We start from the raw sequence: 72089 nt of genomic DNA, 5'->3' as shown, positions 1-72089 counted from the left end.
AAAACTTCTTTAGTGAGAACTTTAATCTTGTAGCAACATTACCGTGATTCAGAAGCCTAATTGTAAGAAGTCTAGCGGGTACAAACATTTGGTGTAGTAATGGCAAGCTCTGACATATGAGTTATTACATTAAAACTGCATACACAGGTGCTGAAGAAAAGTTGACAATACGGATTGAAAAGCCTCGCGCTTTAACAATATTCTTTTGTTCTGCAAATCTACACAACAGGCTGTTATGGTACAGAAAAGCCATGTGATGATGGAAGGTGCATACAAAGCAGTTATTTCTGTGATTCCTGGGTAGACTGTTCGAAAGGAGAGGATGATCTTGGGTGTGGAAGTAAGATAATGTATATAATGTTTTCCACGACTACATATACTTGAAATGAATCACAGTCTTATCATTCTATTTTTAACGAAAGAGTAATCAAGGGAACCAAGGTCATAGCGGTAATCAAAAGAATGTAATCCAGGGACAATGTAGAAACCATAAAAGTTTTGCAAGTAAGTTATTTTTCATCAATGTACATCATAACTCCACTCAATACCGTTATACATTGACAAAAAAATTACTGGATTTATAACTTCCTTTGTATTTGGTTCTTATGCTTCTGATGAGATGTAACTACTTGAAACATATGTACAGTATACATTTTCTGAGATACTTATATATATTGTATTTGTTTTAGCAACCACTGCATTGATGGAACTGTTGGTGAAACAAATGTCCCGAAAAGTTTTAATCGGCCTAGTAGTCATAATAATACTAATCTGACCCAATTTAAATCATAGATTGTTTACAAAATGTTAAGTATCATAACAGTCAAAAAACCTAAAATACGGCTCATTACCTGTATTACATATAGTAGAGTAATCCAGAGAACCACGATGCTAGCGGAAGTCAAAAGAATGTAATCAAGGGACAAAGACCAGACATGGAAAACAGACACACACAAAATTATCAAAATGATACATAAAAAATAACAAAAGTTAATGACTGTACTAACAACTGGAATAGAATTACTCAATGGTGAAGTAGGCTTCCAATTTCGAGACTTTTTGGTTTTGTGTTTTTATTGTATACAGTTTAATTTTGGATTAAGAACTTCCATCGTTTTCGTTCTTAAGCAGCTGAAGAGATGTTACTCATTGTAAAACGTATACATTATACTGCACTTGAATGGTATAAAATTCCCATATATTCAATATACCATACTCTTATTCCCCTTTGTCCTATTAAAAAATTCCCATCCCCCATAGAATCCTCATTGCATATTTCTTATCGAATGTTTACATTATAAAATTGAATTTTATATATATTCAAATTCTTCAACATATAAGGTTTTATTTTTAACTAAATCTAAAGCAAATTTTGATATCAAGTAAGTATTAGAAATAATTTCCCCCATACACCACCCCAATTCCAATCCCCCAATCCCAGTTCCCCATCCCCTATATACCTTAGAATAGAAAGATTTCCCATACAAATACTGTACCAAAATTTTTATATGATTCCTCTTTTCCTTTGACACCATGACTTCGTCGAAGTACATAAAGCCTTGAAAAGATTTGCAATACATCTCTCCATATTCATGTTTGTTTTTATCAACAAATCTTTACTCTTACAGGTTGTGCAAAAGACGAATTTATGTGTTCAAACGAAAGCTGTATACCTTCTGAAAAAATATGCGATGGTACAGGAGATTGTAGTGACGATTCCGACGAACGAGGATGTTCAAGTAATACTTTTTTTAGCTTGTATAAGCTTTACTACCAATTCAATCCAATCTTTTCTGTATATCACATATCTTATTTAGAATATCAAAAAATGAATGAAAATGCTTTTGAACTATATGTTCGTGCTGGATTTCTTAACTTTGTAATTTGTTGGTGAACAAATAAAAAAAAAACATCGATGTTGTGTTGATTAGTGACGTGTTGTTAGGTTAAAGCATAAAAAATAGAAAGTAGGCCGCTACAGATTCCATTTTCCCAGAGCTAAAAAGTTAAGTTGAATGAAGTTATCACTTTTCAATGCTACTTTTTTGTTGTACATGTGGATCAGTTTTATCTCTTGGCACCGAAATCAACAAGTTTCTTTTTAAAAATTCAACAAGCTGTCTGTATAATTTAATTTAAACCAATTTAAAAAAAAAACTAAACAAAAGTATAATGTAGGATAAATTCAATTCTCTTTATTGCTTAACCCTTTTTTAGATTATAAGCCTGTAAACTGCAGTGACGGTTCTTCTATTTCCCGTAATGCCCTTTGCGATGCATACATGCATTGTTCAGATGGTGGTGACGAATTCGGTTGTACACGTAAGTTTAATTATTGTATTGAGTGGTAAAAATGGAATGCGTTATAACTATTCAAAAACAAAACTGTTAGAGAAACAGTTCTATGATAGACGTAGAAATTTCCAGGACAGTTATTGAACCAGCTTTTCTGGCAGAACCAACAAGAAATATTTGGTAGTGGTTACTTTCATGACACTTTCTGTTGGGTCATCTGTTTGAATACAGTTTTAAAGCTAAGGTGCACCTGCAAAAAGTGACGAATCTAGAACTGCTCTATGACACAAAAATAAGTGTTCTTAAGCCGGATCTTCTAACAGTCTCCCTGAAAGTTTGGAGATATCATATGTACATGTATGACTCTTCATTTTTTAAATTTATATTATCTAAAACGTCAAAACTCTTGCCCTAAGAAACATTTTTTACCCATAGAACAATAGAATAGATGAAAGACGTTACCGATACATTCTATAGAATATACTGTAGAATTTACAATTAAGGGAGATAACTCTGTAAATGACACTAAAATGCAATAGAAACTGTTGGATTTTCAATGTGGACTATCTCCATAGAGCAGGCAGATTTGAATGAATAATTCCACATTTCAAAACATAAACCCATCAATCAACTTATTATCAAAAGTAAAAAAATGTGTAGCCTTTTTTTTTATGTATCACATATTACAGAATTTACACGATTCTGATAAACACTACTACTTAAATATCCATTTCTTCCATTCATTAAAAATTTGAATTCCACTGCATTTCGGAATATAAACAAAGCATCAATAATACATTGAACCCAACTACCACGACGAAATGATGAACTGTATAACGATTTGTGTAAAAAATATTTTCTATAAAGCAGGTGCATAAACTCATCTTTTCTTCAGCTTGTAACGACGATGAGTTTCGGTGTTCTAACAAAACCTGCATTCCAGAAGTTAACATCTGCGATGGCAAGGATGACTGCAACAATGGCGAAGACGAAGATCAATGTTACAGTAGGTTTCCTACATGATGTACAAATCATATATTCAAGCAATTACATATATTCCAAGTAGATTTGTTAAAAGCATTTTGATTGGTAGATTCTTTTTTTCCAATATAAGTTATTTTGTAAAGATTAACGTTTGGAGTAAACGTCATTAACTTCAATTGACCGACAGTCTATGAGATTCAAATAATTTCAAACTTAATATGGCTTTAATGGAGGATGTACCTCATACAGCTTAATACGGTTCAATTTTTCATTTATTTTAGATACAACCCACACAACAAAATATATTTTTTTTTAAAAGCTATGTTAATTTGAGTAAAGAACAGGAACTGTTTAGTATAAAGTTTTGTTCTCTAAGACGGGATAACATATTTGTTATTACACTCTTGAAAAGAATAACCTCCCAATCACACAATGAACCACCTCAAGTTACCATTGCCCCTATCCCCATTTCCTATAAAGTATTTTCCACTTGCCACGGAAAAATTCCCATCCTCATAGAACTCCCATTGCATTGATCTTCGACATATTAAAATATATTTTAAAATGTTTTGTGACAATTAAACTTTTTTTAAATGTATAAAGTATTTTAAAAACTGATTTCCTTATTCAAAATTCCATTCTCTATGCCCAATTCAAATCGTCCCATCTCTCATGCCATATTCCCAATCCCCATTCAAATCACCCCATGCTGCATTCCACATCACCATTACACACTCCCCCCAGACCCTTTCTCCATAACCAATAGTATTGTAGAATTGTTTACCCCAAACCCGTATTGTTAATACAAAACATCAGGTAGTGTCAGATTATTTATATTATATATATTATATTGAAAAATGTTAATTAAGAATAAGCTCATTTTTCATTTTAAAAATATTTAAATAACACTGGTATCGCAAAAACTTTTTTTTATTTTTTTAGTGTATAAGGTCTTCAAATGCAGCGACGGCTCAAAAGTTCCACGCTTTAAAGTCTGTGATTCCATAGTAAACTGTCCGTTTGGTGAGGACGAAGCTGGATGTGGAAGTATGTGCATCTGATTGATTTGGTCATTTACTATTATTATCGGAGGTAGACTTAGGATAAGAGACACAAGCCTTGCATATCTTTGGAACGTTTGTATTCAGCATTTTATTTCAATATTATGAAAGCACAAAATTAACTTAGATTGATTTCATCCTGTTTCAAATGATATCATGAAAGACTTTGGTGAAATCAAATATGATACAAACATATCACTGATTTCAAGAGTTATGACCCTAACCCTTGGTCTACCCCATTAAGGGGTCTTAGTGAACGTTACGTAAATAACTGACAACATTGATAATTTCCCAATTGTGCAACAAATTGATTGGTTTATTTATCAGTTTAGAATGATAGGTATTGCTAGTTGAATTATTTCATAATAATGGCATTTTAAAGACAGTACATCTATCGTTCCCGCATTCAGTCGGTTTATTCACTCCAGTCACTTCAACCAGACAATTTGTAATCATACTGCAAAATGCGTTTGATACCTTTTTCTCAAAGTACTGATATATATGCATGTATTCATGATCATTTTAAACAAAAATCGATTTCGCAAGAAAAAGGATATATGTATATGGTCAAAATATAAAGAAAGTCGTCAAACAAAATTTAAGTTAATGACGCTCGAATATAAAATAAAATCTGCCGTTATGGTATGCCTATATAAAGTTTCTGTCAAAATATCAAGAGGCTGTGATGAGAAGATGCGGAGTAAACTATAACTTAAGTAGCAAACGGACGCCATGATCAATATATACCACAACGTTCAGAGAGGATAAAAAGGATGAAACTATAATCATGTCCATCATTTTATTTTGTTTCAAGGCTGCACTGATGATGAGTTCAGGTGTAAAGATGGGAAAACATGTATTTCAAAAGATAAACTTTGCAATCAACATAATGACTGTAATGATGGATCTGACGAAAACTTTGACAGCTGTGAAAGTAAGATGTTTCTAAAGTCTTATTACCATTTGATATTCCAGGTTGTAAATGAAGTAATCTCTCTTTGAATGCATTGGACAACAGTTATGTCCTTTGCAAAGGATAACAAGTTTAGCTTGATCTGTAACTTTTCACCCCAACGGGGTTATGTACACAATATCCATTCCCATTATATTAGGTACTTATTAAATTGTATCACCTTAAAATGAGAATTATAATTAAAATATCTAACTTCATATGTTTGCTGCAGTGACTTTCTTTAGTTTGTTTAATTCATATTATTTGTTTTTCACATACATGTATGATAATTGAATATTACCAAATGACTGTGAATTTACTTTTACTCGTTAAGGCATTAATAATTTCGTCCATTTTCAGAACTTCGTTTTAAGTGTAATAATGCCGTTGATATTCCTGGCAGCGACGTTTGCAATCATGTCATCCAATGTCCAAATGCTGAAGATGAACTTGGATGTGGTGGTATATGTGTTTTATTCTTTTTTTATTTATGGTTCTGTCTAAAGATCAGGCAAGGGGTGGGATTCATCAGATCACAAGATAATCAACGAAACTGTACAAATACATTTGTAACTTCCTTACAACAACTCTTCATGAGTTCATTTCCTTGGATCTTCTGTTTATCGTTTTATTCGTGTAGGTGTAAAAATTCAAGCTGGAAAATGTTCCGTACTTTTCTGTGGTAGAACTAAATTTAAGGAGGTAGAACTATGGTAAGGGACATAACTCATGAAATCAGTGATATGTTTGCATGGCATTCAATTCCACCAACGTCTTTCAAACTTTCATTTGAAACAGAATGAAATCAGTCCAAGTTACTTTGTTGCTTACTCGGGATTGATGTAAAAGGTGAATACAAATGTTCCAAAGATTTGTAAGAGTTGTATCCCTTACCTTAGGTCTACCTCCTTAAGTAGTTTTAAATGTTTCTACTTGGCAACTACTTGGGATTAAGAAATTTATGAGTCACTTATCATAAGTTCTGCCTTGTTTGAAGGCAAAGCTGCACTTAAGGATATTGTAATTCGTGCCTACTTTGTTTAAACTAACAAGAACAATCACTTCTTTATTATTTCTACAAAAAATGACAGCCGTTGAAGATATATCTTGCGTAATATTCAATAAATGTGTTTCATTTAATTAATATCAAAACCATATCTACCACAAAATACGTTTTTGAATTAAATTTCTCCAGCAAACATGATATTCTTTGAACTTCTTAGTGTGTTGAAGTAATTGACATTTTTGAACACATCAAACAAAACTTATCTTTATTTTTTAAAAGGTTGTAGTGCTGATCAGTTTAAATGCCCCGATGGTTCCTGTATCTCTGAAGACAAGATATGTAACGGTGTCAATGATTGTGGCAATGAAACATCTGATGAAGATAACTGCTACTGTAGGTTTGATCAAATAAGTCGATGTCTAAATGTCGAATGCCCCTAAATCACGTGATGGTTACCAAATATGTTTAATATAGTTTGATAAGGGGTGAATATCTCTCTGGAAGTAAAAATCTCGAATTTCTAGTCATAGGCATGTCAAAAAAACAAATAACGAACAAAGACAGGGAAGGGCTTACGCTCACTGAAAAGTAAAAGAAACAATACTCAAACGTCCCATTAAAAACAAGTCAGAAACAAAAAGGACTGCCGAGGACAATTGTGAACTACAATTAAATCGAACATTGGTTGAATGTATGGTATGACTTAGTGCAAACTAAATCCTTTTTTTCTTGAATATCTGCCTAATTCCCATGGCATTTTAGGAATAATGATAACATAAATTCATTTTTTTGTAATGTTGAATTAATGTTTCATTTGTCTGTTTTATCCCTGCAACTTTTCAATACATACAATAAAAACTTAGTGATTTCTTCAAGATAACTTAAATAACTCTTAATCATGTTCAATCTTTCAAACCAAATATTCTCGTGTCGAAGCGGGAAATATACCATGTTAGCGTTCTATAAATTTTGGGTTATTTATTTGCTCGTCTTTTTACCTAATCCTTAGAAAAAATAATAAAATGAATACTATAAAAACCACAGTTTGATTAAAATCAAATCAAATTTACCACGTCAAATCATCATTAATTTATCTGATTTATGATTGAGGTTTTTTTTTACCCTATATCGGAATATATTATATGGATAATCGTTATCATTTACGGCAACTTCATCCTTTTTCATTATAACTGTTTTTCTATCGTTGAATGATGTCGTCATACTAAAATAATATCAACATTTTTAATCGACAAATTACATCGGAAAAAAAAAGAACAGTGATTCACTGATGAACATACATGTACATACGACAAAACATCACAATTGGCCCTGTCGGCCCCTCATATAATTCATTGTTCAACTTGAAAACTCTTGTTATTCTATCCAACCGTTATTGAATGTATTAGTTTTCAGTACCTTTCTGTCAGGCAATTGGTGGTACATAATTTTTTTCCAATTTATTCTGTTTTGCATCAAATATATTCGATAAATCTAGAAAACAATTGAAAAGTAATTCAAATCTGTCCTGAAGCATCTGTGACGGAGATATGACTGCTTTTATAAGGAAAAAAGAGTGGGACAATTTTCCAGCAATTTTTTCATACAATATTTCAACTACGTTTGACCTATCAATATCTTAAAAAGGCAAACTTTACAAATACTTTGATGGACATTCCTTGAAGTAATGAGGTATAAATACTTGGATAATGCAAAAACATCTCATTTATTATCATGTTTATTTCATATCCCAAACTATGCACACATTTTGCTTGATTCTTAGACAGAGTTGTATTTTATATTTAATGTGTTTTGTAGCATATGTGTGTAAAGGGAGGTACAAGTGTATGTATGGCAAGTGTATTGATTACAGTCAAGTTTGTGATTCAAAAATTGATTGCAGTTATGGTTCAGATGAATTTGGATGTGGTAAGTCACGCAATTAATGGGCTGATACCGGATGGCGCTTCTAGAGCAGGACATACTAACCATTCCCTAGCACTTGGTGTCACAAACTCTTGTTTTTTTAACTTAACTTGTCCGACGGGCCATAGGGGCTGTTGACAGCACATGGCGTCTGTATTCGTTCGTCGTTAACAACTTTCATAATGTAAAATAAAGTATAAATTGATGTTTAAATCTACTGCATTATGTTAATATGTATAAATTGAGAAATAACACAACGTAATCTGTAAAATGTAAATTCCGCTCTGGGGTCAAGTAATGCGAGCACCGGTTTAATGGGTCGGTTTAAAGGATCAGTGACTGATTCGAAACTGATCGGTGATTGATGACCAAAATATCTACCGTAGGACGTTAAACCAACATCAATCAATCAATCAATCAATCGATTCAAGCTCATTAGAGCCTTTATATTCCAGAAAGTGTTCGTGTACTGGTTTTTATCTTCTTTATTTCATGTAATTAAGATTTATTATTTTTAATTTATCTTCATTGTTTCCTGTGTTCATGTTTGACGGATTAAATTTTGATGACTCACAATTTTCATCCTATTTCAATGTTTTGTTTATGTTTTGGATGATAAAAAAGACACAATGAAAAGATAAAATGAAAAAATACCGTAATTTGTTAAGTATAATAAAAATGTTATATTTCCTAGAATAGCATTAAAATTATGTCACAAAAAAACAGAGGAGGATATTCTAACGTCACTCCACCGTTTTACTTTAATGACATTGTTTTGTCAGTGAACCTACATGAGTATTGATCCGCTCATTTGTAATATTTGCAACAGCAAGATAAGAGACGACATGTTTTACTGTAATGTCACATGAGTGACAATAAACCAAATCATTTGATACAAATAGTTTACACCTGCCAAACAATCAACATTTTTTGTCAAATTATCAAAATATGTGTTTTGTTTCTATTCAACAGGTTGTCCGGACTATCATTTCAAATGTGGAAGTGGTGAATGTCTAGGCGGATATTTTGTATGTGATGGTGGACAGAACAAAGATTGTCGTGATGGAAGTGACGAGATTAGTTGTGGAGAATGTAAGTTATCATGTCTCAGTTTGTATGTGCCTACGTGTTTGTGTGTGTAAAAGTTAAGGTTTTTCGTTTTGTAAATAAAATGTAAAATAGCGGAAAAATGTAGAAATTTAATCATCTCCCGGTAGCCAGTGGTTAAACTGTCGTGTGCAACTTTAATCACCGTCTCAGAATGGGAGAAAATTTGTTTTACTAAAATGAAAGGGTTTGGTTTGGGTAAATCTAAAGATTTACACTTCTTACTAAAAAAAACATTGTACTTAAATGAACATGTACACAAGTTGTGATAATTTGTATATATCAAAATTGAGCCATAAACTGTTTTAGCACTAATGTCTGACTACTATTTATTTGTCATTTGAAAACATGTAAACTCTATCATTTTTTCAATGTTCAGCTCTTACCAAGAGAAAACTCAACAATCAAGAGCTGAAACGAAAAGAATTCAGGATCTTAAAAGAGAAATCAAACAACAAAAACCAAATTAACGAGGAAAAACAGAAAGAAAGAAGAGCAAAAATAATTCAGAAAATCAGGGAACTTGAAAAACTCGATACCGAACTGGAAGATGACTATTAGAATATCAACAATGTCAGTAAAACAATTTTCTGTAGATTTAGTTGTATTTTTGTCAATTCTGAATTCTTACAAGCTTTGTAAATCTTCTATATGACTTTTTTAAATTCTTCCGAAAGTTGATTTACGATGCATTGTATAGTAATGTATATACTAACTCACCAAATTGATCAGGCAGATAACCAGTACTGCTATAAATTATGATTGAATTCTAATATTACGAACACAAATTCTGGTATGTATGAATTCGATGTAATACTCTTACTCTCACGAGCAGCTCCAACAATATCCTTTCTCAAGCCTCACTATTCGTACCCTTCCGGAAAAATATCAGTTCTCAATGAAGGGGAAATCTTTGGAGTTAACAAATGCACGTCAAAGCTTTATTGCAGAAACTGACGGTCTATCTTAAGAAGATAATTAATTCCTTTCCTATCTTAAAAAACTATGCTTCGATTATGATAATACGATCTAAGTAAACTATATTTTCTGCTGTTAGTTAGGTTCATGATTAGACCCTAAAACGATAAGAACATATTAATTTATTTTACTGAGACGTGATCTTTTATCAATTTCTTTGCATGGCTCAAGAAAATGTTTGATTTAATGATTGTAATTTAAGTCACTTTTCATTACTTTCGGGACAAGACATTTTTGTTGGTGTATTGGGGACCCATAAAAGGAAATTAAGATCCATGTCATAACGGTAGAGTTTACATTGCTCGCTATTTACAATGACAATCTAAAGTCAGAGAAATATTGTCGTATTTCATATGACAACGATAAAGATACGACTTTTATTCAAATATTTCATGTTGGCTGCTCAAATTAAAAGCAATAAATGAAGTCAAAACATGAAACCACTGAAACTGAAAATTATTTGAAGAAATAAAAAAAAGTCATATTTTGGTAAACGCAGTCTCTTATCTTCACGTCTGTTACACATTCGTGCAATTATGTACTGTATAATGTGCTATGTTATGTGTGTCTCACTGTCAATCGTTTGCTTGTTTATATGTTTCTTGTAGTGAACTGATTTCTTTAGTAATTTCCTATTAAATTGATATTCTTTCAGTGGATATCTTTTCTATCCAATTTTTTCTTACCATGCATTGTCGACAAAAGCAATTATAATTATGTCTTGCAAGTTTAAGTTCGATTAATGAGGCCTTGAGGTGTAAAACCAAGGGCATTCACTTTAAAAGCAACTGAGGGAATTGGATTCAAAAAGGGAACAGATGCAACAAACAACAGACCAGATTATCTAGTTGTTAGATAAATGTCCTTGACTTTTCTGTATAAAAAAAAACTCGCCGAGTTGATAATCAAATTGTCTTATTTCAAACTTTAAGTTCATGTTTTATGAGATTAAATAGGCTTTACAAATTGCTATTTTCTCTTTAAACAAATTGAAATATAAACAAAACTAACACAAAAACACTCACAGAAATGACAAAAATAACAACATAATTCTTAAATAGAGTTACGTATACATGTAAAATGGTTCAAACATAGCAATCTTAAAGCTGCTCTCTAACATATTTCATATGTGAGTCTCTTTGGGCATTCCAGGAAGTAATCCTCCATCTCCGACCAACTCCTATTGATCTAGAACACATGTTTATTGCAATTAGCGTTACTGGTGAGTCATATACATCATTATTATGATAAACAATAATTATATAAATGCCTCTTTACGAAGGCAATATTGTCCTTTTATTAGCACGAAGTATGACGGGACAATTACATGTGGAATGAATCCAGGTCTGTGTTTATAGTTTGCATATAACTTTAAGTATCAAATACAAAACTATATCTGTAACATAATGAGATGATGGGTAATAGAAGAATCCTGACAAAAAACTAACATCCGAATGATATATCTCTATATGAGTTCCGAACGTTTAAAAATGAGTCGTTTATCTATTTTAACTCACCTGGCTGAAGGCCATGTAAGCGATTGCCATCACTTGGCGTCCGTCGTCGTCGTCCGTTAATATTTATATATTTTTTAAATCTTCTTCTCTGAAACTACCGAGCAGAATTATATGAAACTTTGCACAAAGGCTAAGTTGAGATCCGTTCAAAAACGTGGCCGCCATTACTTAAAATAATACTTATCGGTCAGAAAGTATTTTCCCGCATATATCTCCAAAACCATCAGGTTTAGCCAAATTCTGACATAAATAACAATATTTAGCATGATGGGGCTATTGGGACGTTTTGTTTTTGTGTTTTTGTTATTTTGAATGTTATTTCTTTCAAAAATCTTCTCCTCTACACTACTTGACCAATTGGAAACTTGGTATGAATGTTTGTTGAGATATCTTGCACAAAATTAATGTTTATATTTTTGATCCGTCCAAACACATAGCCGTCATTACTAAAAATCGAACAAAGAGATCACACAGTTTTTCGCTTATATCTCTAAAACCGTTAGGTTAAGTATGGTTTTGACTAGGTTAAAGTGTTAAGCTTGATGAGATCTATCTGTGGTCAAATTTTTCATTGTAATCTCTTAAGTCATGTTGGAGTTATTGCCCTTTTCAAAGTTGTTTTGCTATTTTTAGTGTTATTTCTTTCAAAACTCTTCTCCTCCGATACTTCTTGACCCATTAGAACCAAACATGGTATGAATATTCCTTTGAGTATCCTGCATAGAACTGATGAAGAAATTTTTGATCTGTCAAAAAACATTGCTGCAGTTACCCAAAAATAAAACATAGAGGTCAGACAGTAGTTCTTTTTTTCACATTTTATCTCAAAAACCGTTTTATTTAGCCTAATTCTTTCAATTGTTGAATTATGTGACCTACAAAAGTCTCCGGGATGGCCTTTTTTTAAATATTTTTCAGCCAATATCTGCAAACCTATAATACATAGAAAGAAACGTTTAATTGCTAAAATGTTCCTTATGATACGTCCTACCGACGTCTTCTTGACTCAAAATTGTTAGACAATATGTTTTAAATTTATTGCTATTGAAAAACAATATTTAACAGGGTAAGCGATTCAGGCTGCTTGGGGCCTCTTCTTTATTTCTGCAAAATCATTTGTTTCTCCCTTACACAGTCACCACATCTAGAACACACGTATATTTAATTTTAAGGAATTAGTTTACTGTACTTCATTGATGAAACTGATAATGCTTCATTACAAAGCTTTTCAGAAAGAAATATATTTTTTATAAGTTAAGGTTATGATATGATATGCCTACAAGATGAGAAATTCTAAATAAATACATTAATGATCCGGTCTTCATTGAATTGCAGTACTCTAAGGCTATATAACCAGCTATCATCCCTGCATAAGTTTAATACAATTTCAGCACTCATGGCTGTTTTTTACATAATCGCTGCCGCAGTATATTTAAAATATGATATGAATATCATTTAAATAGAATGAAAAAAGTTCTAATGTTAATTTTAATGTAATTTATAGAGGTAATTGTGCCGTACTAATTCATACATGGGCTTGGACTGTATTTATTTCTAAATTAGATCGTTTGCATGAAGTACAAATATAAAGGCTAAAAGCGTGTGAGAGTTAAAAACGAACTTTTGGTTTACAATTATTATCTTCAGCATATCAAATGAAGGATAATAATCAAATCACAGAACTGATAATATCTAAGCAATAGCCAATAGGAATAGTCAAAAGGAAAGGAAGTCCGTATAACAAATTACAATATCAGGGTAAACACCGGGAAAATGGAAACCACTGCAATGGTCTTGACTTGGTACATCTAATTGAAATGAAAAACAATATATTTTCATATCATTTTTGTTCAAAGATTTATTATTTCATTTTCTGCTAATCAATATTTCAAGGACGAATAGCTCAGCAAAAACCCTCAACTTTCTTTCATTATAACGACAAATCCAAATAATCCAGATCAAAAACACATAGTGATGATTTTGAATACAGGAATAAAGTCTATAGTTAAATAAATGAGACGGTTGCGTGCAAGTTTGAATTTTTAATTACTTTTTCTCGATTTTTGCGATGATTTGCATTTAAAGAAGACTGTGTCCCAAAAGTTGCTTTTCTAACAATATGCTGCAGTAATTTGCATTTAGATGTAACACAACGATGACTACTCTTTGATGAAGTACTGAAGTTATTCGCATTGTGAAAGAAGTTAGGTATTTATCCCACCAAAACGTTACAACACAAACATCAAATCGCCGATCACAATATTAAACATTGATATTGACAACAGCAATGAATTATTATTTAACAAAAACATTCGTGCCCTGAACACATTAAGATTTAATCCGTGCGCGGAACTCGTTAACTCTAGGCGTTCTTCGGCACTCGTAATCATATTTCGGTTATTTACTCTTTTAAATTAATTATTCTTTTTAATTGAAGGTTGGATTGAAAATTAGAATAAAAATGTTGTTTCATCGAATCTGATTTTATACCTAAATCGTTTTACTTGAGCAACCAAATAGCACTGACAGAACATTCATTGATGGTATATGGTCACTGACAGTAAATAACACTTTGGCTTCACTTACATTCCCACCCATGCATGAACTACCTGTTTAGTTTATCGAATTGTCATTATTGGGAATATTAGTGGAAAAGAAATGTAATAAATACGTCGTATAGAAATTAAACATACTATAATTGTGAACATATGAAAATTTGGTCACGCCGTAAGTATTTTACTTTCAAGTAATTACTTGAAAACCGTTTATTCGGATGCACAATACGTGTTATTAACTTAAATTAATATTTACGGTAAATTGGTTAATGGAAATACTACTTTATGCAATACGTTTGATATTCTACGTCAATATTGAAGGTTGTGAAGCGGGAGGTACTTAAAACTTACATTAAATCACGTGAGATCACTTTTAGTAAACATGCAATTATGATACATGTATATCATGGTATCTCTTTGATTAGTTGGTAGGTCATATTCCAGGTCACCTCCTATATGTGTATACAGGTATTCAATGCTATCATAGAGTAAGACTCCAGACCTGGTAAATATTGATAGAAAAAATTGCAGTATGCCGATTAGAAATAAAACGACAAAGGAATCCGGCACGATTAAAAAAGGCGATCGTGTTTTACTCGGATTCTTACCATCGTTCGTATCTTTTCTAAGTCAATACACTGTAATTGTCTGTTTTTACTCAACTTGTGTTAGTAAAATTATGCTATTATATTATTTAAAAAATATGTATTACATAAAACAATTAAATGGCATGTGCATGATCGAGGACATTATCAAGTTTAAAAAAAAAGTAGTGACAACATCTGCCTATTACATTGCAGCAGGTCTTTCAAGGGAAGGACCATTGACTAAAATTAGAATTTTTGTCTAAATATATTCTTTTGGTTTTTCATCTTCAATTTCATTTCCTGTTTTTCATTCTTTGAAACAAGTCTACAGCATACTGATATATCTAAACAATAGGTTATTGTCTATAAAACACTTAAATTCTATAAACGGACTGAGACATTTTGGAACTGGTTTTTAGGCGTGTTTAATTGTGTAATATTTTCCCCAAAGGCCAGAATTTAAAGGAGAAGGTTGTGATCAAACCAAAATATTTCAGCCCCGCCGCATATTTTACGCCTGTCCCTAGTCAGGAATTTCTGGTATCTATATATATTTGTTCATTTTCCCCTTTCTTTTATTTTTAGATACTTGAGTATATAGGAGAAACGCTGTACCTGTGTGTAATGATGTTTTGGGGGCCCTGTGGTGTGAGGGCTTTCGGTTAGATCGTTGGAAACCAATCCCGGTAGTTTTGTTGTTGACATATTTCACCATATCTATTCTCTACTAAAGGATAATTTACTAGATAGAATGGATGGAATGAATAACAATGATCACGAGTGCCGAAGATTAGTGTCAGCGCACGATCGAGTTAAATATTAAAGCGTTTAGTACGAGTAAATAATGGTTATTCACAACGACTTATTGATTTTCATATTTATCATAAAGACTCTTTTTATTAACATGAAATTTAATTTGAATATTATATTATTATATTAGTTCTCCAATTGTTAAAGCATTAATACAGGGACACCATAGATATTAACGTAGTCAAAGACGTCGAAACGTGACAAAGAGCCGATCTACATACAAAAGGAAGAAACAGATAAAAAAAACAATGACAAATTAAACAGGAAATATAAACTATAAAAATGTTACACGACTAATGAGAATTGATGAAAACACACATGAATAGTGAAAAGACTTGATTCTCATTTTCAATAATGTTGAGATATTAGATATTTCGAATTAGGTTAAAAAGTACTTCTGTCGTTTTGTTTCCGTCATGTCATCGGTCACCTGAAGCATTTTAAAGATTTGATATCTACATATTTTGTACAAAATTTATAATATTTATAAGCCCCATGAATTTAATGAATGAATGAAATATTTGGTCGCGATTTAGGTAAAATTTGAAATAAACCTATCTTTGGAAGCTAAATATGCAGTGCATTCCATCGGAACCCAAGTTAAACAAGATTAATATGATGGAATTGTAGTATATATAATATTCTTTTTTTTTGACACAATTTTGACTTCACTGACGACCGGTACGTAAACAAAGCAATCTCGTAAGTTAAATAATCAAGAAAAATCAGTTTTCTAGACCTTAAAATCACAAACTTAGAAATCAATACTATCATAAGTTAACAAAATTAATTGCTAGTATCTCTGAAAGGTTTTCGTATACGAAATGGGGGGAGGCAATAATTATTTTTTTCTCTATGGTGCGAAGTGGCTGGAAATATCCCTTTAAATTTTGAAAAGAATATGTTGAAGTCTATTTTCCATCAAATTATCTTAAGTAAACTAATAAAATCCCCCCTGTGTTTTTCTTGGTTGAATAAAACTTTCTTCTTGTGATATGGTTTAAACTGCTTGTATTATATGCCATAATCCATCATTTTCCACGTTTGCTAATTTAACATTTCGCTGGTTTATCTCAATACAATTTTATCAGTTGAATGACCGGGTTTGAATAAAGTAGAAAGGACAGTTATTTTTTTAAGGAAAACAGTGTGCTGCATTGAGAGTTCCGATATACTGTAAACATATTACAAGATTATTTTAACAAAATTTTGTTGAAAGAGTAATCAAGGGAACCAAGATTCTTGCGACTATCAAAAGAGTGTAATCCAGGGACAAAGACCAGACATTGGAAAACAGACAAACACAACAAAAAACACAAAGTAACTAAAATAATACATACAAAAAACAAAAGTAATTGAGCAGCTCGGGGTCCATTAAAACCTGGTAACATGGACCAGGTATACCGGTAGGCAAAATGTCCTCTGCTTTTCTAGAAACAACTATTTAAGTTGCTTGTATAAACTCGCTTAAGCTGCATGAATTTTGGTACTTCTCCGTCTAAGAATCGGCCAAATGTATATAAGGTGTGGCACATGAAGGAAAAAAACCAAGAGATTTTGTTGTATTAACCAATTAATTATTCCTGATAACCATCAAAAATAAGAATCAAATTATTTGTAAAACTTGCTTTTTTGAAGATATTGATTAGTGGAATTTAGTTGAAATCCACTACGGAAAAATGTCGGGAATTTTTTTTCCCGCACTCTTTACTTATATAAGCAGTCTAAATACATCTACGTCACAGATGTTTCAGAATAAATTTAAATAGCTTTTTGATTGTTGTTTAGATGTACTGAAAATATTTAAGGCAAAAATGACTAAATTGGGGAAAATGATGTACCACACACTGCCTGATTCTTACACAGAATGGTACTTAAAAGACAAAACAAAATGAGGGTTTGGGTTTGTTCTATTGTGTATGTTTACATAGAATAGTTGTTGAATTTTCTTGGAAAAACTACTTCTTATATTTGATTAATGAACTAAATTATCCCTGACTTAATGCATTCCCCGAGTTAAATGTTTACTTAAAGTTATATCGCAAATGGCAATTTGATATATTACTACAATGTATTACATATGTAAATATGAGCCATTGAAATATAGACAATTAATTGTCGAAATGTGCCACATTGAAAATTATGTGACAAAATTATTTCATGAAATTAGTTTGTGTACAATATTGCATGCATCATTTAAAATCATATCACTTATTACAAACCTTTAACGAAAAATCAGTTTTTGGAGCATAACTCTTACAAATCACCGGGATATCTGAATTAACTATTTGATATCAATTCCATGAAATCACCTAAGTAACTCGGATTGATTTAAGTCTGTTTTAAATGAATACATTAAGGGTAGTAACAAAATTACCGGACTTTTACGATAGCAGTCCAAGGTAAGGGACATAACTCTTGAAATCAGTGGTATTTCTGTATCACATTCAATTTCACTAAAGCCTCTTAAGCTTTTGTTTCAAGCAGAATAAAATGAATCCAAGTTAATTAGATGTCTATTTAATATGGATGTAAAATGCTGCATACATACGTTCCAATGATTTTTAAGTTATGGGTCCCTTACCTTAGGTCTACCTCCTTAAAGTTTAGGCGGTAGTCATGAGCAATAGTCAAAAGTCTGTATAACAAATGGGTATATCAGGGTACAATTGTTTAAAAAAAAACAGCAATGGTCCTAACTGCAATGGTCCTAATTTACTTCAAAACCTAAAATGCTGCAGCTTTTCTGAAATTTGTTCTCTCTCCAAAACTTTTACTTCTGAAATGTTTATATAACTTTATCATATGATAAACTAAAATCTCGTTTTAAAGTCTTTTAATTGGTAAATCATTTGTTGCTTGGAAAAAAATATATTGTTCTTGGTTACAAATCCATATACGTTTCTAAAACATCGCATGATTGTATATTCATAAGAGACTGAATTTCTTCAGAATCTCGTAAAGAAATAAAATATAAACGATGTTGAATCTTTTAAATTTACATACAGATATATTGATGATGTACTCTCGATCAACAACACTTCTGTTGGTAAATGTTTACCCTCAGTATAGCCACCAGAGCTCGAGATTTAGGACACTACAGAGACAGCTTGTTCTACATCTCGAATTTTACAACAGTGGTCATCTCAACACTAAGATTACTGATAAAAGAGACAACTTTGACATCATAAACTTTCTTACCTGAGTATGAACTACTCTGATTTCCTCGAACGCCATACATATCTCCGTGATATACTCCTGAATCAGGGGTATGAAGAAATGCGTCTCAAGACATCTCTTACCATATTCTTTTAAGTAATCCGTCCTTGGTTCAAAAATACTTGATTTCTTCTAAAATAATGAATAATGATTGTTTATTGTAAATTGTTCATTGTGCTGATGTGATCGCTTATTTACCGATTATGACGCAATAGCATTGCAAATGCTATTTAATCACCATTGATATATTCACGCCGTAATGGGGAGGGAGGTTTAGTGCATTGAAACTTAGATTTAACCCATCATTTTGTTTGAAGTGCCTGTACTAAGTTAGGACCATTGCGGTAACAGCCGCTCCGTTGGTGTAATATCTATTTTGCCAGATTGATTTTGGACTTGCCGCGACTATAGATTGGTATAGTAATTTTGTTTTGAGCACTGACATTTCAAAATGAAAGTGGTAAAACCATGTTTTAAAGCGCGCTAAACCTCCCGCTCCCATTACGGTTTATTTTACGGCGTATTTCAACACAAATGGCCAGTCAAAACAGTTAACCAGTAGTCAACATAGTACAGAAGATACAAGCAATAAAGAAGTGAGGATAAAAAGAACAAAATACAATAACAAATATGTTAATCCAAGCCACGAGTTTCAAAACGTCTTGAACTTTGTGGGGAAGCTGAAATGCTCTGTTGAACTGAATTCATAAATTATAAATATATATATATATATATATATATATATATATATCACTTATTTTAAAAGTTATGACACTTGTTCTTAATCTACCTCATAAAAAAAAATACTCAACTACATGTAAATGATTTTTGTCGTATTTGTTAAGCTTTTCATGTGTTGTTTAAATCCTAAATAAAATGGAAGAGTAATCAAGGGAACCACGATTATAGCGGAAATCAAAAGAATGTAATCCAGGAACAGACCAGTCAGCGAAAACCAACACAACTAAAAACATAAAATACCATAACCATAATGCTAAAAATACATATCGAATATGTAGTGTGCTATGTTTTATTGAAAAATATGCACTATTGTCTTTATTTCTATTTTTTGTTGTTGTATAATACTGGAATACAGTACAATATATCATATAACAAAGGCACCTACATTAGCATTTTACAAGTAGATAATAAACAAATAAATTTGCATGTTATTTGCAGGTTGTTAATAGAGGAACAGAAGACGCTTACCCTACCGTAGCACCTGGTCCACACTCCAGGTTTTAGTTGAGTCCGGTTTGGTCACTTACTTTTGTATTTTTGTACGTGTTTTGTTGTTGTTGTTTCATGCTATTTTTGTATGTTTACTAGTTGTTTATGTGTGTTTTTCCTGTCTAGGCTTTGTCCCGTGGAAAATATTTATTCCCGCTAGAATCTTTGATTCCCTTGATTACTCTATGTCTAGCAAGTTACTAATCTTAAATTTACTAAAGCATTTCATACAGAAGAAATATCAAGGAAAACACCAGTGGATGTTCAGATATAGTGCATTTTTTGCAAATGGCTTTTTTAAAACTTATGTCATATTAGATGTATAGCGACAGCAGTCTTTATCATCAATAACAAGTGTTATTAAAATGATATAATAGTAGATGTCTTGCGTGAGATGATATATACAGTTAAAACAATTATCAAATAATTCAACATGTTGCATCATGTCAGGCCTAAGTCTTAAAATCAAAAACTGAAATTGAAGTTTGTTTCTTCTTTTCAAAAGGTTATAGGCTTTTGTATAAAATAGTAGAGAAAACATGAATATCCGATTTTAACCATGAAATGATTTGCATGATATTTACTTTACACGGTATTTGTTAGACAAAAAGAAACCGTTGACATTAAAAAAACGAAATATCAAAAACAATAACTTGAACATCTTTCGTCTGGAAATTGTACCCTTACTCTCATATCATATATACAATAGTTACATCTTCAAATGTGACCATATATATTACAAAATCACCAGTTATTACAAGCATATATGTTGAACATAATTACAATCTGATATCCATCAAGTGCGTTTCATTTAAATATCTGAAGACAGTCCGAGTCTCTCTGCAAATAAGTTGGTCAATCGTCACTCCACCAAAAACTAGGAGCATGGACCAGGTGCATCGTTTCAGTTAAACCTCTGGAGACAGACCAAGCTGCCCTGTAAACACTTCGCCATGAATTTCCATTTCTCTTCATCTGTTGTGCTTATCAGCTGATTTCCATCAAGAAGTTCACATTCATTGCTTAAAGAGTTATAGTTATAACCGAAGCAATTCTTGTTCATATCGCAAAGTATGCTACATTCTATATATGACATCACAAGCGACTTATATATTTGTCTCATATAGGACCTTTTCCCATTCGACCCATAGAATCGTCCATTTGGATAAGCTGAAGAAATCACAAGAGTTGAAAAGAGTTAACATTACACAAGTAGAATGATCATAAATAGTCTGAAAAAGATCCAAATCTTATTTTGTTCAACGTATAGTTTGATATTTTTAAAGATAATATACATTTTATTAACTTAGTCCTGTAGCGCAGGGACAGCTAATTTCGAGGTCGATGTAAAATCACAGTCCTCATAAAAAAGGATAACGGAGTCACATGTAAATAAGATTGCACTTTTACATATATAAAATTACAACACCAAAATATGTGATCACCTAAATGCAATAAATGCACATCAATTTATGCTCATTTTACGCACACCAATAGTCACACTTCATCATTTAGTTTGATTTATGTCAAGTGCATGACATCACGCGTAAAACAATCAAATGCTACCAGGTGAATAAAAAAATAAAGAAAAAAAAACCAAATCCATATTGGAGCTAATGCCCGGATTTAAAACAATTATTACGAATGCATTTACTTTAAGTTTCAAGCCGCTAATATTTCAAAAACATTTATGACTAAGGCCAATAAAAATATAAGAAAATAAGAAAACAAATAATAATAGGGTAGTTAATTGGAAGGAGTGAATACCAAAATATGATCACGAGTGCCGAACAACGCCTAGTTTAACGAGTGTGCGTTCTTATTTATTTTTTTTTTGCACTGGCACAGGAGTTAGATTCTTAAGGTATTGAATAGTGATTCTTGCTTCAAGTTTTTGGTGGATTTCGGGTTTTATTTACTTTTGTTTCTTTACTTTGTACGTGTTATTTTGGTTATTTGGTGTTTTTTCTTAGTGTATATCTATTTTCCATTCTTTAAATCAACATTCAAAAATATGCCCTTAGGCCATAATCCGCTACAGGCATAGTTTCACGTACCAGGAAATCAAATCAGTGTTCGGGCAACGATGCTCGTTCAAAGAGGAAAACCTGCCTTTGGGGCTACACGGATTACACATGTTCAAGGGGGAAATGGTGTCCACTGACAAAAAAGGTAAACGCGCATTGAGAGCCTAAGGCTTCTTGCTGGTAAAATATTGCACCTCTTATTGATTATCTTTATTGAAAGCTTGTTTGTGACTGTTCAAGAAAGCATAGATGTCCACTCCATACCACAATTCTTTATTTTTGCAGTCATCATTCGAATATTGAATTACTATAGAAAATATTGAGAATATAACACCTAATGGAAGAGCATCATAAGGAACTCTCAGACTCGGGGTTATATTTTGTCACCCATTAAAAGGCTTCATCCTCATATCTTCAAACAGGTGTCTGATATTTCCAAATCTTGCATGAGAAAGTATGTTGTTTAATTCTTTTTCTCGTTTAAAGTTTGTTGTTTTGAATTTAAATGGCCTAACATTCGACAAAATGGTCAGTGATTAGTCAAATCCAGGCGTAAAATATAGATCACTTCAAAACAGTTTCACGTAAGTAATCAAAAGGGCATGTCACGTGACCTCTTGGTTTCCTTCGTCATTTACAGTACGTTGAGTTCAGTATTAAAAGCAAAACATCGCTTCGTGTAAAAATACCGATAAAATGACTAATATATAGTTTACAAGATAAAAATGGTAAGAAAAAGTGTATATAAAGATTTTGCATTGTAATGTGTTTCGAGATACCGGAGGTAAACAATAAAATGTATATCGATCTCCGGATTTCAATACGTCCTACATCGGAAAATTAAATGAAACTGGAACAAGACTTACAGTTCCTATTATCGGTTATGTTCGTTTTTTTTTAACTTGAAATATTCAAATATAGGTAAGATATAATGTTATTTTATTCTACCATATAATTTGCGACAGACATGTGCAGTCTCAATCCTTGGGTAAAATATAAAAACTGTTAGAAGTATGATTTTCGTGTCTCATCAACGAATAATTTTAATAATCAAACACATATTTGCTACCGGCATTGCGCAAATGATCGAAGCATGCTACAGTGTGCATGTCTGTATCACTCTATCCTCAATAAGTTGAAACATGTGCTCGGATTAATCTTACCGTCATTTTCGAATATCCATAATCCATCTTCACCCATGCGAGTACTTATCAACACGCGTGTGAACCCACTAAAGCTTGGATCATGTTCTCCATCGAATCTGTATATTTCATCAGTGAATAAAACGTTTCCCCGTCCTAATCGAAATGACAAATTCTCCCAACTTAACCAAAATGTTCGAAATTCGTTGCAGTCAAGTATTCCGGATCGGCTTGTATAATATGGTGAAAATTCGAAAGTGTTATTTCTAGCGATAGCGATGTGAAGTTTTGTGTTTTCATTTCTCCCTAGAATTAATGTGTACGAGCGTTCATCGTTAACCAGAGTTATTAAACATTGCTGACATGCCTTAACACTGAATATGATGTTTGATCTATTTACTGTTTTAATGCCATAGGACATCACATCGGTAGACATGGACACTATTGATACGTAATGTTGTCTTATATATAAGTTTCCGATGTCCATAGTTTTTATCCAAACATGATCAAGGGAACTGTCTGAAATAAGAAAACACATTAATATGATTACTATTGTATATATAATTGTTTTTACAAAACGGGAAATTTTAAATACGTGTGTATGAGAGAACTGGTCGTCAAAACCACAAAAAGTCGTTAAAAAAAATTAGCGTAAGTCATGACGTCACTATATAGATTAGACGACTAAGTCACACATTTGTCCAGATTAACGTTTACTATTGTTTGCAAGTATTAGATATGACAGTTGTATTAAGTCTGGGTAATTTTGCGGAGCTATTTCTTTCTCAAAGGATTGATAAAACAAAGTAACGATATCAAAGTGAGAATTAAGCAGAGCGATATCTCGAAGGAAATCAAAGGGTAAACAAAGTAAAAACAGACAAGGAAAAGCAACAATGGAAATTCACACGTAGACAAGTAGCATAAACTACATAAAAAACGGGTGTTTTAAAAAGGTAAAGAATCCCTGCTTCTTGCAAGACGTCCACTGTGCAGCCCACTTAAGTCCATGTCCGATAAAAATAAAAATAATTTATGGAAGGTATCAATGGGAAAAGTTAAAACTGTCCTATCTATATATTTAACCAGTTCAAAATTTAAAAAAAAGATATTTTTCTACCCTGGACTTGACATTTTTATGAGCAACTCGGTGGGTGTTTCTAGAAAAGCAGAGAAGGCACCTGGTCCATGTTCTCAGTTTTTACTGGAATCCAAGTTGTTCATTTACCTTTCTTACTTTGTGTCTTTTATTTTGGTCATTTTATGTTCTTTGTTGTGTTTGTCTGTTTTTCATGTATTATCATTATTTTATTCTTGCATTTCCACTGTAGAACATATTTTCCTATTTATGGGATGCACACCGTTTTAGAAAATTTTGTAAAAGGCCGTTACCAATCAACTCACGACAGCCCGGTTCGTTGTTTCATCAGAGAACTGCGAAACAGTAAATATTTTTCATTTCAAATTTGAACTGTACTGCTATATTTCACTGCAATAGAACAGAACGCCTGGTTAGGAAAGTTATTTCCATTTGCTTATAGTTTAAATGAAAAACAAAGTCAGAGTCGGTAACATGATTAAAATGAACACTGAAATACTACCTGAGCAGTTTTGAATTTGTAATGTAAATACAGTTGTTTTTAGATTTCCAATTCCACATCCATGATTAGAAGAAAAATGCCAATGACTTACCTTTACATTCGGATAATAAGATAAGATATCCGACTAATAACAAGTTTGATACGTGTTTTCTTTCCATAGCAATTTTGTAATTTTATAAGTATTTATGGTTCCAGTTTAAAATTAAAACGTGACTGAAGTGAACCGTGTTGTTTAACAATCTTTTATTATGTAATTAATGTTGTTAAAAATACAATGTAAATAACAAGGTATGAATTGAAAGTACGTATTAACGAGTGTGTTAGTTATTCAAAGGTGTACTATATGGGCATCAAACACTAAAATATGAATTCCGTCGTAATTATATAATATTTGTTAAAAAATAAAGATTAAATAAAACACATGAAAAGTCATACTTTTCGGCTTTAAACCACTGCAATAATGGCATACTGGTGTCACAGTAAAATACTTAAAGGCCTTTAACTGACATTTTTCATCCGAAACGGGTTGGTGTTTGACATATTCACCATATCAATTATAGTAGTTACACAATAAAAATAATAAATTGCAAAATGTCTTTGATTTTCGTACATATTAAGTAAAAACTGCATTCATAACAAGAACGCTACCTTTTTAACAAGGAATAAACTATGAAATAGTGAATAGTTTTATTATATATGAAGTTGTTGTTATATTTTGATAACATTAAGAGCTTCATTGTCAATATACCTAGATTTTTAATATATTCTTATGGTTTCCCAGTTGTTACGGTTGCAAGACTTCAATTTCACGGTCGTCACTCTCAACACTTGACACTTTTTGTTTTTCATATATATTTTAGTTTAATGAGAAACTTAAATGACTCCTTTTCTTTGTCCTTAATTTGATTTAACACCCTTTAATTACAGAATATATATTAAAAGTATCACTCATGGGAAATTAAAAAGTAAAAAAGGCAAACATTTTATTGCAATAAATGAACAGAATGATAGTAAAGAGATTAAATACAATACACAAAATATATGATAAGTAATAAAACTGGTATAATAACATTTTACAATGGTGTACGTTGTCTGTTTACGCTAGAAATAATTGTGCATTTCCCCTTTACTGTCTCGTTTACCGGTAAAGTGTTACTCTATGTAAGAATCAGGCAGTAGGTGAAACATGTATGAAAATACACACAGCTTTGAAAGTTAAATTTGACCGTTTGCACCATCAGAGTCAATGACAGAATACAATATTTTCCATATCATTTCGGTGAGATCAGTTGTAATTTAATTGAAATACACTAAAAATTAACATTTCAGGGACAGAGTAATCAAGGGAACCAAGGTTATAGCGGTAATCAAAGGAATGTAATCCAGGGACAAAGACCAGACATGGAAAACAGACATACACAACAGAGACAATAAAGTAACTGAAATCATACATACAAAGTAACTGAGATTGAAGGATCTAGCCAAACGATATTCTTTCTTTCTGATCAGATCTGCTATAAAGTCAGCCTCATAAGAGTGAAGGAATAGGTCAGCAAGTAAAGGAGCACAATTCGTTCCCATTGGAATGCCGACCGTTTGTTGAAAAACACGTCCACCACACTGGACAAATATGTTGTAACTCTGTCAAAAATCTCATATTTCTTACATTCTATTGAAATTTTTTCTTAATAAATCCAGGGTACAGAAATCAAATAGTGGCCTTTCCAAGTTTAGAAATCATCCTTGAGTAAAATCGTACGACCAGTGGGTTTTGTTACATGCATGTCCTGAATTTTCCCATTTTGTCCTATTCATACAAAAACTTGCACTTAAATGATACTCTAAGTTGAAACGAATGTTCAAGTGTGTTCTGTTCACAACCTCTTTTTTTCTTTTTGAGGATTTTCAGCATACCATATATATCCCTTGGAATATCTAAACTGAACTCTCTCTTAATATTTTCCCTATGCGCTCCATTGTATCACATAGTGAAATTATTGTGTCTTCTTTTAGTTTATAATAGATTTAACTATACAGTAAAAGCTCGTTTTAGGTTTAACATTTCTTATGATAGAGGCGATTCATGGTTTAGAAAAGCCCGCTGAACAAATCTTGCTTTTAAGGTCAACATACGCTTTATTTTTACGTAACGATAGTCTTTTCTGTATTTAGATCTGAATTTTGGAGAAATTCTTACATTCATGTCCTACTAAAATTAACCAAATCAAACCAACTTAAGAACGATAACTCTCGCAATGTTTTAATTTCATACACAATCTGTATTTAAATTTTATATTGGAAGTACAATAACCGAGTGAAACGAAGACTGATTATTTGGTCTGTAATTGTTTCTGAATCAAAAAATAAAGTGAGTGTTATGATTTTTTTTATAAATCAACTCCTGTCTGAATTTTGTAAAGATTGCGGCTTCATAAAAATCTATGTAAGATTGAGCGTAATAAATAACTTGTTTTGAAATTCGAGCCTAATTGTATGTTGTTTGAGATGTCTATGAAAATCTTTATAAAATGAAGATCCATACAATAATAAAATGATCTTGAACCTGATAACTCCTCTTCAAACAACACTTGCCGAGTTGATTTAATTTAGTTGAAACTATTCGAAGGAAGTGTCTCTATGACGATAGATATTATAATAGGATAACAAATAGGTTAAATCAGTCAAGCACATGAACAAAATATGATCATGCATGATGCAGAACCCTAAGAGTGTTCTACTTGTTCGAAGAGAGAAGGTATGAGATTTGAATAGCCGAATTCATTTCACAATGTGAATTATCGATTTTTCTTATACATATGGCACATTCGAAAAGTCACTGCAATATTTCAATATAATAAATTTATATATTTAAAGAAATTGATTCACTGTATCAGTTTTTATCATCATGAGGGGCGTTAACTCCCAAGCATTCACTATCAATCGTCCTAGAAAATATGAGTCGTTGCAGAATGGGTGATTCATTAATTATAACCGAACAATAATATAACAAATAAATTGTTTCAAGAGTTTAATTGAACGAAATAAAAAAATGACACATCGTACTCTTATGAAAATACTGTCATTGAAATGAAAAAGAATACTGCAATATGAAGACCTATGGGTTGAATTTTATTTCACTTGATTTCTCCCTCTCTTGAGCATCCAACTGAAATAAACAAAAATACATAAAATATTACACTTTACATAATTTGAACAAATCGTTTTACCAAACTTCAGGGTCAACCTTCAATGTATTTCTCATATGCTTGTGTTTCATTAAGTTTTCATTAAAACTGAGTTTATATCTCGCATGATATTTAATTGTGCATGTCAACTATCAGCAGATTTGAACTGTAACGAAGTTGTTTAAGCGGTATCGATGTTGCAAATTGATCGATATTAATTGATAGTGGTTAAAAGTCCTAGATCAAATATTCCATACATTTCAGAATGCGAACAAACGAAGTTTACTTTGCACTAGTCCTACACGATTTTCTAAATCTTTATACTAAAAGCCCACAGAAGCAACAATCCCAGTGAGGCGTACCATCCCACTCAAACATACTATTCGGATTCTAAGAGAAAAATGCATTACTCTATTCGCTTATATAATTATTTGTGTATGCTTAGCACGGCTATACAACAGTATTAAATAACGATAACTGTTTCCATCTAAAGCTTTAAAGCAATTCACTCCGTAATTTCGAAAACCTTGACCTAGATATTAACATTAACATTCATAAATCAGCCATTTTTATTTCCTTTCGATTTTACTTTTAATGAAAGTTCTGACTTATAGATCAATCATAAATAAGTTCATATGATGAAACAGAGAATGGATATGATGGAAAGCAAGACATGAACCAGTGTATAACCAAAAACAAATACCTTATAACAGCAGTAATATGCGTTTTTTTTAAATCAAAGTAACTCATACTATGTATTATTCAATGCGCTATAATGAAATTTCTTTTCTGGGGGGTTGCAAGAATACTTCTTAAAACTTCAAAGTCAAATGTATAGTCCAGATGTGCATTAACCTATTTGTGGTTGAAAAAACTTATACCAAGCCAGGACCATTGAGGTTGTTTCCACCTTTCCGGTTCATGCCTTGATATTGGCATTTGCTTAAAGAGGTAGATCTAGAGTAGAGGACAAAACTCTTGAAATTAGTGATATGTTTGTATCATATTCAATTTCACCAAAGCCTTTCAAGCTTTGATTTGAATCAGAATGAAATCAGTCCAATTATTTTGATACTTAGATGAGATTGATATAAAATGCTTAATACAAACGTTCCGATGATTTGTAAGAGTTGTGTCCCATACCCTGGGTCTAACTCCTTAAGACATTTAAAACTTGTTAATGCCAATTCAACTAAATGCTGGTTTATGTTTGTTATCTTAACCTCCAAAATGTTTCACCAGAACAACCAAGTTCACGATAACATGTTGGATTGATTCGTTACCTTGTTTTCTCCACATGTTTCACCAGAATAACTAGGTTCACAATTACAAAAACCACAATTACATGTTCCTTTGCCATTACACACGACCTAAAACAGAAACATAATGATGATTTATAAATGATTAAGAGATTGGTACTCATATTTCGTTTATTTTGCTATTTATTCTATATTGTAGTGTTTTTCATTTCACTAAAGTATGCCCCTTTTTGTGCAGAACTGTGTGGTATATATTATATGAGGTGTCTTTTGTAAAGCTTTTATTTCAAGAAGATATGAAAATAACTTTAAGAATACAAATCCTTCTGCTCATTCCCAAAATCACAGCAATACTCACAAAAAAACGATGATTTAATTTAGATATAATGTTTTCTGTGTATGAATGATACAAATCAAAGCCCGTGCCTGACAAATATTACAAATATCACATCACAAGAAGTGCACACGGACACAAAAATAAACAAATAAGGAAAATGTGGTATCGTTCAAATTTAAAATGTGTGTATAAAGCGACATTATGTTTTGTTCTTGCATTGTCTTGTTTGGTTGTTGACTGATTATGAGATTATCCCATTGATATAATTAAAAAACTATACATACTTTATTGTCCGCGCTAGTGAGTTCTCTTTACCTTCGTGAGTAGATCATCGGCATAAAGTGGCAGGAGTCTAATGTTTGTTCAGTAGTGTTATCCATTTTATAGAGTACAAAGCGCATTACTTGTAAAAAATACATACCCCATTTAATCCTACACAATGGCTGTTACTTCTGCACTTTTGTGATGTCATGCATTCTGTAATGTATATATTTAACAGATACATTTGTAAGTGAGCACAAGGCCACCAAACGTTACAATTCTTCTTAATCAATAGGAATTCTGACGAATTTATACAAGATAACAAAACGATTTCACAAGCGTACAGTTGAACATGCTTATAAAAAACGAAACGTAAGTTGCAATCTGGTGTGTTAGTGTACCTCTTCTTTTCTCAATGATAAGTTCTACAGCTGTGTTGCTGCCTCTCTCTGATTTCACCTCAAACTTTAAAGGGCAACTAAGTGTTAACCCTTCCATGCCACTCATAACACAGATCTTGCTGCCTTCAACCTCTGTTTAATAGACGAACAAATATATTGAAGTGTACGTCTGTAAACAGGCAATATTGGAAAAATCAGAAACATGCGAGTGGAAATCCACCCATCTAACAATATTACATTTGTACGTCACTTGACGATGGTTTCTTTCTTTGAAAAGAACTTCATATGATTCCTGCATCACTGAAATTGATTTTTTTCAAATGCTAGATAAATTAAACTTTTTACAAAATTATACGCCCTTGAAATATTCATTTTTGGTGTTTTTGAATGAATTCATAACTCATTTTACTTTTTTCCTTGATTGTGATAGTGCAAATAGTCAAATTACAGAGTACATTTTTAAATATGACTTACTTGGTTATGTAAAAAACATCCCGTTTACGTACGTTCTGAACAATCTATATTCCCAGTTACTTTCGGCATTTTATTAAACTTTTCATTTTTTAAAGAAAACATTATATTTATAAAGTAAATTATATATATATAATATGTATGTTGATCATACCTTGCAGTTTGTCAACGATACTGAATTCTGGTATTGTTCCCTTACAAACAGCACTACACATTGACCTTGGCATGGTTGTCCTAACAACGGAGAGACATTCGGAACATTGTTTATACTGCTGGCAGGTCGGAACACACGTCTAAATGAAACATAGATATCCAAATGTTACAATAGACAACTTTTTAAGTAGCTGTCTTTGTAAGAATCATGCGAAATCTGAAAAATGTGATACACACCAAAAAAGGCTTCATATTTTCATTTTTGTAATTAAGTTGTTTTATGGGTCTATGCTATGAAATGTGTGATTATTCATTCAAATCTGCCAGCTCTTAGGAGATAATCATCATTGAAAATCCAATAGATTCGATTATATTTGGGTGTCATTGACAGAGTTATCTCCCTTAATTTTGAAATCTACAGTGCATTCTATATAATTTTTATCTCCTAAGAACACGGGTTATATGAAAAACTGAATGTTAATTTCTGTTTACTATGGCAATTAAAACAAAATATCAAAAATAAAAATATGTAGGCTAATTATCCATGAATGACATTTTGCATGATTCTTAGCTGGAGTACTACTTAATTTTTATACTTTAGTTCGGATTATGTGCAATTGCCAAAAAGTGTGTTATTGCAAAAACTCGTATAATGCAAATTAAAGAAAAAACAGTTTGACATATTTTCTGCTACAAAAAAAAATGTATTGTCAAGAACCAAGACATGGATAACCACATAGATTACAGTAAGCAAAATTGTCTAGATAAATAATATTAAGAGTAGTTTCATTTTTTTATTAGTTACATGAAAACACTTAGTGAACAATTAATATGATAAAACCTGTCTCAACAAAACACTGAATAATATAAAAAATCACTCTTATTAAAGCCCATTTATATGAGTGTTAATTAATGTTCTTTACTAAAACAATTTTATTGTCCAAAGATATTTGATGTAGACAGGTTTCATTGTTTAATTTTAAGCCATAACGACTCTGGTCTTATCTGTTGTTTCCATAACATTACTTACTGAGCATAATTCACATGTGGAACCAGTAAAACCTCTGTTGCATTTACATGTACCACAAATACAGTAACCCTTACCATTACATATCGTCTGAAATTGAGATTAATATCACTTATTTCTTTGATTTCAAAACAAATATGCACATAATTACAATAGAAGCATAGTTTTCAGAGTGTAGTGTTTACCCCTAATCCATTCTCTCCACGACAATTACTTTTTCGAGGGGAGATACCTAAAATCAGAAATGTTTGTGATGGATTAGGACATTGCAGTTGGTATCAGATTAGGGCTGCAGTTATGACAAAAAAAAACAACAACTAAGCAATTGTTAAATGGAAATAATCATAATGCTTACATTAACATGTTACAATTTGGAGGGGAAATAAATGTTATCCTTAAAAGTCGAGATATTTAATGTCTGATCTTCTTTAAACTTTTCAATGTGTACCGAGGTTGCACCTTGTGTTATGAACGAATGCAGATATCGAGTTTTAACTGACAAGGATAGAGGAATATTTCTTCCTGCATATATTAATAACTACTTAATTAACATATGGGGGAGGGAGATATGAAAACATATTCGAACTGAAAAAAGCAAGGATAGATACACCGGGAAATAACTTGTTCTTGGCTTGATAAAGGCATTTAAAAATGAAATGGTTTGTTTAACAATGTTTTAAAGGCTATCCAAACCGTTCATCCTTATTCATCATGGCCATAAGAGTTTCGGTGGCAGTTTGTATTGCACACCAAAGAGTCGAGAGTGGTGAAACAGACATCAACTCAGCGTTGGACTAAACGACTGGTGTAGTGATAAAATATATCTGTGATTATTTGTTATAGAATGATTTTTTTTTCAATACTTACCCCGTCCATAGACAGACATGTACTATTTGTCAAAGGACAGCCACAATTCAGTCCTGTATAACCCTGATTGCATGAACATTGGCCACATTCACAAGTTCCATGGCTAATTCCTGTGAAGACAAAAGATACTGTTTTCATCAATACATCTAAAGCGAGTTGTTAATCGAATCAATTTTTATCAAGGTTTGCTGTGCATGTTTCTTTCATATTTTTAAAGTGATACTGCGTAACTTCAGTGGATCATATAAAGAAATTAATGAATAAGTTGAAGAAGAAAATGAAATTAATTGTTTTCAATATGATTATGTTGTTATGCAAATAAAGTAAAATAAATCTTTAAATCGTCATCATGAACTGGTGGATCGTTATGGTTTATCCGTTGCTTTCCTCTTTCGTCTATCTCAGACTGCATTTTATCAGCAACTCGGCGGGTGTTTCTAGAAGACAATTACCGTACCGGTTGCCAGTTTTTAAGTACCAGTCCATATGAAATTCAGACACTGCCTATAGTAAGGTGATTCATGGTGTAGAAAAACCCATGGATCAGACAATGCTATTTTGGTCTACATATGCTATATTTTTATTTGACAATAGTCCTTTCTGCATTTATATCTGTACTTTTGAGAAAACTACACTTTATTATCCCACTCAAATTAACCAAATCAAACAAAATCAAGGACGATAACTCTTGCAAAGTGCTAATTTCATGTACAATGTATGTAAATTTTATCTCAAAAGCGCAACCCCCAAATGAAAATCAAAGACTGGTTGTGTGACCTACAACGGTTTCTGAACAAGAAATAAAACTGAATTCCTTGAGATTTTGGCATGCATGAATCACCTTCTGTCTGATTTTTTATAAAGACTGGCATTGAATTGGAGTTCGGGAGGCTTGATTACTGTGTACATTATTTTGAGTATTTAATGCTCTTTATTGTGTGTGCCTTTTTTTTCATTGTTTATTCGTTATCCTTGGGGTTTGTTCGTTTTTATTTACCGAAAAGTATTCGAAAGAACCTTTACACAATCAACCTCTGCATTGCAAAACCTATTAATATAACTAACCTCCGCACAAGACACCTAAAAATCTAGGACATGTATGGCCTGAACATTCGCAATTCTTTCCATAATACATTGCATTCTGCAAGTAAAAAAAAAACAAATATTGTAAACACTGAGCCTAGCTGCTAACAGCCAGTGCTTGAACAAAAGAAATAAACATCAATTTGGCGTAAAACAAGTTATGCAATAGATATTTTTGTTATTATTATGATATTTTAAAATGACTTTGATACATATTTTTAAGTATATCTTCGTTTTGCAACTCCATAAACTGACTCGACTAAATATTTTAAGCAACTGTAAAGGATACAAATTACTTGAGTACGTTTTTAAGGAGGTAGACCTAGGGTAAGGGACACAACTCTTAAAAATCATTGGAACATTTGTATTCAGTATTTTACATCAATCTTATGTAAGCATCAAATTAACCTGGATTCATTTTATTCTGCAACAAACAAAAGCTTGAGAGGCTCTGGTGAAATTGAATATGATACAAACATATCACTGATTTCATGAGTTATGTCCCTTACCCTTGGTCTACCTCCTTAAGTTAACTATGAAGATTATAAAATGTCTTGAGTATATTTTTGAAATGGGCAAATACGTGTTTTGCTTACACATTGACATCTTCCACATACACACTGACCATTACCAGAACAAACATTTTCTTCTGTATCACTGAACAAATCAACATTACATTTTGAAAATGAACAAATGAAAATTGACAAATGTAGAAAATGTAATAAAATTCTCAACACTACGCATGTTAAGTAGTAAATAGTGACATTTTTGGTTGCAATTTGTCTGTGATTTGTCAGATTAATTACAGTTTTATCATAAACATTTCATGTAACCCGATTATCATGTTTTGTTACGTTTTACAGACATGTTTAATTACATTGAATTTGGAGACACGTGTCTTTTCGAATGCCAAGTACATTTTATAAATACAATAATTTGTTTTCAGTTAAAATTGACAAAAAAGCCCCTCAAAATACTCTATTATGTTTTTTTTTTATTTAGCATATATAGATAAAAATTAAACTTCGCCATAACTGCCGAAGTCAGCTTACAAATGTGACATATGGCATGGCATATAAATGTACATGTACCTAGTGCACATAAGATTTGATTCCTCATGTGTATAAGGACACTTATCAACAATCACTGGTTCTGGAGGGGGTTCAATCTCAATCATGGGGGACTCCATCAGGCAGCTACCTTCTCCAATGCTCTTCTTGCTGTTAAAGTTACACCTCTTTTTCTGTTTTACAATTACAAATGTTTGTTTTAGATATAAATATATGTCTATTTATTAGTTAAAATTAAAAAAGTAACAATTAAATGAACAACATTATGTTATCATTTTTTTCAACAACGCGTGTAGCAAATGGTAACAAATACTTACAAAATCATAAACGCAGCACCGGGCAACTCGGCAGGGAAACGACATGTTCAATGAATCTACAGCAACTGACAAAGCTACCCTTTTTTAATGAATGCAGAGACAGATGAAGTTTATGATTTTACATATTCAATGATAGTAAAAAGATAATGAAAGGGTTTTCATGGGAACGGAGATTCTAGCGGAAATCAGAAGAATGCAATCCAAGGATACAGACCAGTCAGAAATTCCCTTAACCATCTTTTCAATACGGAATGAGTTGGGAAGAGTAATCAAGGGAACCAAGGTTATAGCGGTAATCAAAAGAATGTAATCCAGAGACAAAGACCAGACATGGAAAACAGACATACACAACAAAGAACACAAAGCAACCAAAACCATACGTACAAAGTAACAAAAGCAAATGAGCAACTCGGACTCCACTAAAACTGGGAACATAAACCAGGTGCACCGGTTGGGTTAGCGTCCTCTGCTTTTCTAGAAACACCCGCAAAGTTGCTCATAAAAAGTCAAGTCCGGGGTAGACAAACGAGGAAAGGAAAACTATGACCCGTTGAATAAATCAGTTTTCATGGTGCAGATGGATACACCATAACGATCCACTAGTTCATGATGACGACCATAAAACTTCTGTAGTGATGACTTCAATCTTGTAGCAGTATAACCCTGTTCCAGAAGCCTACTTGTTAGAGTTCTAGTGGATACAAAAAGTCCCGGCAAGGTCTGGCATAACGTATGAGTTGTGATATGAACACTCCATACACAGGTGCTGAAGGGATGTTGCCACAGATGTAAGGAAAGTTGACAATTCTGAATGAAAAGTCATCACGTTTGTGGTAAAATTTGGTCAATAGTTTTCTTTACCATCGATTTCAAAGTGTAGGTCAATATATGAGGCTGAGTTAACAGTGTCTGTAGTATCCTTTATCTCAAGTTCTTTTGGGTATATGCAATGTATCAAATCCCCGAAATTAGGACTGTTTAAATATAATACGTCATCTATAAAGCGGAAACTGAGATTGAAGGATATAGCCAGATCTGCTATAAAGTCAGCCTCATAAGAGTGAAGGAATAGGTCAGCAAGTAAAGGAGCACAATTTGTTCCCATTGAAATGCCGACCGTTTGTTGAAAAACACGTCCACCACACTAGAAAATTATGTTGTAGATTAAAAATTCCAGCATTGTGTAAACATCTTCCTCTGTATATTTGGAAGATGATTTGGAATTATTTCTTACAAAGTATGAGGAATCTCTACCAAGAACTATATATTTGTATCTAGGTGTACCATCTTTTTTGGAAAAACAACGATGTATAATGTTTTTAAGTCGGAATTTTAACTGAGTGTGGGGAATAGAAGTATACAGTGTTGAATAATCATAGGTTTTAATGCTATTATATTCAGATAATAGTGTTGAACTAGTTGTTTCCAAAAGATCTTTCGAATTTTTCAGGATCCACTTTGAAATAATACCACTACGGAAGTAACAAGTGTTGTGGTAGGACTGCAGACCCTCTTTGACAACTGTGAGTATAGAGGTTGAAAGGTTTGAAAGAGGTTTGGTGGTATATTTTGCAGATCCATCTACGAAACGTTGCTTGTATGGATTCTGGTGGTGTTTAGAAATCCAGTACATAGATGGTAAATCACAGTCATCGTCCTTGGTAGAAAGACCAAAACAGGATAGCACAGATTTATGGTTTTCCACAATCTCTTCTTTGGAGAGTGTGGTAGCAGTATAGGTCTTATCAATACTATTATTTTCTATGTCTATCTCTGATAATAAACATTGGATGTAAAACGTTTTGCAGACAAAACCAATGTTGTTTTGGGCTTTGTCTGCTGGTACGACAACATATTTGTCATATATAGTAGACAATGTTTTTGCTACATCAGGTCTTTAAAAACTGATGTAGCCTTGGCACTCATTGACCTACTAAAAACTTTCATTCGTTTCAAAATTAAAGACATCACGGCCTTTAACCACTCTGACAGAGAATCAATGTTTTCTTGTTCTCGTGTTATCCATTTTCTTGCATAGTCCTCGACGGCACCCATAAGAACTTTAAAGTTATAATTCCAATTTATGGAGCGTGGTTCACGGTACTTGGGACCTTTAGAAAGGATATTACGCAGATATTCGTTTTCGATGATGGTTAAATCTCTCGTAACGACGTGACCAGAAGGACCATATTTGAATGGAGAGGTTTTGCAAGAACAGTCAGGTGGTTTAGCCTTGAAGTCCTCAATCTCGAGGTTCTGCAACAGCCTTTTATAATTGAAAATTTTGGATTTTGGTGAAGTATAGGAATATAAAATAATTGGTATGGATTTGTCTTTGAAATATGGGGGAATTTTGTTGGTAACGTTTTTGTGATGGAGGATGTTAGCCAAATTAATTGCATCTATACCTTTGTTGACAAACGGTAGTGGAAGAAATGATCGTTTTTCTTCATCTTGACTTTTCACACAAACTGGTTTAAAGAGTCTGTGGAAACCAATATCCAAAATGATGGCAACAAGTCTGCGTAATGATGAGGTGGGATCAGAAACAGGAGTGTCAAGACTTGTTTTGCAAAGGGAGTGTAGGAGAGTGAGAGGTATAGAATAAATTTTGGTTCTAATGTGATGTTTATATCATGTCATAACAAACCACTATTTTCAATGTATCTTTTTTGTGAAATCAGAATAGTACAGTGTTATCGAGGAATATTATCCAATCAATAATATTAATATAGCTACGCCCCTTACTACAGAAGTACTTCAATTGAGTATCCCAATACACTAAAACTTACATGCAAATTACAAATGGGTAATATATTTACAGTTGACATTGTTGATCCGCGTGAAAAAAAGTGCTGATTTCATATCATATAAACGATATATCTTTTTTTTAAATTGAAAAATAAGAATTGTTTTCAATTAGTTTATGGTACATAAGCAACTTTGGGTCGGTTTACGCTAAATGCAAAGCTGTTTATTCACCATAAACCGACCCAAATTAAAAACAAATTTCAAAAGTTGTAGAACATTGCTTTTCTACAGTAGAACATAATAACAGATATTAAGTCTAGTACATGTTCGTTTCTTGTAGCAACTGTAGTACATTATTGCGTTAACTTAATTAAGTTGACATGGCCGTTAATTGTTAGACTGCCGGACTTCGGGCCGCGGTTCGAATTTTACTGTAAGGGAATGAGTTTATATATATATGAGATTAATATGAAGTTCTTTTACTTTTCAAGTGTTTGTCAGTTCGTCTTTTTATTGACATGTTCGTTTTGTTTTGTTTTTGATTTTAGTTGTTAGATTTATTCAAAGAGAGTTCTGACTAAGTGACTTCTAAACTCTTTATCTCCAGACTCTTTCAGTTGTTTTAAAAACTAGTTCAAGCGTTATATGTCATTTTTCATTCTTATTGTCTCCTTGGCATATTCACTATATCCATTCTTGTTATATTATATGGTCCGTTCTACATTCATATAGTTTGCATAGTAAAAAAAAAACAAAATTGAAAATACCTTATTGGCTCTCAGTCTACATTCACATGCGTATCTTATGTTAACTTGGATAATTTTCTTTGCCTTTCCTATCTTTACAATCAACTTATATCGCCTAAAAATTAATTGGCCATCAAAAATATTTGGATTCAGAAACAGTTTATATTCATGAAATAGGATAAAGGATATATAAGTTTGTATGGCAACCTAAATCGGCAAAAATGAGCATTTTCTATTATTAAAAATTATTTTTTATTATTACAAATTCATTTTCTAATGTTACAAATAGGCTTGCCATAAGTTTGGCAGTTAAAGCTAATTTTGTAGTTCACAACTAACAGTAGTTCGGGACGTGAGTTAGCAATTTATTTTTTTTCTTTTTCAATTGTCTTAAGTAAATACCCATAACTTCTTTCCTTATACCGGTGACTTTTTCAATTTTATAAATAAGTGAATCTACTGATTTTCTAGACAGATAATGGTCTGGTAATTTTTGGTTTGTTTTTATAAGTGTACTATATGTATTGAAATAAGTGTGTAAAATACAAACCCTCTTGGTTTTGATGGACAAGAACGTAAAATGACAGATACTTCAAACATTGCCTGTAAAAGTGAAATCATAAAATTTCAAAACAAAATATAAAATACCCTTACGATTTTTATCAAATTTTCTCACATATATATTGTATATCAATATTACAGCAATAATCATAAGACCTTCAAATAAAGATAGTGCTTACCCTTCCGAAGCAACTGATGTCATTCCCGTGTGTGTGTGTGTGTGTGTGTGTGAAAAAGAGAGAGAGAGAGAGAGAGAGTTCATACTGATCCTGCTTTGATTTTTTGCGTGACGTCTTGTTTCCCTCATCTTCAGTTTTTTTTATGCGTAATCTATATTATTCAGTTGGCTACATTGTGTAAGTAGGTCGTTACTGATAAGTGCTCACGTTTAGGCCAAGGTTTGGTATTTTGACGTACTTGAATCATTCAACTGGTGACGCTTCGGTATTTTTTTACGTTATTTCTAACATGTAAATTATGAAATTATATGTACCGCATTGCTTTCAAATTAAGATTGATTGATTGATTATTGGGGTTGAACGCCAGAGCAGCAATATTTCAGCTATATTCAGGCAATGATAATGAAATGGATGATAAAATCCAAATGAATTCCAAATGGGTGATAAAAATGACCGGTCCGTATGGAAATCAATATTGGCACATTTTGGAAGGTTTATTGCATGCCCTGTGTGTTATAGTATTATTACGTAAGATTGTCCATATTAGTTTAGTTATTGGTCCGAGGCTAGCAATATGACTAATCGAGGACGAATAACTCGGCCAATATGGAAAACCTCATGCAAATATACCTTTACTGACCAACTAGCCCAATACGTCATATTGGCCTAGGCCAATATTGATCTTAACCAGGCCAATATGCGTATTGGGCTTGTAAAACCGTATTGGATGGCTAAATCCCGTTTTTGAGAGGTAAAGGCCGTATTTGGTGCATTTTTTTTATTTTGTATTGTATTGGCCGTTTGATCCTATTTAGGCTAATATTCGAACGTTAATCGATAAATTGCAATATAAAGGAACATTTTTAATTATTTCTTTCAGTGTTTCGATTCTCATTGATACAAAATGTAGTTATCACAATATTGTTCGGGTCTACATGTTTTACATGTATGTCTGTTATTACCGTGATAGTATTATTATTCGTGGGGTACCAATTTGCATGGTTTTCGAGAGTTTGGTTAATACAAAATTTAGTTCCCAACGAAAAGGAAGTTTTCCATTCATTTGTATGATGAAATTGGTAAACACGAATAAATGAACTATCACAGTAAAAAGATGTGGAAATCATTAATTTATTCAATCTACAATATACAAGAGTGAACAAAATTCACTTACAACTGTAAACTTTGTTAACAAGATAATTATTTCATATGAACCTAAGCATCTTGAACTATTTGCTAAGTAAAACGTGATATCAAATTATCCTTTTTCCCATTCTAAGCCAGTGAATACACGTGGCTTTTTAACCACCGGGTGGTGATTTAATTTCTACGAGAGTTTTCCTGCCACTTTACCTTTCCCGAGGTTTCTACAGATTTCATGGAATAAAAGCAATTTTCCATCAGCCTATTCTTGGCTTAAATCATTTTTCTACTCTCTATGGTAAAATTAAGATTTTATCATGCTCGCTAGGGCTCACAAGATGAAAATTTCAATTTTACCATCTCTAGTGGAAAAATAAATTACACCACTCATTACAGAAGGAGAATCTGTATGTAAGGGTAATTTTTGAAAATTATTGACTAACGTTCGAATATTGGCCTAAATATGATCAAAGCTGGAAATACAATAAAGAAGTGCGCCAATACGGGATATAGCCTTCCAATATAGATTCAGCCGTCCAATACGTGATTTAGCCTTGCAGTACGGTTTTAACCAATACGTCATATTGGACTGGTTAAAATCCATATTGGCTAATCGTATTAGACTAGTTAATCAATAAAGGTATATTTGCGTAAGGTTTTCCATACTGGCTGAGTTATTGGTCCTCGGCTAGAAATATTGGACTTTGGCTACGCCAAAATGAAAAACTTTACGTAATAATGCTGTAATATAACCTGAAAACACCGAGCAGGAAATGATCGCTGCAAATCACGTGGAACAGATATTGAAAATTATAATATATGTGATAAATTAGTTCTCAAAGAGGTGGCCACGTGTCTACTAGGACATAGTGACATATCAATTGATAAGGCCAGTCTAGTCTGCAAGGTTATGCCTGTCTTATTGAATTCCTACCTGATGTCTTCTTTTGATTTTCTTACAGGAAAATTTTTTTCCACTGCGAGATCTGAAATGTTATGATACATGCTACAAATATATATTCAGAAGTATTACCAATGAATAGATAAAACAATTTTTCAATTATTTCAATTATTATTTCGTTTTCAATTATGGAATGTCTATATAACGAGAGTGGATATGGCGACGAGGAAACCCTTATATCACAAGGAATTTTGTTTACAGAAATTTATATAAAGAAACAAAAATAAAAACAAATTAAAAGACAACAATTCACTGTGTGAAATCTTTATGTCAACGGCTGGAAATTTCCACTGACACCCCCCCCACACACACACACACACTTACCCAGCCTCCACATACACACCCAGGTCAATTTTAGACATCTATCGCTTTCATCCCTTGCAAGCGTATTGGTTTGCGTTTTTGTAATATGTGTAACTGAAATTTTCAATGTACTGGATTCGTTGTTTAAGAAACAATATTATCATAATAGCTCTAAGAAAGGTAGGAGCATAAACAAGTATACTGCATGATATTTACGAAAAATAATTAAATTTACTTTTTTTTGCAATCAGAATCTATATTAAGTACCACCGGTTTGTTTCCGGACCTCCAACCAATAATTACAACATTTTCCTGAAATGAAAATAAAAAAAACTATTTTATTTCTCTATCTTGGTGTATTGAATATTCTATTAGCTTTCTATGTCACTCTGTAGAAATAAAATAGATAAAGTAAATTTTGTAATGGCGAGCTCATTCATTTGATCATTATCGGAAGACTGGAGTCATTTTTACTTCCTGTGTTTTATATTTTATTGGATGTTCTAACTCCCTCATTCTTGAATTCCAAAGAACTGTTTTTTATATCTTACAAAAAATTCTGGTCAAGCCCTTTTTCATTTCAAACAAAATAGATGTAAGTCCCGACTCACAAATAAACAATACATGTACCTGTTGCTCTTAAATTAAAAAAAAATAAAAGACTAAATGAAGCACCCGGATTCCGTACCAAGCCTTTGGGTACGGGTCCAATACACCAATAGTTATTCGTTCTGTTAACCGAGTTGTTCTTACATGAACATGTATGTTGTAAAATCAAGTTAAAATTAAAGTTGGAAATTACAATATTGTGAATAAGTATAACTGTTACATTACCGTAGTTGAGGTACATGTAACCACACCTTACCGAATAACTAGTCATGATCAAAGTGATGATTTTTCAAGTTCCAACATATTATAGATATCTGGAAACCATGGTGTAATAAAATTAATGAAGCCAAAGCAAGCTCTGGAACCACCTTTTTCTCTGTTGTGTTTTGGTTTGATACTTGTCGCCTTGAAAGCGTAATCAATGGAACCAAGATTTTAGCGGAAATCAAAAGAATGTAATCAAGGAACAAAGACCAGACAAACACAACACAGAACATAAAATAATATAATACATGTATATCCAAAATCATGCACACAAAGTAACAAAAGAAAACGAGTAAAAACTGGGAGTAACGACCATGTGCACCGGTTGGGTTAGCGTCCATTACTTTCCTGCAAACATCCCGCCGAGTTGCTCATAAAAAGTCAAGTCTGGGGTAGACGGAAGAAAAAAGGAAAGCTATGACACGTTGAACAAATCCGATTTCATGGTGCAGATGGATACCCGTAACGATCCACGAGTTCGTGATGACGACCATAAAACTGTAGTGATGACTTTCATCTTGTAGAAACATAATCTTGCTCCAGAAGCCTAATTGTAAGAAGTATAGTGCGATACAAAAAAGTCTGCCTAGTTATAACGCATGAGTTGTGATATGAAAACTCCATACGCAGGTGCTGAAGGGATGTTGTCATAGATGAAAGGAAAGTTGACAATATGGAATGAAAAGTTACCGGGTTTGTAGTGTAATTTGGTCAATAGTTTTCCTTTACCATCGATCTAAGTGTAGGTCAAGAAATGTCGTCTAAATTGGACAACAAACCTCAAAGCGAATAAAATCATGCCATGAAAATTGAAAAGGTAGAAATAGTTGAATATCATAAATCACCTTTCCACGTCTGGAATCTTTGGGCACCATTACTGTTACTGGGAAAGTCACTGAACTATCTGAAATACGAATACACTAAAGTTCTATATTGTAAGTGGATCGCACAACCGCTAAAAGTATTTTTTGTGAAATATAATCAAACCAATGTTTCGATTTAAGTACCAGTCTTTATAAAAATCAGGCAGAAGGTGATAGATGCATGTAAGAAACCCACCAAATTCAGTTTTATTTTTTGCTCAGCAACAGTTACTGTTCAAATAACTAGTCTTAGTCTTTTCATTGAGAAGTTGCGCTTTTGAGATGAAAATTACATAGATTGTACATATTGGCTCTTTGCAAGAGTTATCGTTCTTGATTTTGTTTGATTTGAATGATTTAAGTGGAAGATAAATGTAAGATTTTCTCAAAAGTGCAGATCTGATCACAGAAATAAACATCGTTATGAAATTAATAGCATATTAAGTAGATTAAAAAAGCATTGTTTGTTCCGTTGGTTTTTCTACACCATGAATCATTTTACTATTGGCAGTGTCTGAATTTTATGTGGACTGGTACTTAAAACGACAGTTGACGTTATTGATAAAACTTAATCTTATATTGGAAATTATTGCATCCATAATTTTTGTATTTCTAGCAAAAAACGCAATTTTAATTTGTACGGTTATGATAAATGTTAATGATTACAAAAATTGAAAATTCCTCAATGAGATCATTATTGTTGCAAGTTGAAATCCGTCGCATTTTTCACAATAATTTGTGAATTTACAGAATATAATAAAATATCAGTTCTTGAACATATTACAATGAAACGTTAGCACATCGATTAATTAAAGATTATGGAACATTGATTGATTGATTGATTAAGTTTTAACGCCTTATACATGTAGTAGATATTTCATGCATTTCAGGACGAAAGCGATTGACTAATCGAACAGACCTTGTTCTTGTCCGACCTGCTGAGTCAGATCTTTATTGTGTTAGTTCGTTCACAGAAGCAACAGCCCGTAGGCATGTCACACAACTCGGACACATTATTTTGAGCCTTCAAGTCGTCATTCTAGACCTAAATACCGCCTGCACGGAGAAGAAGTGACTACCATTTTTTTCAGTCTTTGGTGTGACTCGGCCTGGGATCGAATACACGAACTCCTGCACTCAAGGCGAGCACTCTACCTTGAGACCACTGAGGCGTTCTACATGTACATGTACATGTATGGAAGACAGAAAAAAGTATGACAAAGTTCCTTAATAAACATGGTATTCCTGTTTATGCATTCTTAACAAACTGTTGTCATTACTTTCAAAACAAGGCATCTACAATGTATAAGGATAATTGCCATATACTACTAAATACATACTTAAACGAAGATTAAGCGCCACACTTGATATGCTGACTAGATTTTCCTCTATCTTGTTTATCTGAAATAGATATATTAAATTGTTTTTGTTTTGTTTTGTTTTGTTTTTTTTCAATTTGCATAATAAAGGAATACATGTATGATAGGTGATAGTTGGTTCTCGATGTGCAATGTTCTTTGTTGTGTATGTCTGTTTTCCATGTCTGGTCTTGGTCCCTGGATTACATTTTTTTGATTACCACTATAACTTTGGTTCCCTTGATTACTCTTTTACACGACTTCTTGTGATTCAATCCATTCCGTGTGAGATGTCTTTTGGCTAAGAATCAATTCTAAATATGCAGTCTTTATTTTCAAGTGACTCTTTAAACGCCGTTCTCGATGCTGTATACATGTCATACAAGTAAGTTACTTTAAATACGTTTGTTAGTGATTAAATAGATTCCGTGTGAGACGTTTTCTTATCTAGACTTTTTCGTCATATCGTTGATCTCAGAATCGATTATCAAGATTCTAAATATTAAAATTGGCCTGTTCAACGCATGCACTTGCATTATCAGCGAACAAAATAGCCTAGCTGTTCAAGCATCACCCAGAAATGTTGATACTGAGTAATCCGTACATGTATATTCGTACTTTGAAATAAAATGTTGGTTTCAAAAGACATAAGATGTATGAGCGAGCAAGGCCAGTCTCATTATACTTCAAAGTTCGTTCTTAGCTTTACGAGTAGCCGCAACTCGGCGGGTGTCTGTAGAAAAGCAGAGGACGCTTACCCGACCGGTGCATCTGGTCCATGCTCCCAGTTTTTAGTGGAGTCCGAGTTGGTCATTTGCTTTTGTTACTTTGAATGTATGATTTTAGTTACTTTATGTTCTTTGTTGTGTATTTCTGTTTTCCATGTCTGATCTTTGTCCCTGGATTACTTTCTTTTGATTACCACTATAACCGTGGTTCCCTTGATCAGTAAAATATATCCCAGTCCCGCATAGGCAAAGCATAAAAACACATGACAGAAGGCACTCAAAAGTCCCAAGGGGTTTAAAGTTTTACGACACCTCTCATTACATTCATTGCTTTTAAATGACAAACGTAACAAAAGGTCTAGAAAAATATAAGCGGTTTAAAGATGAATTAAAACTTGTAATTTGCAACTGACCAGTTGAGCAAATGCGGCTCGCATGGGCCCTCTAGTTTTATTTTGTTTTTTTAATTGTCTGATAATATGTATAATGTGTTATTCCCTTGTTTAATTGGAGCAGACTACAATTGTATTCTTTCTTGTACACATATTTTTAACAATGCAAACCATGGGGTATTTTTGAAATCGGTAAATATTCTTGGACATCCATATTTTTTTCAGAAAAGTTCAAGAATTTGCCCCTTTTTTTCCTTGATTTAAATTGAACCGTCCCATATCTTTAACTACAAATTTGTATTGTTTAGTTATAAAAGGCATGTTAAATTTCCTTTTTAAAGACAGTGTTTTTTTTTTTTCAATTCCGGGACATGATTTTTTTTAAGTTTGAAAATTTGGGAAACAACTTAATATGGTAATTAAGAAGTACGTACATGTTATAACCAGTCAGCTTCGCAGTGCTTGACTTGGTTTACGTGTGAATGCTTGAATGTAAGGATTTTAACAACAGACTGATTACTCGGCACTGTATATATAGCGGTATATGGCCCGAAGGCTTATGAAAGTATAATTCTGTTCTAAGTTTGACCTCTTCTTTTTCTTTTCTTGTTTTTTTGTTAAGTATTTGTTTGTTTGTTTTGTTTTGTTTTGTTTTGTTTTTGTTTTGTTGTTTTTGTTTTCTCCATGTTTTGATAAACCTTAAAAGCGGGGGGGGGGTTTAACTCACCTGCATTACAGGTTCAGTATTAGTATGGAATAGTTGTCTTCTTGGGCAGAGATTTCCGAACTGACCGACAGTTTGACATCGCTGCCATTCCGCACCTTTAAACTTCTTATAAATTAAAAAAAAATATGCAAGGATAGAAAATTGCATTTTATTGATATTTTGTAGTTGAAAACAAGTAATATTATACATTGTTTCATTGGTGCAAGAAATGAACGTTATGATAAACTAGTTCGTCTGTCAGCTTGTCTGAGTCTATACGTTTACTTTTATGAGGTTACATGACTGAGATCAAGTACGTTGGATATTCGACGATGTTCGATGTTCGACATTCAAACTTTTCAATATCAAACTGAATATCAAACGGTAAAATTCAATATCAAACTGAATATCAAACGGTTAAATTTTACCGTTTGATATTCAGTTTGATATTGAAAAGTTTGAATGTCGAATATCGAACATCGAATATCCAACGTACTTGATCTCGGTGGTTACATGTGCCGTATAGAAAATAGAAGGTATCAACGTATATTTATTTGTATAGCAATCAAGATTTAAGGGTTATGCAGGTTCTTCGACAGATTTCACATTTTTCTCAGATATCCTATTTATGTTTCACATGATGCACTTGACAATATTAAAAGTATCATCCCGTCGAAATTTTACATGCAAATATATAATATAGTACTCGGGTTTTTGTTACAGACAGTACTTAATAAACATCTTCTTTACCGGAAAAATCTATAATAAACTCAAATGATACAAATACACAAATGTTTTGTTTAAAAATAGCATTACATGTACATGTATAATAAATACATTACGGTATGGATTTATCCGTTTCTCATGCAATATTATACTACTCGACCAATATGCGTCCATTTCACTACGCATGTACAAAAAGTCTAAGTTACTCTATTTATGGAATGAAATATATAAATTTATATACTTACTGGGGCTGCACACCAAGCACAGTCGGGTCCCGCTCGGAAACAATCTGTGCATGTCACAGCATTGCATTCACCTGTCGCAGCAGCTCCTGTTAAAATGGTTTATAATGATTTTAGTCAAATCAATTTCCTTATCTACGCGAAATGGTAGGTGCAGTTGATATAAGACGTAAGAGCTATCAAGGGAACCAATATTCCATCGAAATCAAAAGAACGCAACCCAGGGATAAAGACTAGACAAGGAAAACAGACATATACACACACAATAAATAACATAAAATAATAAAATAATAAAAAATACGTACTAAGAAACTAAAGTAAATGAGCAATTCAGCCTCAACTAAAAACTTGGAGCATGGACCAGTTGCATCGGTATGGTAAGCTTCCACTGTTTTTAGAAACAACTGAGTTTCTCATAAAAAAGTCAAGTTCGGGGTAGGCGAAAAAGGAAAGTAACAATGCCAAATATCACATACACATCAATTTTTATTCTTGGTATCGTTGACTCAAAATACATGTATGAAACCTTTTTAAACTTAAAAACGCAGGATAGCGTCGTTATCCAATCCCCTTTTCGTACAAGACTTAGAACATTCAATTGTTGATATAACAACATCTACTCGTAAACAAGATCTTAAATTCACAAATCTTAGTAAGAAATGTTATGTTTATCTATATAGGTTTTATCTTTTTTTTTCTTTCGCGGAATAGAGCGGTGATTTCTAATTTTCTTATTTCAATTTGCGAAATGTAATACAAAAATCACACGTACATTGTATATACATGTATATGTTCATGGGTAAATAAATATACATGCATCATGAAGTCGTTCCCATTTATTTATAGTGTTTATGTGGAAAAAGATACATAATATGAATTTGACAATTTTAGAAATGTTTGAAGATACATGTATGAAGTGTGTAAAATTTGTAATATAACCAATAATATGCACGTGTGTGCATGCCTATTCATCAACAAGGTATCAAAATTTTCTAATCTAATTAATCCTACCTGAATTTACGGCCAAAAGTATGGCAATAAGTCCTATAGTAACCTGCATGTTCCAAATACAAAGTGCAACTGACCACAGAATGGTGTACTTAATATTTTGACTTGTCGCATTTGTTTGTTTTGCCACAAAGTAAAAATTCGTTGGTAAACATGTTTTTGTTTTAGGTACATGTACATGTACCTGATGTTTGTTTCTCACTTTCAAACAGAAAAACATACAATAGAAAACTCATTTAACATCATACATGTAGACATGTAGTACATGTGCTACTGTGTACGTCTCGTTACCCAAAAGCAATTCAACGATGATGAAAATACGTTAAACTTTGATTTTATGATTGTGATCATTTGTTATATGTTAATAAATCACATGCTTTTCGGGTTTAAATTGATGTGTTTCATAAGGACCTTGGTCATTTTCCCTTGGATTCTGACCACTGGTAGGGCCAATATCAACACTTACTCAAATATCCCAAATTTCATTGGGATCTGTAGAAAAAAACTTGTATCACTAAAATTACAAATTATTATACCTATACAGCTTATATAACACCCCAACTGATCTGAGAGTCGGTTTAACATTTACAATGGCGTTAAAGGTTTTTGGTTTGACCCCTACTCGGGCTTATTGTTTTCATATTTTGTTTTTTATCAAAATTTGTGTGTCTAAAGCAGCTAATTATAGTATTAGCTTATGAATACTTTTCTATGATCGAAATCATGGGTCCAAGTCCTTTAATCAATTTCAACGATATTATTTTCGATTGCGAAACAGAATCTTCAGAGTAATTTCCGTTGCTATAAATAAAAGAAGTACTTGAATTTTTCATGGTTTTTCAGATACAGTTTTTCTTTTCTAAATTTTACGATTTATTTTGACTATCTTTCGATGACAATGATTTGTTCAGTTTGAAATGGACTTCAAAGAAACGAAAACTTGTGAATGATACAATATAAAGATGCATATAGATATATTTGTAACCCATCAAGCAAACTTGTCACATGAACCTATCAACAATCTCAAGTTCTAGAGATCGTTACTGACTTATTTTAGTTTTATAGTACATGGTGAGTAAACATTCCGTTTTGAAAACACAAATATTAAGAACACATCTCAGATATCTGTTTTACAAACCAAAATAATATATTGATTAATTGATTACGGCTTTGCGTCCTGTGAGCAATATTTCATGCATTTCAGACAAGAACGATTGACCTATCGGCAAACCCTAATTTGTACAGTACATTGTTCTGTAGCAACATTCCTTCAACTCCTTCATGAAGGTATAGAGTTTTGCATCACAGCTTATACAATTTACGTTATGCAAGAACTTCTCGACGCAACACGGACTTCTTGCACAGTGCTTAACCTCTTCCAATTACATTTGTAAGCTATTATGTAGCGACATGACTGAAGTTATAATTTCAAAAGTTTCATGGTCGACATTATAACACTGTTGGTTGTTATGGTGTGGCCATCTCATCCAATCTAGCCTGCCGTTGCTGCATTTTTTTTTTATTTTATACCACGCTTAACCGCAAGAGAAAATCTTTATTTCGAAATTATAAACTCGTTTACCGTGAATGCGTTGATGTTTAAACCATGTACATATATTTGTTCACAATGCCGTAACTTCCCTCTTTCGTTTTAATTCGAATTTGTCACTTTACGAGCATCTTGGCTGAAGTTTCTAGGAAAGTAGAAGACGTGTATCATACATGAAAAACTAACTGAATATTTTTACTTTATGTTTTCCTTCACCCCTACTCCCCCATTTGATAATGTGCACCTTTTAATTTCCATATTGACTTTGATCAAAATCTGAAATTAGAAGGTGCACAATGGGAAGATGTTATAACGGTTCTGTGAAAATTTTATTCAATTCCATTCAGTGGTATAAGAGAGGTAACAGATAAGAAATGGACCTCCCCCCCTTCCCCCCCCCCATGTCTTCATAACAACAAATGACTTTGTCCATGCTACGATATTGTGAAACCCTCAAAGTGATTCAGATCAAAAACTAAAATAAGATGTTCACAGTGGATACACATAATAAAGACTCTGAAAGTGTCATTCAAATCCATTCAGTGATATAAGAGAGGTAACGAGTAAGAGATAGGTTCCCCTTATTAAAATGATGAAGTCCATGTTTTGCTATGTTAAACCCCCAAATGGATATGGATCACATTCTAAAATAGGACGGGGTATATGGAATCATGTAATAAAGATTCTTTGAACTTTTCTTTTAGTTCCATTCAGTGATGTGGAATGGAGTAACGGATAAGAGATTGGTCCCACTGTGAAATAGGAGGACGGTTGGAAGGCACCTTTATCACTATATACCTCCATTTTGCAAATGGGTTATTACAATTAGAGGAAACAACTTCTGTTAATTATCACCATGATTAATGCTTTTTAAATCGTATATGTAATGCAATATGTGCATCAGGGATAGGGAAGAGTAATCAAGGAAACCTAGATTCTAGCGGAAATCCAAAGAATGTAAACTAGGGACAAATACCAGACATGGAAAACAGACATACACAACAAAGAACATAAAGTAACTAAAATCATACATCTAAAGTAACAAAAGTAAATGAGCAACCCGGACTCCACTAAAAACTGGAAGCATGGACCAGGTGCACCGGTAGAGTACTTCCATTTTTGGTTGTTTTTATGATCTTATGTTATTTGCCAACCTGTACGGGTATAGGGGAAGGCCTAATTGCAGGATTAGTCCCCTCATTGTTTTACCGGCATTTTAATGACATTTTTAAAGTTGTTGTTGTTTTTTATGGTTTGTCATAACTTAACTAAAGCCACTCTAAATTAAAGAACTGACTGAAAGTGGGTAAATATTTTTCTGTTTGTTCTTGAATGTTTGTTTGTTTGTTTGTTTGTTTTTTGTTTTTGTTTTGTTTTATAAACATGATGTAATATTTTATACAATGCACAGCTCGGACCATATCCAATTTTAGGGAGAGCGTACGCCTGGCACGCCTTTCCCTTGATCTTTTCCTGAATATATCTGCAGCTAAGCACGTAGTCTCTCTATACTTTGACTAAATTCATTGGCAAGAAATTAATTTTACTTCGAAGAAGAAACAAAGAATGAAAACAACGGAATACACAATGATGATGATTTAATCATTTCAATTTTCTCTATTTTTCTGTGCTCTAGTAATCATCGTCAATTTGGTTGTCGAGTTCTCTGATTTTCTTGATTATTTCTACCCTTTTTTCTTTTTGTTTTTCTTCCAGCTTTCTGTTTTTCATCTTTCGGATGATCTCTAATGTTTCTTTAATGGTCTGATGATTTATTGTTTTCATTTCTTGAGTGGAAACCTTCCGTTTTTTAGCAGCTTAAAATTAAATAGAACTTCTGTCAAAATTGTTTTTAAAGGAATAAACATACTTGTGTCATCAGTACAGTACATATGTAAGTGCTATAAATTATTAAAAATAATAATATCAGGGTTAGCTAATTTAAACCAACAAATTTTAATAATTTGATACTTTAATGAGGAAATGCTAAATTTATGTCGTGAAATTCGAACCTGAACAAGGGGTATGCCAGATCGTGTACACAAGTACAACCTTTTCTGTTACAAATCTATCAGTGAAAAACTAACTCAAAACCCATAACCGATATAGTGGTTTTAGACATTTTTCTCATATTAATTATTTATTTCGTAACTCAAAAAGTATAAAAAAAAAAGTTTTGAATAGGTCTTAGTTTACATAAAAACCTGAACTGCTCGAAGTATTTCTGTCGGAAGTGCCGTATGCAGTTAGGAAGCGATTGTTTGAAGTTTTAACACAGACGCACATCATATGTTGTAAGAAATCTCGCACATTCCCATTGGTCGAGACATCAGCAATATTACAACATAACCGTGCATTGTCAGTAAAGTCAAATGTTATTCGAGTACGAATATATTCACCCCTCATAGGAAAAGCCTACAATAATAGGGTCCATTTGGGAGCGTTAATGGTTGTACATATATTACCAACTTGTTGTCAGAAAAACCATTAATATCCGGTATGCGCATGTAAATATCGATTGGGAGCTTAAAAATAGCGTCATGACAGCTTCATTTTCGTATACTTGGTAACTGCAACCACGCCAGTCTAGGAAACATTAGCTAGCTTCGATGATTAAATACAAATCGAATCTTAGCTTTTTCCAGGATGGGAATGGTCAAAACTTGGTGCCCGAATTCTTACAAAAAATGACGTTATTATACAAACAATCGGACCCAAAGACATTTCGGACCATTACAACCCACAATTCCTTACCACAGCCGACATTTCGGCACATACATATTTCAGACCATGACAATATGATGATACATAAGGATAATAAAAATCGTATAGCATAACAAATTTTACCATTTTGGAAGTTTATGATAACAGTGCTGACAAACAAAACTGAAAGGACTTAGGTGTTTAACTAAATTCATGTTTCTTCTGTAGTGTTCAATGTTTCACCTCGGTCAAATTATAATATTATTTACTGACGTAAAGGTAACATCAGGCAAAACTCATGACGTCATAACATACGCAATGTATGATCCATGCCCCTGCAACCTCTTCTGTCAGAACTGTACAGCCGCTTGTTATTATTTACCTCGATTCTAATTTTTAATTCAATTTATTAAATGCAACTTTAGCGTTTCGTAAATATACATTCATACAAGGTTGGGACATAGTTACATACATAGTTCGCAGCCACTCTCATCGCTTTTGTCATTACAATCATTCTGACCGCCATCACAAATAAACATTCTGGGAAGACATTCACCGCTGCCGCACTTAAAATGGTTATCAGGACATCCTGTTATAAATAAGAGGTTTTATCAGACAAATTGATCTTTGAGTTATTAAACGATAAATCATATTAAAAACGGATATGATCGTGTAAAGCCAGCTATTGCAATCATGATAAGCAATTACTACGAGTGAACAACATTGCAGCATTTCCATTTCTAATACATATATTTCTCACATTGATATACATCTGTATCTAAATTTGAAATTATAATAAGCTATATATCTTACCACATCCGATTTCTTCGGTCCCACCATAACAATCGATATTGGAATCACAAACTTTGTCATAAGACATACATTGTTGAATTCCGGTCTGACATTTGTATCTTCCTTTGCATATATAGGCTTTATAAATCAAAAAAAAGACACGATTATCTCAAGGTACGGTAACATTTTACCACATTTACAAACAAATTAAACAAAGTTCCTAGCTTTCAGTATTAAAGTTTTTTTCCTATGGGCCCGCGCATGTGTTTTTTCTTTCCATTTAAGGAGGTAGACATATGGTTAGGGACACAACTCTCACAAATTATTGGAACGTTTGTATTCAGAAATTAATTTCAATCTCAAGTAAGCACCCAAGTATCTTGGACTGATTTCATTCTGTTTCAAATAATAAGGTTGATAGGCTTTGGTGAAATTGAATATAATACAAGCATATCACTGATTCCTAGAGTCATGTCCCTTACCCTAGGTTTACCTCCTTAATGTCTCTTAAATTTACTTCGTGTATTTAATGTAAGTCTCAGTTAACTCGGAAGAAATAAATCAAATGGACCATTGTCTTACAAAAACCTCAAAATATATATAATTTAAGTGCCATTCCAAGACATATTACATATGCGATATTTGACTTTACCATCTGCGTTTAACTAAAATTACTTCTTAAAATCAACAAAATGATGAGTGCGCATATTGTGACTAGGGATAAACAGCAATTACATACCAAAACATTCCTATAATTTCTTATTTTTTACTAGCATCATTGTCGTAAACCACTCACAAATTCGATAGTAAGTTGTGTCAATGCAAGATATCGACACACGTTCAATATATATTATGACCTAAAGAGTAATTCTTTTTTTTTTCGTGGTGGTTGTATTACATACAATTACAATGGTCTTCGTCGGTTGAAACTTCGCCGCAGTCGTCAACACCATCGCATATTTTGTCTTCGGAGATACAGGATCCATCTTGACATCGGAACTGTGTAACGCTGCATTCTAGTAAAACAAGATTTTTTCTTCTATGTAACTATCATGTTTCATAATTTAGAGCTTACTAAACATAGATAATATATCTATCTATTCTGAATGTCCCGCGGTTGAATATGGTAGCAACCGTGGAAAGGTAGAGTGGAGGGGGGTGGGGGTTAGGATCAAATTATCTATCCTGCCTTTTTATTTTGAGAAAATGTAGGACCTGCTTTTTCATATGGCCTGTCCTGGCTTTTTACTTGACAATCCTAGCCCCCACCCCCATAAAAATCAAATGATAATTTCCTGAATACAATTACTTTGATAAACTAAAGTGAGATGCCTTCGCATCATTCATAATTTACATATGATTACCTAGAGCGACTAACACGTTTTGTTCAAAAACCTGTCAAAAAAGCTCAAACAACAAAACTCTGGATTCGTTCACCTTAAGACTACAATTATTGAATAAATCGACGCATAGTAGCCTCCGTAGATTGGAATAAAACAATACTTATTAGTCTGACGAATACTGCGTTACTAAGATTGAAAATTAAAAAAAAAAAACGTTTTTGGAATCTCTGGTTTAGTTTATAAAACTCGTATCTATAAGTTACTAAGTATTTAAGATACCTTGTGTTCTATCAAATCCTGACATATTTTGTTCCTTAAGTCTCATTAGAAAGATAAGATCTATAGGGTTCGTGGAGGGTCCAGCACTAAGGAAACAAGCATTTTTTTTTATCAGTTTTGAAGGCATGTGGAAATATGATGCATCAATATAATTACAAGCTGTATCATATTGATGTTGATAAAAAAAACTCATAATATGGAGAAAGAACGCGTAACACCCAACAAACCAAAATTTCAACTTTTTTCCAGGCAAATATTCAATGTAATTCACTTGTACCTCGAGTTGTGGTTATATCATCCATCTCCGTTTAGAAAATACTAAACATATGTCAGTTAGACTGCCCTTGAACTCGTAACCATGGTAACAAAGTATTTTAGTATATTTCGTCACAAAGCATGCAAAGCAGATAATATAAATCTCTAATTATTTTATTTCTTTTGAATATAATAGAACAAAAGGTGTTTGTTATCATATGTAATGTTTTAAAACTGTAGATTGTCATAAAAGTTCGGGGCTGTAGATATTGACATTTCATAGCATGGAAAATTGTGGAAAATTTTCACAGTCATTTATAAGAATTACGATTACATGTATGCTGCACTTCTAATGAAATAATTTATTTTAAAAAAGGACCAAAGTGACTGAAATCATTCATAACTGATTTTTTGTATAAGAGTAATCAAGGGAACCTAGGTTATAGCGGTAATCAAAAGAATGTAATCCAAGGACAAAGACCAGACATGGAAAACAGAAATACACAACAAAGAACATAAAGTAACTAAAATCATACATACAAAGTAACAAAAGTAAATGAGCAACTCAAACTCCACTAAAAACTGGGAGCATGGACCAGATGCACCGGTAGGGTAAGCGTCCTCTGCTTTTCCAGAAACAAATTCAACCTTTGTATGGACAAGTGCTGCGATATCTGCTTTTGTTTTTTTATATATTACCTGTCTCAGTTATGTGGATGATCTTAATTCAATAACGGGGGCCAAAACCTTTTATCACAGGCATGGTTGAATACCAGGTCCATGCTTCAGGTCGTTAACTTATATACAAAAGCACGTATTTAATATATGATCATTTCTTTTTTTACACTCGTATGTCCAACATCGAACGGCGTAACAGTGACTTTTCTGCCGGTCAACATATTATTACAAAGTGGTAAATTCGTTTGTACCAGTTTAGGCCAAGTGATTTACTGAAAAAAATTAGCTTACCGACGAAATTGGCATGTTTTTTATCTTATCCAAAACAAAAAAAAAAAAGATTTACGAGACGTCAAATTATTTCATGTCAAAATGACGTCACACAGTATCGCTTCTCTATTTTCTAAGGCTTAGGGTATTTGCAGGTGTTTGTGTGTGTGTGTGTGTGTGTGAGGTTTTTTTTTCGTTTCGAACATATTGGCTACATACTTCGACATAATGAATAGTTTGATATTTATCTAATTATTTTTTTCCTGATACAATACGTTATATTATTCGAAGTATGAACACGACGTCATCAATATTGTTACTCAAAAGCTCCCACACCTCATATCGACCAGTGCAATACCGTTTACTTATTTAATGGTATTACAATTTTATCGTCCAACAATAGAAAAAAGATTGTTCAAGGAAAACATGTAATCCTACAAAATATGACGAAAACAGGTAATATTACATTACAATGTTTGTTTTTCACGATAAATCAATATTGATATCAAGCAGCACACCACACAATTAAGAATCATGCAAAATGTGATTCGTGGCTGGAAAGCCTACACATTTTTATTTTTTTACATTTTGTTTAAAATATCATAGTAAACAGAAAGTAACGTGTGGCTGTTGATATAACCTTTGTTAATAGGAGATAAAAATCATATAGAAGTTACTGTAGAATTTAAAATAAAGAGAGAAAACTCTGTAAATGACACTAAAATACAATAGAAACTATTGGCTTTTTGATGTGGATTATCTCCTGAGAGCAGACAGATTGGAATGAATAATTATACATTTCCTCATATAGATATATGAAGCAACTTAATGCCAAAATAAAAAAAAATATGTAGCCTTTTTTAATGTGTATCTCATTTACAGAATGTGCATGATTCTTACAAAGACTGCTACTTAAGATCTTTGCAATTACCTCCACATCCAAATTCATCGTCAAATGAAGGACAGTTCACAGCTGAATCACATACTTCAAACCGTGGTATTTTCAACCCACCACTACATTCATATGCCTTGTATACTGAAAAAAAAGGTTCTCGTAATGCATGAATGCAGATCACTTGTTAATATGTTAAAATTAATATGTTGATAGATCCCAGCAAATCTTAAATATACTGGTTCATATAATATCAATACTTCATTTAAAATTTAATCAATGCTAAAGTAGATATTGCATGTTTCCTATCTGTTGTTTTAAAAACTGTACATATTGGTTTTGCTTAATTTTCTTAATCAATGACAATTTCCTTTTCAGTGCAGCATGGCAGCAACTTCACATTCTAGCTATTGGAGAACGCTGCTGTCTCTGTACATACACGAACATCAACGAAATTATAGACTTAATAACGATCAGCACATTTGAAAAAAATTTCTATTTCCAGCATAAAATTATCACGAGGGAAAAAAGGTCGACAAAATTGATACTGCTTTGCTGTGAACAGCCAATAACTTATGAAGAAACTAATAACCATGTTTTGTAACACTGATAATTTACTCAAGTTCTAAGATCATAAAAATGTAAGAGAAATCTACATTGGCAGCCGAGTTCGTCACTCAACATGGGACAGTCTGCATTCCCATCACAAATCTTGTCTGTATGAATACATGTCCGTCTATCTGAGCACCGAAACTCGTCATCATTGCATGCTGTAAAAAAAGGAAATTTTCGTTTCGTCAATCATGTCAATGATAACAATCATCCCAGTTGTATTTTGATAGAGAACGAACAGGTCTCATCTATTATTTGAGGTTTGAAGTCGTCCGTAGACCTTGTCTAATTTTTTTTTTTGCACAATTGACGTCGACACAACTCAGTTATTTTTGATACACCAGTTTTTTTTTTTTAATTATTATTTTTTTTATGAATTCAAACATTTTATTTTATTTATACCAGAATTTCGTACCACCCTACTCTTTCTCTCCATTTTAAACTGACAATACCCATTACAAGTTACCGTTTCTACAACCCCTACCTTCTCTAACTTCGACAGTTCCTCTCCCTTATCACTCAATAGAATGAGAACTATTCTTCTTGTAAGTATTAATGAAAATAAAAACATTAGCAACAAGAGACCTTTTCAACGAAACCCCAGGACAGTCAATGAATATGCGTGAGATACACTAACGGAAGGTAGAAATTGGGGTTGAACCAATGAATTCTCCGGAAGTGTATATTGTGCTCATTGACTACCCAACATTTTTCACGAAAAGGTAAGTTTTATATACTTAATACTTACGCGGACATCCTATTTCCTCTTCGGCATTAGAACAGTCGAATTTTGAATTACAGACATCGCTGTAATTAATAGTAGTACCATCGCTACAGTTGAACGGTCTAAAACCTAAAATAAACAACAACAACAAAAAAAACAAAAAAAAAACGTTATTTCTACATTAACTAAGCCTTGTAGATTTTTTGTAGATTACTTCCTGATCAATTAACTTTATATGGTTTAAAATGTTTTTTTGAAAAAGGAAGATTTGTTCTGAATAGAAAGATTAGTACAATTTACATCATCAAAAGAGAAGGGGCTACCACCAGCCTTTCTTCGATTAGCCAGTGCTTTACCATAGCATCCTCTTTCGTCTGAACCATCACCACAATCATTTACACCATTGCATATTTTCTCATAAGATATACAACTTTTATCAGTACACATAAATTCGTCGTTTTCACAACCTGAAATGTTAAAAGAACATTTAAGAAACGAAAACTTTAACTTCACTTAACTTGACACAAAATGTGAAATAAACGAGTTTTATAATACGGATTCATTCTATTAACAAAACACATCTAAAAGAAAAGTTATTTCAAAAATTCTTTATCATATGTTGCTAAATGAAATAACGAGGTAAATTGTTCCCTAAAATATATGAAGCGATCAGCAGACGTGATAAATAACGGAAGTATCATTGATATTATATAGTTTCGAAGTGGTCGATGAATAATCTAAACAGATCGATGAAGAATCTCAATTGTAATTGCACGGATGCTAGTACATGATCTCATGTAATCATATTAACATAATATTGTTACTTTTGAAATGAATATGCATCTATCTTAGTTTTGGATTAATGGACAAATTCAGAAACTGTATTGCATTTTGGGATTGTTATTGTTCATGAGGTTCCTCATGGGTCAAAACATGTTTTTCCAAGCCCCGAACAGCGTCTGACGTTCGAAATTTACTATTCAAGACGCTGCAGCCAGCCCTCTCAAAAAATGCAAGAATTTTGCAAAGTCGGCATTTTTTTTTTTAAGTAAATGATTTTACGCGAAGTTTTCCTATTTTCAAACGATGTAATATTTAATTAACCTCTGAGAATTTCGAAAGGCTTGTCTGCAGCGGTTAGTAAGAGTAGAAACGAACGTCTGTCGCTGAGTGAAGCTTGGTATTTTACGATGTCGCTGCGACGACGCAACGTTGTTAACGAGGACGCTAGTTGAATTTCTGAATTGGTTCATTCCTCATTCTACAGAATTCTACATTTCTTCAGATTTCGTGATAAGTTGCTTTTTGTACGTTTTGCTTGACGTGCAACTCTATATAAGAAAGAGACAAATATGAAAGAATTAAAAACCAAACAAACCTTTAGTGACTTTTGTATGAGCAACTCGTTGGGTGTTTCTAGAAAAGCAGAGGACGCTTACCCTACCGGTGCACCTGGTCCATGCTCTCAGTTTTTAGTGGAGTCCGAGTTGCTCATTTGCTTTTTTTTTACTTTGTATGTATGATTTTAGTTATTGTATGTTCTTTGTTGTGTATATCTGTTTTCCATGTCTGATATTTGTCCCTGGATTACATTCTTTTGATTACGGCTATAGCCTTGGTTCCCTTCTCGTTACTCTCCCTTCTCGTTACTCTAAATAAACGACCAATACAAAAGAACATTTACAATGACAATAACAGTCTCGCGTTAATGTTTAATATGTTATTCCCACCTTTAACTAGAAATTTGGATTTCTTTCAAACGAATATCAGAAAATTAGATAACATAGTTTTGTTATAAAGTGTTCATCTCTTATTTGAAGACTCCTAGCAAAAAAGGGAATACTTTCATTTTTATTGAGTAGTAAAATTTGATGATCTTACGTAAAAAACGGCTCACAAGGGAAAGAAATTCTACTCAAATTGGGCCTTAGTTCGTTTGTTCTTGGAATCTGATTCCATAAACGAGACAACGTTTTTTCTCACGATGATACAGCATGATTCATAATATGAGTGTCTTTAATGAAAACAGTTTTATAAGACAAAACAGTTATAAGATCCTATCAAATAAATAATCAATTGTCCTAGGGCATAAATATTGACCATGACAAACACTCTATAATCACCTTGTGTTGAATTATAAATGGAAGTAGTAATTCAAGGTACATCGAATGAATTCAGAACGAAAACAGTCATTATCGGCGTCAAACTATCATGATATATATTCCAATGTTCAACTGCTACATGTTTAAATACAGTTTTTTTTCCAATCGATGCATATGTTCTACATTCTTGTGAAGGAAAATTCTAAAGACGTACAAAGTATATTTGACTACGTAATTAACCTTAACTCTTTCTGAGTTGATTTCTTAAGGAAAATACCCCAACTATTAACAGTTTATGTATGCTTTCATACCCTAAACAATTGTCCGCAATATTTTGATATATTGTGTATAAAAGTATTTTGAAACATATAAGAAGAGGTTTTGGTGGGAGCCGTTGTATGTTGTTGACAGATAATTGTAGTTGAAAATTTTCAAAATGCTGAAAATGCCTTTATTTTATATAGTCAAACAAAAAAAGATTCAGTATAATACATGTGTAATAGTACATTTTGTATGACATATTATTATATGACCAAATTTAGCCTTTAAGTGTACATTTGTGTAAACATCAGGCAAAATAGGAAAAATCGGAAACATATATACCAAAAAAACCCAGATCTGACAATATAAATTCTCCCACAGATGCTCTCATTATTTGAAAAGATCTGGATTGGCTCAAAATATTTGTTTAGAACGTAAGAAAAATGAGGTTTTTAACAGGTTTATCTACCCTCCAAATACTAATTTTCAGTGTATTTCAATGAAATAATTATTCGATTAACCAGACAAAAAATATGGAAAATCTTGCCCTTCTTCCTTGATTCTAAATGTCTAAAAATGACAATATATATATATATAAAATGACGTTTTAACAGTCTTTAATGCTATCTACCCTTAAAATAATCATTTTCAATGCTTTTCAATGACATAATTACTTAGTTTACCAAAAAGGTAATTATTGCCTTTTTTCATTGAATCTGACGGTGAAAATAGTCAAACTAAATTTTTCAAAATGGTGTGAACCTTGGTTCCCTTGATTACTTTTTCACACCATGTTTCACAAATTGCCAGATTTTTACAGAGATTGACACTTTAACCATAATTAACTCACTTTCACATCCTAGGTCGTCCTCTCCATCAATGCAGTCTACCCAGGAATCACAGAAATATATGTGTTGTATACATTCGTTATTATTACAAGCTCTGTAGTCATCCGGACAAGCTATTTCAATAAACATATTAAATAAGTTGTGTAAGTTTTTGATGGTACATGTATCAATTTTTCAAAGACGATTTTTCATTTAATGGTTTTGCATTTGTTAAAGGGAAAATATTCGAATATAAAAAGAAGCAAATCTTTGCAAAATAAGAACTCAAATATGATGAAAAAAAATATGATTGATCTGACGTGTTTCCTGTCGTCTATTCATCGGCAACGCAGCTTTTAACGGGTTTTCGCCAATTATATCCAAAATTATTTTCGTATGTATTTTTTTTTTGTTGGTTTTCAGTCCACTGGTCCGTCTTTCCTTTTAGCCTCATAGATAAAGGCTTTTCGATTTCGCCTGAATATGGTTATGTATCGTTTTTTAACAGAAGCGTATAAATAAATATTGAAAAATGCAACTAGAATATAAACATTTAATTAGGACAAATTCTTACATCGCAAAGATATATAAAATGTAAAATCACTTGGAACCGGTAACAATAAAAAAAAACAATGAAAGAAAACAAATACAATGAGTCAAACTTAAAACATATATTGAGAAACAAAAACATGAAATGTAAAATGTGAGTTTTCTATTGCTTGCATAATTTTCTTAAAAGCTAACCGTTATCCCTCCTCTTGACTGCAAAAAAGTTTTCTTCCTTTCGTATTCCCGTGAAACTACCAGCACAGAAAGTTGACCATGTGATTGCAACGGCAATAAGTACGCATGACTTCTCCATTCTGTCTGAAAATAATGTAAACAATAATCGATGTAAATATCACCATTATACTAATACATGTACCAGCTTTGTATCTTTGGTTTTAATATTTATTTAGCACAAACATATCAATTATATATAAATGTTTGATAGGGGCAACTCCTTTGCTCTATCTGTGTATAATGATATGTTGGAGCCAGCTGCAGCCTGTTCTGAGGTGTAAGGATTTCCTCGCCGTTCATTGTAAACGAATGAGAGGCCCTAGGTTGACAATTTTATCCCGGGTTGTTGTCTCTTTGGCATATTCACCATACCTTTTCTCGTTATATTTTATTTCAAAATTCGATATCTGCACATGTGTATGAAGGATTAACCTGTTATCAACAGCATACGTATGAAATGCATAGACAGATCTAAATCCAAACATTAATTGTATACAAAAAGTACTGAATATCAAAACTATCGTAAAAGGAGGCCAAAATCTATCTAGAGATTGTAATAATAACTTTGGAACAGGGATGACGTTTATATCTAGAAATTTCCAAATATGACTTTCAAAATTTAAAGTTCCACATTGATTTTAAGCTTTTGATTTGTAACATGAGAACAAATAATATGGTTAAGCACAACAGTCTATCATTTGTTGACAATAAGTGGTTGCTTTTAGCGAACAATGATGCAACCTTTTTTAAATAGTGGTGTTAATTTATTTTTCTTCTTATGTTGTTTTTCCAAATTGCCGCACTATTAAACTAATCTTTAAACTATATTTAGTGCAAGAAGAAGTTTAAAAAAGGGAAGTAGAAGTTGTCTTAATGAATGGAATAACAATAATTTTAATGAAACACTTTAAGAAAAATAAGATAGAGATGTTATTTACAGACGTAAAAAATAACGCAAGATAAAAAGTTAATTAAGTAAAAGAAAAATTAAAAGTGTAACGATATAAAAAGAAACGCAAATATGAGAAAACAAACTTTAAGGTAACTAATCGTGGTGAAGTAGATGTATGTATCTTCAAGGATTTTTTCAAACATGATTTGCAATTACAATTTCCGTAACATAAAGTAATAAATTTAAATAAAATAGTGATCATCATAGATAATGAACGCTCTGAATTTTAGTTTAATAATTTTCTACTATTCTAATTTCTTAATTTAAAAGTTGCAAAGATTTTTAATATTTCAAAAAACAAAACAAAACAATGCAATACTTTTAAATAAAATTTTCATTATATCTTTTTGAATCAACCTCATGATCTTTTTGCAATGATTAATTTTAAACTTAACTCAATTGTATGTAGGTTCGGTTCGCCCCAAAAATATACATCGCGTCTTTTATATACCCATTAAATGGTTCGGTTGCTTGGGTCTGGAGGTTAAATGCTTTTCTATTAAGCAATGTAGTAAATATGAAGAATTGAAAAAAAAAAGCTTACAATTCATAGCAATTAGTTAAGTACTGTTAAACAATGAATATTTGCATTATATTGTTAGTATCATGTTAATAAAAGATAATTCAATATTTGAAAAAAAAAGTATTTAAAATCCTGAGAGAGTATGCCGTAATGCTATGCCAATGCTGGCTATCTAGCTAATTCTCATAAGTAATCATACATTGTATTCGCAGATATCAATTTTCGTGATTAAAAAAATATCAGCGTTATTAGTGTTAGGTATCAATTTCGCAGGTACTATTTTTTGCGCTTTCCAGCGCCAAAACAACACAAGTTACTAAACCATGAAAACTTACTTACCGTCTGTCAGTTGCACCAACAACAAGCAAAAAAATACATTTCAAATTTATCGGTACCCAGTTTGTACTGACAGATACAAATATACCAATCATCTTCATTACACAATTTGATATGTTATACACATGTTTTATGGAGTAACCTCCTGTCAGTAGCATTAGAATCAGATAAATAGGAAGATCAAAATCTAAACTTTTAACCTAATACAAGAAGAACTAAAAACCAAAATTATTGAAATAGGAAACCAAATCCATTACTACTAATAAGGTTTTGAATTGTTGAGAGAAAAAGATTCTTTTGTCCCTGTTCATTCAGATGTCGCATGTGTCTGTTCAAAATATGTATACATTGTACATACAACTCGCCTTTATCATTCATGGTTTGGTTCTAAATGCATGGTTTTCTAACATACAGATATGCCTCAAGGTATGCAAAAATATAAAAATAAATTAAAGCATTTATCGGTGGGTTTTCATGCACTATGAATCACTTCTGCATATTACATTTGCAGTGTCTGAATTTTATATGGATTAGTTGTTCTTAATTTGATGGAAACTGAATGCAATTAAATAACACTTGCTTATTTAACTACAAATACTCTATCGGTAGGTTCATGAAGTTAATATTTTCTTCTGTCGATCTGTTGAGATGCTTTTCTTTTGAATACCGGAATATTTGCAAAAATAGATGACATGAATATTTCATTTGCATATCATTTAAAAGGAAAGTTGTCAAATAATTGGCTGCTGGTATAACAAACGTCATACCGATTCTATGGAAGAAATGAACATTTAATGATACAATATTGGCTATTCAAGTGGGTAACGATCGTTCTTTCTTTTGTCAATTTACAGTTCACACCAATTAGCGTCAAAGTATAGATAAATGTTATGAACCCTTAATATTCTAAATTGGGTGCTAAATATGCAAATTGATACACTAATGTAGCGAATTTTGTTATCGTGTCATTTCATTATAAGTGACTATCATTAAATTCAGTCATTTCGCATGAAACATGTAAAACATTATGATATGATTATTTATATTATAGCAAACACTAAATGAGGCCATCAATTATTGTTTTCGAGGCATTTGTGTTGAATATTCAAAATGGGCATTTGATAAAGCAGACAAAAAGGTCTAAACAAAAATTAATAAAATGGATGTTTTAATACTTAAATACTCAACCAACTATATCTACAATACACCTACATGAGAACCGATTTGTTCAACGTGTCATATTTTCCTTTCCTCTTTCGTCTACCCAGGTCCAAAAATTTTTAGTTGTTTTATGTTGATTGTTGTGTTTGTCTATTTTACATTTCGTCAAATGTATACGTTTAGTATAGGACATAAATGTAACATCACATCTCAATTGGTGTTTTTAAATATCAAAGGATAGACTTTTTTGTACAATGGCAGATGATGGGGGGTTACATCGATTTTAAAAGTACCCAAACCTCCCTCTTATCTATCCGTACAATGTGGCGTTTAAGCATGAAATAAAACCCGAATAATATGTGTACCAACAAATCGACCACAGGCAAGAGCAAAAAATTTTGCCGACACAACTTACTTAGCTGTATCAAAAATGTGAGAGCCCTTACCATAAAGATATGTAATGTAAAACCCAAAACTTAATTCGTTTAATCATGTTTTAAAAGTCTTCCCAACAAGAGGTAGACCACATTTGATTAGACCTGTGCGAAATAACCGTTGAGAATTATTTCATTTCAATATTTGAGAGAAAGATGTCAATATGCGGTTATATCAACGTTGCAAATTCTTTCTATGAATAATTCTAAATTGCGCTTATTATTCCATAAAATTCATATTAGGAAACGTAAATCAAGGGAACAAGGATTTTACTCAAGAGAAAGAGTAATCAAGGGAACCAATGTTATAGCAATAATCAAAAGAATGTAATCCAGGGACAAAGACCAGACATGGAAAACAGACACACACAACAAAGAACACAAAGCAACTAAAATCATATATACAAAGTAAAAAAGCAAATGAGCAACTCTGACTCCACTAAAAACTTGGAGCATGGACCAAGTGCACCGGTAGGGTAAGCGTCCTCTGTTACAATGATAGCGGATATTCATGTTAAAATAGACACACACAATACAGAACATGAAACAACCGATCACATTATAAATGCCGTCATAGGCATAAAAATTCTCTATGCATGAAAACAAAAATGCATTTTTATATATTTTTTTTGTCGTGGATTACGATGTTGTAGATTAGCAAAATATTATCCTCAAAAATATATTTAACTTTCAAATGAGGAAAGCATGTGGTTAAACATTATTACACGGGTAATCTATTCATCTTTTACTCGTATGTACATCAGTGTTAGATATTTATTTGACAATAGACTCTAAATAGTGCCTTATGGCCAATTTCAGTCATGATATACTGAAAATTATTTATTATTTCGACATTTGTAATTTTCAGTGAAATATCAATTTATAGACAATTAACGCTGCTTTTCCGCAATTTTGAGGTTGTATATTCATGCCTGAGTAAATCTGATGCTAATTCACGCAGTAAAAGTGTTTTAACAGACATAATTTTCCAAACATCAAGTTTAGAAACAAATTTTCATTTTTATCTTTCTGTTTGCATGATGTAGATCTTTAAAGGAGTTGTATTTTTACTTTTCTAAATCCATTCAGATATATTAAATCAAAGCAATGTGGATTATATAGTTCTCCGTTTTTATTCAGTAATTTAAATGTCAGTCTCTGTAAGAATCAGGCAGTGCATATAAAATAAAATAAAAAGAACCCACCATTTTGAAAAAGGTTTGATTTTGCTATTTGCACTATCAGAATCAATTGAAACAAATAATATTTTCCATATCACTTTTGTAAATGAGCTGGAAATGGACATTTCAAGGGCAGATATCTCTCTTCAAAACATCATATTCCTTATATTTAATTTCTGAGCAAATCCAATGATGCAGAAATCAAATAATTTTCATTCCAAATACAAAATATCATCCTTGAGTGAAATTATATTGTAAGATCGGTGGGTTTTTTACATATAAGGAGAATGGTTATGGATATTTTGTCAAAGAGTAATCAAGGGAACCAAGGTTATAGAGGTAATTAAAAGAATATAATTCAGGGACAAAGACCATGTAAAAAGGATGCATGGTTTTGATTTTTCTCATTAAGCCTGTCCAGAGAACATATGATTAGAAAATAACAGCTTGGTGGAAGTGATTCAGATTTTATAGACTTAAAAAAATCTATCTTTATTGATAAAAATCCTGAAAAGTTGAACTGCAGTTACCAAGTTTATTATTCATTCTTACAAAAACTCACACATTAAATCAGTGAAGGACCGTGAGATATTTTAATTCTGTACTTTTTCTTTGATCTTCTTTCTTGTTTTAGTCTCGTTGTTTTCTTTTCTCATCATTTAAAAAACAAAAACATGTTTCATATTTCCTTTACAGGCGCATTGAGTGAACCTCACATACTAGTAGAAGAAAGGAAATAAAAAAAAAAGGAAAATTCCAACTGCATGGTCAAGTACAGATGATCTTAATAGCCTAATAAGCGGTAAATATATTATTATTTTAACGAATATAGCAATGTATTGTGATCTAATTTTCAAATTCATGCACGGATAAAGAATATTGTTTTTGCCCCAAACAATCGACTGTTTAAGTACCAGTCCATATAAATTTCAAATACTGCCTATTGTAAGGGGATTCGTGGTGCAAAGAAACCCACGGAACAGACGATGCTTTTTTTTGATATATTTTTATCTGACAATTACTATCTGTACTTTTGTGAAAATCACACTTAAATTTCCCCTTTTATATACCAAATAATACAAAATCTAGAAGGATACCTCATGCAAAGTGCTAATTTCATGTATAATCTTTATAAATTTTATGTCAAAAGCGCAACAACCAAATGAAAAACTAAACCTGGTTATGTGATCAGTAACTGTTTCTCAACAAGAAGTAAAACGGAATTCTCTTTTTTTTTTCGTTAAATCTTGATTTCCATATCTTTAACAAAATATGTAATTTTATTTGGGTCGTTCGTTTGCATTGATCGACTTAAATTCCCGTTTTCAGGTTCTGTTCATATGTTTGGATTTTGATGCATTTAAATTGTCTTATTTTTTATTCTGCCAATATTCAATAAAGAATTGTGTTCGTTAATTATTTACTTGCAATGCACTACAATTCAATCAAAACTTATTTTACCATTCGGTTTCATGTACGGCAATATGGTATCTTTTCCGTCATTCTTATTATTCTTTTACCTTTTATTTCTTTGTTTATCATTCTTGTGTTTTACTCCTATTAGATTCTTGATAAGACTAGTAAATGTTCTTTCATCATGATAAATGGAATGAAAAGGATGATTCATTTACCAAAAGTGTCTTTAGAAGTATATTTGTTTCCCGATGAATGTTGCATAATCGGTTATAACCTTTGACTGGTTTAACTGTCAGTCTCTGTTAGAATCAAGCAGAGGGTAAATCATAGTATGATAAAAACCAACCATTTTGAAAATATAATTTGTCTCTTTGCTCCATCAAATTGAAGAAAAAAATTGAAAGATTGTCCATATCATTTTGGTCGATTGAGTTATAATTTCATTGAAAGTCACTTAAAATGTACATTTCAAAGGCAAATAACTCTATAAAAAACCTATTTTTTCTAACATTCTTTCGACAAATTTCTGAGCAAATACAGTGCTACAGAGATTAAATAATGGTCTTTTCAAATTAGGAAAGCATCATTGAGTAAAATTGTATTGTCATATTTTTGAGGTGCATGTTTCTGATTTTTCCCAATTTGCATGATTCATACAAAACCCTACACTCAGTGACTTTCAGCGGAATGAAAGGGAACATTTGTGAATTGATACTTATCATTCAATATATGCTGAAAATAAATGTCTTCTGAACCATCAAAGTCTAGGATCACACATTTAAGCAATATTACCCCAACCTCAATCACATTCGATTGGGCAGAACCTAAAGAGAACAACGAGAAACTGCGAGGTTTTGAATTAGAGTGGGCTAATTATAGAGCAGGCTCAGTTGGCAGGAAAGTTGTAAGTGGTCAGCTGAGAAGAGCAAATATTACTAACTTAGGTAGGTTAATTACGAAATATTTTGTTCACTTGTAAATGAAACCTGATTTTCAAGAGTTGTACATTTCTTTTTTTTTAATACTCAAAGTCCCTATCCAATCTGCTACACTTAATGATGGACTATAACACCATGTCGGACATTTTTGTTGATATCGATTTTTTTTTCACAATTTCATTCTTTAATTAAAAAGTGTCTCACTGAAGCAACATATGCTGAACATATCAACTTGCAGGATTAAGAACTAAGAGTTCATGAGGTTTTAATCCTTTGAAATAAGAATAAGAAGCCTAATTATCACTTCTGGGTTAACTGTGTTCTCATCCGTTATTCATTTGCCCATAATGTAAGAGCTTAAAATTAATACGCGCGGCAAGAACTGTAGACCTTTTCAGTGTACTGTACTAAGTTTCAATATAGTTGTATTATCAGTCTGAAGTGTTGGAGTACAGGTTGTTTGTTAGGTCACGCCCATGGTAATACAGACGTTTCCGAACAATATTTTCGACTGGCTTACATAGTGAACACTACAAATTGAATAACCCTGCTTCCGTAAGGACTCTGGTGACTGCTTATATGAATACACTGTTGTATTAAGGGATTTTATCATTAGACAGGTGGTTTGATTTGATAAATTTATTATATATTTATATCATAGAAAAAAGTCCTTAACAAACATATTTTACAGATACTTTGACTGATCAAGACAGTCCTTTTTTCTTTCAGATATATTTGTTAGTTTTGTTCGTTGCATTAGTACAACTAGATGTTTCTATCTATAAGATATTAAAAGGGTGTCCGTGCAAAAGCCAAGCGTTCAGTGACACATGACAAATTCTGTATTCTAAAATGTTCTTTTCAAAAACGCATCCTTTTTGTAGTTGAAAATGACATAGAAAGTACTTAGAAAACAGTGAAATTCATTCAAAAGAGATTACTGATTGTTCAGTCGACTTCACTAGATAATGATTGGTTGACATAATACGATCACTGAATGCTAAGTTAATACTGAGTGTATACACTTGTCTTTCTTCTCTTTTTTTATTAATTGTTAAATTCAAATTTATTATTTGATACAGTTCGATTGCTTCAAAATAAGTCGTTGGGTTTGTTTTATGATGCGTTTATACAGTTCTCTTACTGAATAATTGGCTGGGAGTAGTACAAATCATATTAGTATTGCAATTTCTATTTGCTGTACAGTGTTTAAATGAATAATCCATCATCAAAAGCAATATAAATTAATTTAAAGGCAGATCTAAATCCAATATTAATTGTATACAAAAAGTACTCAAAACCTCTGGAAAAAAATGATGTCGTCTTTAAAACATCAATTAACCATTTTTTTCACGCAGACCCTTATTCTTTCTATGAAATTCGCATCAGGGCAGAATCTGATGGAGGAAAAAGTCTTAGAAGTGACTTATTTACAGTTGTGACAGATGTAGCATGTGAGTACATCAATACTTGCAACTGACAAATTTCAAGTCTCTGAATATGAAAATCGGAGCGAGCTGCAATAGACTCTAAAACAAATTAAATGAAACTGTTCACACAAGACGAAAATCGATCGAATCTATAGAAAAAACGTAAAAAAAACATAACAATGAACAAAAAACGATAACCATAGGTTCCTGGCTTGAGACAGGCAATTAAAGTATGTGGTTGGTTTCATATGTTTGTGAGCGCGCAACCCTCCCCTTAATCTGAGACAGTGGTGGGAAAATTTAACAATAAATCGAAATATGAAAATATGTTGAATACGGATTTTACTCTTGAGATCGATACAGAACACAAATACATGCACTTAAATAAATATGAAAAAAGACAAAAGCTGTGTAGACTTAAATGATTACTCGCCTTTTCTCTGAGGAAAGATCCAAAACTTAAAAAATAATTTTGCACGAAGACCTTGTCATACTTAAATATTTCAACTTATGCTTTCAATAAATCAAATTGATTGACATACAGACAAGTGTGATAATAAGTTCTTTGCTACGTCTTTCAAGTATGCCGGCGGTGTTTCATATATTTCTTTTACAAGGTTCAAGATTAACAAACTCTAAGAAACATTAAGATGTGAACGTCATTGCACTTTACCTTGGTATTT

The 72089-nt window shown here is 32.3% G+C and overlaps 4 protein-coding genes across 4 annotated transcripts in view; 1 reads left to right on the top strand and 3 right to left on the bottom strand.

Moving 5' to 3' along the window:
* LOC148620433 (uncharacterized) overlaps positions 1-10960 on the top strand; it is a 12639-nt gene extending 1679 nt beyond the window's left edge. The window contains exons 3-13 of the mRNA XM_088581317.1: positions 230-340; positions 1629-1739; positions 2218-2322; positions 3191-3301; positions 4222-4326; positions 5155-5274; positions 5653-5754; positions 6578-6691; positions 8114-8224; positions 9194-9313; positions 9708-10960. Of these exons, the coding sequence (XP_088437443.1) occupies positions 230-340; positions 1629-1739; positions 2218-2322; positions 3191-3301; positions 4222-4326; positions 5155-5274; positions 5653-5754; positions 6578-6691; positions 8114-8224; positions 9194-9313; positions 9708-9889 (1292 nt within the window). The 3' untranslated portion in view covers positions 9890-10960. The remainder of the gene's footprint in view (positions 1-229; positions 341-1628; positions 1740-2217; positions 2323-3190; positions 3302-4221; positions 4327-5154; positions 5275-5652; positions 5755-6577; positions 6692-8113; positions 8225-9193; positions 9314-9707) is intronic.
* Positions 10961-19925: 8965 nt separating this feature from the next.
* LOC148620432 (uncharacterized) lies at positions 19926-25220 on the bottom strand. Its single transcript, XM_088581316.1, has 3 exons — positions 25086-25220; positions 23415-23912; positions 19926-21394 (listed from the first exon to the last, which is right to left on the bottom strand). The coding sequence occupies exons 1-3, from the start codon at positions 25150-25152 to the stop codon at positions 21129-21131; spliced, it is 831 nt and encodes a 276-aa protein (XP_088437442.1). The 5' UTR covers positions 25153-25220; the 3' UTR covers positions 19926-21128.
* A 2789-nt stretch (positions 25221-28009) lies between these two features.
* Positions 28010-49113, bottom strand: LOC148620431 (uncharacterized). The gene is made up of 19 exons (XM_088581315.1): positions 48969-49113; positions 47961-48046; positions 47011-47115; positions 45146-45206; positions 43788-43846; positions 42305-42381; positions 41740-41791; positions 39473-39525; positions 38944-39037; positions 35130-35281; positions 34635-34695; positions 34021-34096; positions 32956-33065; positions 32092-32178; positions 31063-31201; positions 30438-30569; positions 30197-30252; positions 29463-29549; positions 28010-28160 (listed from the first exon to the last, which is right to left on the bottom strand). Exons 1-19 carry the CDS (start codon positions 49015-49017, stop codon positions 28110-28112), a joined length of 1587 nt encoding a protein of 528 aa, XP_088437441.1. The 5' UTR covers positions 49018-49113; the 3' UTR covers positions 28010-28109.
* Positions 49114-58906: 9793 nt separating this feature from the next.
* On the bottom strand, positions 58907-63118 carry LOC148620430 (uncharacterized). The gene is made up of 3 exons (XM_088577004.1): positions 62997-63118; positions 62276-62386; positions 58907-59529 (listed from the first exon to the last, which is right to left on the bottom strand). Exons 1-3 carry the CDS (start codon positions 63112-63114, stop codon positions 59303-59305), a joined length of 456 nt encoding a protein of 151 aa, XP_088433130.1. The 5' UTR covers positions 63115-63118; the 3' UTR covers positions 58907-59302.
* Between the last annotated feature and the right edge of the window lie 8971 nt (positions 63119-72089).

Source organism: Perna viridis, chromosome 4 (genome assembly GCF_037379345.1).
Source record: "Perna viridis isolate PV_CMFRI_1.1 ecotype Kerala chromosome 4, ASM3737934v1, whole genome shotgun sequence".
Taxonomy (NCBI): Eukaryota; Metazoa; Mollusca; class Bivalvia; order Mytilida; family Mytilidae; genus Perna; species Perna viridis.
This window is presented reverse-complemented; position numbering and strand designations above follow the sequence as displayed.

Coding starts and splice junctions, on each gene's coding strand:
- LOC148620432 (XM_088581316.1), bottom strand. CDS start 25,152: ATGGAAAGAAAACACGTATCAAACTTGTTATTAGTCGGATATCTTATC. Junction 23,913..25,085: donor CTTATTATCCGAATGTAAAG/GTAAGTCATTGG, acceptor TTCTTATTTCAG/ACAGTTCCCTTGATCATGTT. Junction 21,395..23,414: donor ATGGATATTCGAAAATGACG/GTAAGATTAATC, acceptor TGATTTCTTCAG/CTTATCCAAATGGACGATTC.
- LOC148620431 (XM_088581315.1), bottom strand. CDS start 49,017: ATGCAGGTTACTATAGGACTTATTGCCATACTTTTGGCCGTAAATTCA. Junction 34,696..35,129: donor TCAAATCTTATGTGCACTAG/GTACATGTACAT, acceptor TGATTTGTTCAG/TGATACAGAAGAAAATGTTT. Junction 30,253..30,437: donor TATCATTGAGAAAAGAAGAG/GTACACTAACAC, acceptor TATACATTACAG/AATGCATGACATCACAAAAG.
- LOC148620430 (XM_088577004.1), bottom strand. CDS start 63,114: ATGGAGAAGTCATGCGTACTTATTGCCGTTGCAATCACATGGTCAACT. Junction 62,387..62,996: donor AGTCAAGAGGAGGGATAACG/GTTAGCTTTTAA, acceptor TTATTGAAATAG/CTTGTCCGGATGACTACAGA. Junction 59,530..62,275: donor GGACGACCTAGGATGTGAAA/GTGAGTTAATTA, acceptor TTAACATTTCAG/GTTGTGAAAACGACGAATTT.